The sequence below is a fragment of the Phaseolus vulgaris genome, chromosome 11 (assembly GCF_000499845.2).
Source record: "Phaseolus vulgaris cultivar G19833 chromosome 11, P. vulgaris v2.0, whole genome shotgun sequence".
NCBI classification, from domain to species: Eukaryota; Viridiplantae; Streptophyta; class Magnoliopsida; order Fabales; family Fabaceae; genus Phaseolus; species Phaseolus vulgaris.
The window spans coordinates 9,597,532-9,665,930 of NC_023749.2; the positions used below are offsets into that span (position 1 = coordinate 9,597,532).

At 33.4% G+C, this 68,399-nt stretch overlaps 3 protein-coding genes and 1 long non-coding RNA gene across 6 annotated transcripts; 1 reads left to right on the forward strand and 3 right to left on the reverse strand.

Annotated features, from left to right (window-relative positions):
* Positions 1 to 14,772: 14,772 nt before the first annotated feature.
* Positions 14,773 to 15,800, reverse strand: LOC137816025 (uncharacterized). Of its 3 annotated transcripts, none has more exons than XM_068620639.1 (2): positions 15,165 to 15,800; positions 14,773 to 15,036 (listed from the first exon to the last, which is right to left on the reverse strand). In XM_068620639.1, exon 1 carries the CDS (start codon positions 15,723 to 15,725, stop codon positions 15,165 to 15,167), a length of 561 nt encoding a protein of 186 aa, XP_068476740.1. In that variant the 5' UTR covers positions 15,726 to 15,800; the 3' UTR covers positions 14,773 to 15,036. The 3 variants fall into 3 exon arrangements, with proteins under 3 accessions (XP_068476740.1, XP_068476162.1, XP_068475501.1); XM_068620061.1 differs by having other exon boundaries at positions 15,161 to 15,800; XM_068619400.1 differs by having other exon boundaries at positions 15,152 to 15,800.
* Positions 15,801 to 16,586: 786 nt separating this feature from the next.
* On the reverse strand, positions 16,587 to 19,545 carry LOC137817818 (uncharacterized protein At2g27730, mitochondrial). The gene is made up of 4 exons (XM_068621065.1): positions 19,383 to 19,545; positions 18,844 to 18,977; positions 17,743 to 17,781; positions 16,587 to 16,967 (listed from the first exon to the last, which is right to left on the reverse strand). The coding sequence occupies exons 2-4, from the start codon at positions 18,949 to 18,951 to the stop codon at positions 16,767 to 16,769; spliced, it is 348 nt and encodes a 115-aa protein (XP_068477166.1). The 5' UTR covers positions 18,952 to 18,977; positions 19,383 to 19,545; the 3' UTR covers positions 16,587 to 16,766.
* Positions 19,546 to 26,731: 7,186 nt separating this feature from the next.
* On the reverse strand, positions 26,732 to 28,437 carry LOC137825826 (uncharacterized). The gene is made up of 2 exons (XR_011083359.1): positions 28,299 to 28,437; positions 26,732 to 27,088 (listed from the first exon to the last, which is right to left on the reverse strand). It is a non-coding gene; the product is annotated as an uncharacterized lncRNA (long non-coding RNA).
* A 23,952-nt stretch (positions 28,438 to 52,389) lies between these two features.
* LOC137828565 (protein S40-7-like) lies at positions 52,390 to 53,322 on the forward strand. Its single transcript, XM_068635189.1, has one exon. It carries the CDS (start codon positions 52,532 to 52,534, stop codon positions 53,237 to 53,239), a length of 708 nt encoding a protein of 235 aa, XP_068491290.1. The 5' UTR covers positions 52,390 to 52,531; the 3' UTR covers positions 53,240 to 53,322.
* The last annotated feature ends 15,077 nt before the right edge of the window (positions 53,323 to 68,399 follow it).

Consider the following 68,399-nt stretch of genomic DNA (forward strand, 5'->3'; position numbering starts at 1 on the left):
TAACACAAAATTTGATATTTTGACATTCCATTTTACATCTCAAAGATCTGATAGTGAGAGTGAGAAGAATAAACCATTATTGAAGGAGGAAGTGTAAAAATGAAGTAACTTGTGATGTTCTTTTCAGCACGGATTACTACAAGTGGTAGGTAGTGGTGTAGAAATCTGCATATATGATAGCGAAGTGAAGGCTAACTAGTTCCGGTTGCTACTTGGTACCATACATGATGCCAAATTTAACAATAATCTGAATAGAATAATGCTGTGAATACAATCTTATAATACACAAAGTCTTATTTTGTCTCATGTGAGTTTTATTAAGATATTTTTACAAACTCTTTCAATTAATGACGATATATTCAGAATGTTGAAAATATGAGATGGTAAATCTCACAACGCTGTGCTGAAAGTCCACAAGTCTATAGTTCTGTAACCACTCATATTCAGGTCCACATAATCGGATAAAAAGATAGCAAAAATCACAGATTCCTCTATCGTAAATAGATACTTAGCAATAGAATATTCCCTTTGAATTTTTTTTTCTTTCTTCCTTCTCAATTATAGGGACAATGGAAGGTTTGTTCTTGAGGAAATAAGGACACCCTCTCAAGAATTTTTGCGACCTCATAGGGAAGAAGGTGATGATTTTGATGATGCTGATGGTGGCAACCATGGAGAAGAAGAAGAGGATTATGAAGTTGTAGACATGAGAGAAGAAGATCAAGAAAAAGGAAACTCGTGTGTAAGCCACTTTGCAGATGAAATAAATAAATAAGGGAAAATTTCTATACTTTGTGTATTTATTGTTCTTCCTAATAGTGATATAGATTGCATCCTTATTTTTGTGATTTCGATCAATGGAAAGGAAAATCATAGTTGCCTTTCAACACCTAAAGCAAACAAATAGAAGAAGGATAAATGATGGATATAATTAGGGATATGATATTTTTATACGAGGTCAAATGAGTCACCATATTAAAAAATAATTAATAATAAACTTTAAGTAAAAAAAATCCTATAAATCAGGAGAACTTTCTTATAAATCTGGACAAGCTAAATCTTGGTCTTTTTGAATAATTCATTACCAAACACTACAAATAAATCTTCTACAAGGAGTAAGATACGTTTTTATCAGTTTTGTATACGGGTGACAAAGTGGACCGACCCGCCCCGCATCCTATTTAGGCTCGTAAAATGCGGGCTGGTTTTCATGACCCGCTCCACATGCGGATTGGCCCGCGGGCTTGCGAGCCGATCCATGTCTTTTTTTGGAACGTAGAGGAGGGGTGGAGGCAGTAGCGGTGTGTAGTAGCAGAGTGACAGTAGCGTGCGACAATTGCAAGCGAAGCCACACGAAGTCATAAGCGGAGCGAGCAACGCTACAAAGGAGCGTGCGTCGTGTGTTGTGTGCGTTTTTTGAAACAACATAACTACAAACAACATAACTGCGTTGTGTTTTGAGTGAAAACCTAATTTTCTTTCACTCAAAGTTGTCACTTATCCACTGGACAAAGTGAAAACCTAATTTTCTTTCACTCAAAGTTATCACACATTGGACCATTGCTGTCAAGTCAATTATTTTTTTTTTTTCGGGCCAGCGGGCCAGCTCGTCCCGCCCCGCTACTGACCCACGCAGGCTGCGGGTTTTGCGAGACGGGCTAATGCGGGTTAGTGGGTTGAAAACGTCAACCCGTCCTGTGTTTTTTTACCGCGGGTCGACTCAGGGTTTGTCCCACTTTGTCACTCCTAATTTTGTATCATACATTATCAATATAAGTAGTTATTTGATCACCGGAAAATCTTCTAAAAGTTTAATTCTCACCGAGCGCTAAGGAATTGAAAGGTTGAATTCTTAAAAAAGTAGAAAAAGCTGAAAAACAAAGGCACGAAGGAGGAACGTGTGGGAACATTACAAAAAGAGAAACAGATACCAACGACAATTATGACTATCAATTTCAGATAGTATCTATGTTTACTTTATCTATTAAGTAAGAATCACGTTCGTGTTTTTGTAATTAGTAGGTGTCCCAAAATCCGAAAATGAAATAAGACCATATATAAAATTGAGTGTAATGATTATAGGAAACAGTTTTACACTTACATGTATAAATGTATAAATTTGAATCATATAATCACAAATGAATGATGAACATTGAAAAAAATTATTTCATGTCGAATCATGTCATCGTCAATTAACTAATTATGATTATAAGTATATATAGTTGAGTTGTATAGTTCATATTGTTCTGAAAAGGATATGAGTATACAAATATGGTATGAGTGTGGTAACTTTTATATATATATATATATATATATATATATATATATATATATATATATATATAAAAACTATTGCAGATTAAATTATACTTTTTTAGTATTTTATTTTATCTTCAGAATTTATTTTAGTTTGTATTTATTTTTTGAAAGAGTTGTTTTTCGCCCATTTATCTTTTAAATTTAGATCGGTTTAATTTTAAAAAAGTGACCATTTTCCATTTTTGAGACATAATTTTAGAACTTTCTTTTTAGGAATATGACACGTTAATAACTCCTCTTTTCTCAATATCTACATGAATTTTTTTAATGTAATTTTATTTTAACAATTTTTACTTCAGTATAAATATTTTATTTATTATATCGAAAATTACAAAATAAAAATCAATTTTAAAGAAAACAAATAATTAGTTACTAGTGGTTAAATTAAACACATTTTTAAAGACTAATTCTTTTATTTATTTCTAAATTAATTTTTATTATTATTAAATAATTTCTAAATTAATATTTAATTAACTACTAAAGTTTTAACTACCAGTTATTTATATTCTAAATTCTACAATTTTTTTTTTTAATTTTAGAAAAACAAAAAATTTACATTTCTTCAATTTATTAGAAGCATCATATATTACTGATATCATTTCCAGTTGGTTTGAATGTAAAAGATACGACACATGACACAGATTACATTACACATAAACACAGATTACATAAAAGATACCACATATATATTATATAATTATAAATTATATAAATTGATAATAAATATGAATTTATATATATTATATAATTATAAATTATATAAATTGATAATAAATATTTATAATACAAGCATGTTTTATTTTCTTTAGAAAAAAATAATTTTTATGATTAATTCAAAAAAAATTATTTCTTATTTTTATCATAATAAAAATTTATATAATAAATTTAAGTTTGTAAAAAATTAATGTATTTATCCTTTCTAAAATTGTGTTAGAATTATGTTATAATTATCAAAAATTCAACAAATATTTTTTGAATTGGACACTTCACTGATACGTGTTCTACGAGTGTTGGTGTCCGATACGTGTCCGACACGGATAAGCCATTTAAGAGAAGTGTCGGAACCTCATAGAATACAGATCTCATTAGTTACTCGAAAAACTAACTTATATATTATTTTATTAATTAGAAATATTTGATAAAATTAATTAATAAATTAATTTATTAGATTAGAAATACTTAATTAAATAAATTAATAAAATAGTAAATAAATGTAAAACATATAATGGTATAATTCTATTATATAAATAAAATTTATATTTTATGGAAAAAAATATATTATTGTATAATTATAATTTAAAAAATTTAAACAAATTTTATTGTTTTTTTTAATATTTTAAATTATTTTTAAAGAAATCATATATGCTTTTTTATTTGGTTAAGTTATTTTATCTAATAAAGAGTTAATTTAATATTAAATTTTAATATATTTAAAAAAAACTATTGTTATTTTAAATTTTCTTTTCACAATATTTAGTTTGTGTAATTTTGACATAACATTATATAATAATATTGGTTGTTCGATTTGTAATATTAAATCTTTTCAAATTTGAGCTATATAAAAAAAATTAAAAAATAACTCAACAAATACTAAAAATAATATAATAATTAATAATCTCAATAAAATAAAGAAAAGGTAATACTAAATATAAAAAGAAATTAAAGATAATAAAGAAATTTATTAAAAATATAAGAGATAGAAGAAAATTAAATAAATTATAAACCAGAAGCTAACTTATGTAGCTAACTTATGTAGCTTGTAATTTATAAATTAAAAACTTTTAAAATAAATATTTGGGAGATAAATGAACTAGTCAAATAAATTACTAACTAGCTTATTACACTTTTAAAGTTAGGGATGACAATACAAGTTGGTCCACCCTACATAAATCGGTCCACATTTGGTCTGTAAAATGCAAGTCAGGTTGGTCCCACATAAGGATTGGCCCACGGGACTGCGAGCCAGCTTGCATAAATTTTTTTTTAAATTAATAAAAAATAATTTTTAAATAAACATTTTGAATAAAATTCTTTTTTTAGATGGTCTGACAATATTATTTTCACGACACATGCGTAATAGAATGTGAGTTGATGTTGATGAAAAACATATGGAGAGTGTAGAAAGAAATTTCAAGATTTTTAAGTTATGCAAGTCAGTCCACCCCCGCACTTAGCTCCCGCAAACTACGGGTTATGCAGGGTGGGCCTAAGCAGACCACGGATTGGAATGGACAGCTCGCTTTGCAATTTTTTCAACAAGTCGCGGACTAGCCCGTACAATTTGCCCTGCTTCCCTACCAAAAGTTAATCAAATTTACTTATCTTGTAAATTTGACTAGTTTTATTATGTCTAAACTTTCTCATTTAAATACACAAAACCTTATAACCTTGAGCATGTAGATTTGATGATTAACTAATTTTTTATTTTCCCTATTTAAAAAGAAGAGAAAATAATTTTGTGATTAGTGTTGTAACCTTAGTTTATTAGGGAATATCTTGGTAAGGAGAGTATTGGATTGTTTTCTATATGTTTTCCATTGACTCTCAAAATCCAGAACAATTGTTCAAAGCTGAAATGTTCAATCTTTTTTGTTTGCAAAGCATTTATGGTACATGTGACCTATCCACCATAAGATCAGGAATGTCAAAGAGTTTGGGTGTGTGTATGAGTCTTCATTACCATCAATGACAATTATGAATAAAATTGCCTACTCTATAAGTCTTTATTGATGAACGACTATTTATGAAACAATAAATGATAATCATATGGCCAACCCAAAGGTCGTCATCTAAGAGATTTATAAATACTTACTCTCTAGGAAGTACGATTTATCTTATCTCAAACTCTTAACTCTCATACTCTTAAAAACTTATCATCATCTTTGTGTTCCTACTAACATAAGCATCAAAGAGTCTTTTTTCAGGTGAACCTCCCCCTTGTTGGAGACCAACTTAAAGCTCTCCTGAGGAATATTCAGTCCATGTCAAGATACCCCCCGAGTTCATTCCCGGTAGTAACATTTTCTGCCTACAGTGGAGTCCTAGTAAAACATTTTCCGAAGATCACCATTAATAGCTTGGCATATGTCATCAACATGAAATCTTCACAAAACAACGTGAATAAACAACTTGAGGCTTTCCTTCGAAAGAACAAGGAGAACTTGCAGAAAACGTAAATACAAAACAAGATGGAGAAAGACATGGCATCTCTGAAGGAGCAATACAGGGCAGAGTTATAGGCAGTAAAAGACCAGATTGCCTGAAGGGATGAGGACCGCACCCAAGACGATCAGGACTTCACTGGACACACGACAAATCTCAACAAGGTTCCCCCAAGTACTCAACTTGTTGGGAAAGGACATCCTCCTACACCTATACGCGTAGGTCGTCTTGTAGAGGAACCCAGTTGAACACCACGCCAGGCCCAACATGACGGAAAGTCAAAGGTATGAGCATCAACCTTTTAAGGCGATGCCTAACCCGTTGCTCAACAAAATGATGAAGGCCAACCTAGAAGGCTTCCACCCCTTCACACCAGGGATCATGAAGACCCAGTTACCAAGAAAGTGGAAATGGCCCAGCATGGAGAAGTACGGTGGAACCTCGAATTCCAAGGCCCACGTTAAAGCATATATAACACAAGCAAACCTATTATCAGAGAACATGGTCGTGCACTGCGGGTTGTTCTCAACTACATGGTTGGGGATAGCCCTGGAATGATACTACTTGTTGCATTGAAACTCAGTTTATTCATTCAACACCCTATGCAGACTCTTCTTGTTCAGATTTGCCGATTGTAAACCAATAGTAGCAACCTCGACGTCTGTACATAATGTGGTACAAGGAGAAGGACAAGGCATGAGGCAGTACATGGCTAGGTTTACCTAAACAACCTTGAATATCCCAGACCTGCATCCGACAGTGGCCATGCACGCCCGAAAAGTTATTAGATACCTTATACTCCTAAATCACCAAAGGACATGGACCGACTGCGAGCCAAGATGACAAGGTACATCAACATCGAGGAGAATGTTGATGTCCGGAGAAAGGCCATGAAGGCACCAACCCCAACAATATTCTCAACCTTTAAAAGGAAGAGATCAAGGAAATTTAAAAGTTACACCCCCTCAATGCATGAAGGGAGGCAATACTCTAGGAGGCTTGTAATTTAGAGCTTGTCTGACTACCAACATGCCCCAAAAAATTCATTTGGGGATCCAACTAAGCATTGCAACTATCACCGAAATCACGATCATAGCACAGAGGATGCTTCAAGGCAAAAGACCTCCTAGAGGAACTGGTCAGATCAGGGGCCTTGAATCGTTTCATACACCAAACTGACAACAACTACGACATGAGATCACACCGAGGTCGTGGGCAAGGGTAGAGAGGAGGACGCGGTGGCAGAGCAAAGGTCTCATATCGGGCTGGAACCCCAGAGAGGAGTTGGGCTACCGTGAGCTAAAAAACCAAAGCATACCCGAGGTAAGCATTGACAGGGGTGACATCAACACCATAGCCAGTGGCTTTACGGGCGACAATCACACAAGTTTGACAAGGAAGAGACACCTCAGGAGTGTCAACTTGATCAACCTCTTACCGTCACGTTTCTTGCTACACATCCTTTTTAACAATGAGGATCGACCATTTGGGACCCTAAGCAGAATCCCGTGGTAATAACAGCCATTGTCGCAAACTGTAAGGTTAGAATCCTAATAGATCAGAGGAATTCAACCGACATATTGTTTTGGTTGATATTTAAAAACTCAGGTACTCAATAGCTCGTTCACTCTTTGCTCGATTATCACCTCAACCTTCAAGCTGAGGGGCTTGTGTACCTACTCGTCGTAAGGTCAGGAATGTCAAAGAACTCAGGTGACTATGTACATCCTCTAACTGAGCCTTCATTGCCATTAATGACAATTATGAATAAAACGACCTACTCAATGAGCCTTTACTAATGAGCGACTATTTATAAAGTAATAAATCACAATCACACGACCAAACCAAAGGTTGCCACCTAAGAGATCTATCAATACATACTCTACCGAAAGTACAATCTATCTTATCTCATACTCTTAACTCTCATATTGTTAAGAACTTATTATCATTTTTGTGCTCCTACTAACTTGAGTATCTGATAGTCTTTTTCAGATGGACCTCCCTCTTTTGTTGGAGACCAACTGAAAGCTCATTCTCTGAGGAATATCAATCCTTGTCGAGATACCCTCCGAATTCATTTTCGATAGGAACAATACCAATCAAAAGCCCCTAGAATTGTTATGTTCACAGCTACAACTGCATAAATCTAGTGCTTATCAGTTGAAACTTTGTCAACTGATGTTTTTGCATGTACTAAGTCACTTGTTTTGGTATCCCATGAGCCTACATCTAGCTCTATTCAGTTGAGGATCCTAAAGTTGGGTAAATAGTGTAGTAAAATAGGCTTTAAAACGAACAAAATTGGTTTCCCGAGGCGTGAGTAATCACTGTCCGTAAGGACTTATCCGCGATGTATTGCGCAAGTCCCCCAGGATACAACAGAAACTTCCAGGAGATTTCCGAGGATCAGAACTAGCAAGTTACTCTTTAAAAGAGTAATACCCAATGGAACCCAATATAAAACTTAAAATAAAATAAAGTAAGTGAGGAGAGAGAAAGTGGAAAAAAAAAGAAAGGAGAAAAGAAGTTTCACGGTGGGTGAAGAAGATGAAGAAAGTGAATGAGAGAGATGTGCATTTTGTAGAGGATGGAACCCCTCTTTATATAGAGAGAGAAATCAAAGATATTTTGTATCTCCATAACAAAAATAATTTGCTGTTACACCTCCAAAATAGAATTTTATTTGTTACTGCTTGACTAGGCAATGGGAGATTAAACTGTGTTTCTGTTAACAATCTCCCACATATTGCAAAAGATAAAACATAGAGATAAAAATTTTTTGGGTACATCTAAGATGTAATGCATCAAATATGGTATAGCAAGCTATATGAACCAGTCTTAGATTGATTAACGTAACACATAGTGTAGTTGGTATAGCAAGCTATATGAACCAAGACACTTAGTATGTGTTAGAGGTTTATCAATCACAATACACCCCCACATTACTTGTTGTTATCGCTGTGTTGCGCTACGAGGCCATGCGCGTGCCCGGTATTCATGAGTGCTATAGAGATCTTGCCAATATCTCATGCAAGCGGCCCCACTTGACACTCATATAGGTGATTTCATCAAGTGTATGCTGCAAATCACACACCACCACCCATAAGGGATATGAAAATCATTAAAACTTTGTAAATCGTTAAAACTCTTTTACCTCTGAATTTTAACCACAAAGTTTATCCTCTCGATAATGCAGTAAATAGCACTTTCACACACACACCATAGGAATGGACAAAATTGATTTTGAATAGTGCTAGCAGAACTAACAAGTGACTATTTTTTACCCATATGAACCTTATTCATGGGATCTCCAATCACAAAGGTTGGGTTTCCATCACTTGTTTGTTTACAAGTGGCTTAAGTCCCATTCCCCTCGATGTTTTTAAAATCATTTTTCTCCCTAGGGGTTTTGTCAGAGGATCTGCCAAATTCTGTTCTGACTTGACATAGTCAATAGAAATCGTTCCACTCTTTAACAGTTGTTTCACCAAATTATGTCTCAATTGTATATGTCTATTCTTTCCATTGTAACTTTTATTTTAGCTACAGCTATTGCCGATTGACAATCACAATGCATTGATACAGATGGGGTTGGTTTCATTCCTAAAGGAATGTTTGCTAAGAAGTTTTTCAACCACTCAGCTTCACTACCAGCCATTTCAAGAGCAACAAACTCAGATTTCATTGTTGATCTTGCAATAATAGTTTGCCTGGTTGACCTCCATGTAACTGCACCACCCCCAAGTGTAAATACATAACCACTAGTGGATTTTGTCTCATCTGAATCAGAGATCCAATTAGCATCATTGTACCCTTCTAGCACAGCGGGAAATCCACTATATTCAATGGCATAATCCATTGTACCTCTCAAGTATTTCATGAGTCTCGCAAGTGCATCCCAATGATCCTGACTAGGACATTGAGTGTATCTACTCAATCTACCTACTGCATAAGCAATATCTGGTCTAGAAAAGCTCATTAAATGCAATAAGCTCCCAATTATCTGGGCATACTGAGTTTGAGAAATAGATTCTCCTCTGTTCTTCTTTAATTTAGAGTTAGCATCATAAGGGGTACTCACTGACTTAAAGTCATAGTAACCAAACTTCTTTAGAAGTTTCTCAGTGTATTTTTCTTGGGATAATAATATACTATCTCCATTCCTTGTGATTTTAACTCCTAAAATCACACTTGCTTCACCCATGTCTTTCATCTCAAACTTAGATCCAAGAAACAATTTTGTTTTAAAAACTATATCATTGCATGTACCAAAAATTAGCATGTCATCCACATACAAACATATAATGACATATTCACCATTTTCAGATCTAGAATACACACATTTATCAGCATCATTGGTAGAAAAACCTTCACAAAGTAAAACATTATCAAGTTTTTCATGCCATTGTTTTGGTTCTTGTTTCAAACCATACAAAGATTTTAAAAGTTTGCATACTTTTTCCTTTTGACCTGGGACTACACAACCTTCAGATTGAGTCATATAAATTTCCTCTTCTAATTCACCATTCAGAAAAGTTGTTTTAACATCCATTTGGTGAATTACTAACTTATGGATAGATGTTAAGGCTAGCATACACGGATAGAGGAAATCCTAGTAACAGGTGCAAAAGTATCAAAGTAATCTATGTTATGTTTTTGAGTAAACCCTTTAGCTACTAATCTTGCCTTATATTTCTCTATGGATCCATTAGGATGGTACTTCTTCTTAAAGATCCACTTACAACCAATGGGTTTTGCTCCTTCAGGCAGATCTACTAAGGTCCACGTATTATTTTTCTTAATTGAATCAAGCTCAATTTTAATGGCCTTATCCCAATGTTTAGCATCAGGAGCACTAGTAGCTTCTACAAAACTTATTGGATCATTCTCAACTAGATAAGTATAAAAGTGATCTCCAAAAGATGTTTCCTTTCTCTGTCTTTTACTTCTTCTAACATCCTCACTCAAGGTATCACTAACACTATCTATAGGTTGTTCAAATGTACCACTACTCTTTAGCGGAAAGATGTGTTCAAAGAACTCAACGTTTTTTGTCTCTACTATAATGTTGCATTCAATTATATCACTATTAAGAACTAGAAACCTATAGGCAACACTATGTTCTGCATATCCTAAGAACATACAATCAGATGTTTTAGAGGAGCCTATTTTCCTTTTCTTAGGATCAGGTAACATTACTTTCGCTAAATACCCTCACACTCTTAGGTATTTCAAATTAGGTTGATAACCTTTCCACAACTCATCGGGTGTTTTACCAGTTTTCCTATGTGGTATCCTATTTTGCAAAAAACATGCAGTAAGCAAAGATTCACCCCATAAATTATCAGGAGCATTAGAACTAATAGGCATGGCATTCATCATTTCTTTAAGAGTCCTATTTTTCCTTTCAGCTACTCCATTAGACTCAGGTGAATATGGTGGGGTTACTTAATGAATAATACCTTCTTTTACACAATAGTCATTAAATAAAACATATTCACCAGTTGATTTTCTACTTTCGCTTTATAAGTTAAAAACATGTCAAAAGCTTCATCCTTATGTTTAATTAAATACACTTTGGTGTATCTAGAAAAATCATCTATAAAGGTTACAAAATAATTTTTACCACCTCTAGACATGGTTTGTTTTAAATCAGCAAGATCGGTATGAATTAAACCAAGAATTTCAGTTTGACGTTCTACAGAGTAACATGTTTTCTTCGTTATTTTAGATTCTACACATACATCACATTTACTACATTGTTTGTCATGCATGTTGATTAATCATAGTCGTTGCAATTTTATAACATACGAAGAATTCACATGTCCTAATCTAGCATGTCATATATCATACGAGTCAACAATATAAGCAGAAGATTTAGATTCATTCATAATTTCAAAAATATTTAATACAAAAAGGCCTTGATCACAATATCCCTTTCTCACAAAAACATTGTTCTTTGTCATAACAATCTTGTCAGATTCAAATGACACTTTAACCCCAACTTTGCTTAGTAATGTCATAGAGACCAAATTAACTCTAATTGATGGCACATGTAGCACATCATTCAAAGCTAGAATTTTACCAGATGTGAGCTTCAGAAGAACTTTTCCTTTTCCTAGGACAGGAGTTGTCCTGGAGTCACCGAGATATACATTTCAGGAGGTGAACACATTTCTGTTTGCACAGATGTGTCTGGTAGCCCCAGAGTCTACCACCCATTTGCTCACATTTGTCACAAGGTTTACTTGTGAAACGACTGCCACAATAGTATCTTCCCCTTCGCCTAGATTTGTCTTAGGAGGATAGTCGTTTTTGGCCCTATGTCTGCACTGAGGTGCATGATGACCTGACTTTCCACAGACAAAGCAATTGCCCTTTTTCTTGAAAGTGGGGTTAGTTTCACTGGGACGAGAGAATTTGTTATTAGATTTCTTTTTGTGATCAAATTTTTTCTCATACCTTTTTGGAGCTGGTTTGTCTTCTATCACGTTTGCTTTGGCAGACAAAGCTTTGGCCTTTGCAGCAGCGCACTCCTTCCTGTTTGTGTCTTTGATGATGATGCGGGTGATCAGATCTGATAGAGACATGTGTTTCTGTCTGTGCTTCAGTTGTTGTTTGTAATCCGTCCAAGATTGCGGGAGCTTTTCGATCAAGAGTTCGGACACGAATTCATCCGGCAAGGTTATGCTTTCAGTTTTGATATCTTCAATCATCTTGTGATATTTGTTTATTTGGATTTTGATGTCTTTGCCTTCGATCATCTCCCAACGGTAGTAGTTTGCAATTACGAACATTTGTCTGACGATGTCTTCGGCAGTATATTTGAGGATAAGAGAATCCCAAATATCTTTCGCATTCTTATAAGAAGCATAAACATCGAATAGATCGTTAGATAACACACTGAGTAAAGTGTGACGGCATACCTTATTCGCATGGATCCAGTCGTCAACTTGTTTCGCAGTCGTGATTGAGTCGAGTTTGGCAGTTGTAAGTGCATGAGCAACTTTGTACATGTTCAATAGGGTGGACACGTGTTCTTGCCAATGTCAGAAGTTCTGACCGGTGAAGACTTCAATTTTAGAGACGTCCGGAAATGGTTTTGCAAAAATGGTTTGCGTTGCGAAAACAACATTTGATGTTCCCAGAGCAGTGTTTTCGTTGTTGTTCGTATTTTCAGCCATAAGTCCTTATGATTGTAGTAAAATAGGCTTTAAAATGAACAAAATTGGTTTGCCGAGGCGTGAGTAATCACTGTCCGTAAGGACTTATCCGCAGTGTATTGCGCAAGTCCCCCAGGATACAACAGGAACTTTCCGGAGATTTTCGAGGATTAAAACTAGCAAGTTACTCTTTAAAAGAGTAATACCCAATGGAACCCAATATAAAACTTGAAATAGAATAAAGTAAGTGAGGAGAGAGAAAGTGGAAAAAAAAGAAAGGAGAAAAGATGAAGAGAGTGAATGAGAGAGATGTGCATTTTGGAGAGGATGAAACCCCTCTTTATATAGGGAGAGAAATCAAAGATATTTTGTATCTCCATAACAAAAATCAATTTGTTGTTACACCTCCAAAACAGAATTTTATTTGTTACTGCACGTTTGACTAGGCAATGGGAGATTAAACTGTTTTTCTGTTTTTATTTTGCAAAACCTAATTTTGTTTTACAATGATTAGTTACCATTTAGTTCAAAGCATGTATTAATACACAAACAAATGCATACACATAATATAGAGGACATTTATTGGCATACAAGTTGCAGAGATAGAAAGTGACTCACATAGGATTTTCTTTTTTCTGGCAAAAATTATGTCAATTAACTAATTTTTTAAGTTCCCGTTTTACCAATCACCAATTGCAAAAAAAAAACACGTCGTTCCTTCCTCATTATGGGACCTTACCTAGAATTACATTTCATTGACTCACACAATACATGATGCAATTGTTTTCCGGCACTGGCAAAAAGTAATAAAGTTCGATAACAATAGTAGTATTTGTTAGCACATTTAAGCTCGTGAAGGTACTGCCAATAAATTAATTATTGACTTGATTCTAAAATGTTGCAAGATACTCAACAAGATTGTATCTTTTGGGAAATAATCTATATCCTATAAAAACGAGATGATGAATGATTATTTTATCAGACTATACATATGTTCACTAATAGACTAATTAACTCAATAACTTGACAGTATTTCTTTATGGATTTTAATGAGTAGCCAAGTATATCCATAATTTGTGTATGTACAGTATACTCTTCATGCTACCATATTATAATTTATGCTGAATCTATTATACGCAAAATTGAAATTGCCAAATGAAGAGGTAGTGGATTTTTCTTTTTTTATAAGGTGTTCTCCCTCTGCATTCAGGTTTTGAAACTAGGTGATTGTGGTTGGAAAGGTGACTCCTAACAGCGAACCACATGGTCAACCAGCTTTTCTAACGTGTTCTAGATCCTACTACAAGTTTCCTCCCGGGTTAAATTTATTTATTGTTTATCCATAATAGCTTATAGTACTTCAAAAGTAAAATAGTATTTTTAGATGTGTTTCTCCATAAGTCCATGTAAGAGAGAAAAATAAGAAGAAAAAAAATTAACTTGCACATAAGTTAACAATAAAAATTTAGAAAATTTACATGAAAGAACTATACGAATTAACTTATGCATAAGTTCATTTTATCTTACAAAGAAGCTAATTTTAAGTTTTTTTTCTCTCCTAGAAGCTTATAACCAAACTAGTCCAAGTAGGCCCTAAATGGGGTTAGGCAGACTGCCTTCAGCATTTTAGAGTTCTTTTGTTGTGAGTATAATGGATTTTAAATGGGAAAACAATTCAGTCCTAGATCATTGAACAGACCCAACCCACAATGCATCCATTTGCTATCACATAAAACTGGTAAAAATCATCGATCAGAAAATAAATGCAGAGCAATGCTTTGATGACCCATCGATTAAGTATTTTCAACTTTCAAGTACTTCATCACATATTGTACTGAGATCATGAGAATAAGAGAGTAAAATTCAAGGGCATACCTCGAGAGCAAGCTTATCCTGCCTCTCTTGCCATCATCAATCACAAACCTCTACTGATATTGATATTGATAAACACTACGAACAAAAGTTAGCATCTCTATCTACAATAATTGAGTGGATTGTCAAAGCATATGGATGTATACTTTCTTTTATACTTTTACCAACAGTACACGAAGATGATGAACAACAATCTATTTTCTTGACAAGCGAGGTATATTGGAATTGAAGATTAACAAAGAGAAGAGCACAATAGTGAAAAACAATCGTTTTCTTGTATTAGTAGATACTGCCAACAGTAATACGAATGGCCCAAATCCATAGAATTTCAATAAATTAATCAAAGCAACGAAATCATTCAAAGCAATGAACATAGGATAAGGATTCACAAAGTTGCCTGTGCTATCGTAGCTGAGCATCGTATTTCTTTGAAAACAACGCCTGCTATAAGCAACTTTCCACAAGCATAGGTTTCAAAATAGAATCTAAGCTCGCTTCTGAAGCATATACAATATTGCGTCTGCAGAAAATGAGAGAGAGGGAGGAATTGGTTGAATCTCGAAGGCATAAACAGAATCTAAACTGAAAGATATAATTCAATTGCAGAATACAATAATTACAGTTACAGAGTTTACATTCCTCACTTGCCTACGCCGCAGTGGTGGTGAAGACTTCAAGTTCGGAGGTGTTCTCCTGATCAATGACGTCGAGAAAGACGGGATCAACGGTGACGTGGCTGTCGACGTGGACCTTGAAGTTGTGGTCCCACCACATGACCCTGGCGGCGCCAGCGATGTCAACGGCGGCGTCGAGGACCATCTCGCGGCGAGCGACGTCGTGGAGGAAGCGCGTGGCGTGGTTCGCTAGCTGGAGTGCGTGGAGGCGGGCGGGGAGGCGGAGGAGCTGGCAGGAGCGGGGTGGCTGGGAGCCGGCTTGGACCTGAGCCGAACCGAGGAGGGAACCCTCGTAGAAGATGGACATGGAGGTGGAGGAGTAGTGGATGGGAGCAATGTTGGGGTTGGTCACGTGGACGGTGAGTAGAACCTCTGCGTCCAGAAGAGGTAGGTTGAGTTTGAGGGAAGTGAAGTTTATGGATATGAGGTGGAACGTTGGGTCCTTCGGTTTGGCGGAGATTAGGGCGGTGGCTGCTACTGCAGATGCTGCACCGATTATCGCCGAACTCCAGCTCCATTTCACCTTTTTGCCCATTGCAATTCGTCCTGCGATTCTCTAGTCGACTAGGTCCGTGATGGATGAGGATACAGTGAAAACTAGATAGATATCAATATTTATAATCCGTATAAATTTAATACATTTATTTTAAGCTTTATACAATATTTCAGTTTACAAGCAAATTTTATGATGTAGAAAAGGTTACTAATTTTTGCATGTATAAAATGTGTTTCAGTATGTATATAGTTTTTATTTCAACCATCCAAAATATGATTTTACAATGTCATTCAATTATACACTACCTTTGAATATTATATATCAATAATATCCTCCACTTAATTGACACAACTGCTAACTAAACACAAGAAAAGAGTTGGGCGGAAAGAGTAAATTGAAGTTACGTTAACAAATACAGTAGTGTTAAACTTTTTATGGTCTAATTTTTTTTTTTTTGGCATCTCGATTTTCTACTAACTAAAACGATTGTCCACCTTAACTTCCCCACTCCTCAATATTCAATTTGTCTTCCACCAGTAGCCATTACGTCTACCTTCGTTAATAATTATAATTTTATACTTATTCTATCGTTTAATGCTTTCAATTTATGTCGTTTCATAGCCTTGATGCTTAGGATCGAAACTACATAAGAAAAGAAATTATGCAAACGGCCCACCTTCCTAAAGATTAAGATTCAAACGAGGGCCACCAATCATGGAATCAAGGAGATGTGGAGGACCATTCCAAATATCCTTCACTCTTGACATTACATTCATACGCTAATTGCGGTCATACAATCTCCACTCCCTTTCATCACCATCTCACCCCGCTGCTAATGAATGGCAAATGCAAGTGATCATCACATGACATTTGAACGACCAGCATTATTGGGAAAAAAAATTGATGCTCGTCATGCTAAGTAGCATGAGGATATATAACTGACATGTAAAACATGAAACATTAAAGTAGTAATTCGTGATAATAGTACGATGGAATAAAAATAGTTAGTAGTGTGGTCATTTATTTTTGTGCAACTTGCTGCAACCAATACCAAAATAAGAACAAGCTCCGCTGAAATGTTCAATCCTGCACTTCTGGCTTCTTTGCAGTGCCTTTAATGTACCACCCTAGAGCCCCAAGAATTGTTATGGTGCCAGCTACAACTGCGTAATTCCGGTGTTTGTCGGTTGAAACTCTTTCGGCTGACGCTCCAGTGTGTCCCGAGACACTTGGTTTGGCATCAATTACTGAACCCCCTGAGCCTGCTTCTGGTTGAGGACCCTAAATCAGAGGATACAGTTACCATTAAGTTCAAAGCAAGACATCGGATAGACAAACAAATGCATACGCAACTGGAGAATGATTTCTTGCAAACGTTACAGAAACAGAGAGTCACAAATACACAGAAATGACAGGATATAAAGTAAAATCAACATTGTAGTTATTTGGTCTTTAAGATAGAGCCATGAGCGGGATAAAATATGCAATGGGCTTTCATATTAACATAAAAAAGGTATCTAACCCAAAAGTTAGTTGAAAAAAGAAAAGGTGTATAAATAATGTCGACAGGATTTCTTTATGGATGTTTATTGAGCAACCAAGGATATCATAATCTGTGTGTATACAGAATAATCTTCATGAAGATGCAACAAATTATGCTGATTCTACAGCAGACAACAATGAATTTTCCAAATAAAGGGGTGACAACTTTCTTTTTTTATAAAATGTGTTCAACATCCCAATTACAATTTCCGCAGGTTTATACAAATAACAGCTTAGCATTTGAATTTAAAAATAAAACAAAAAACAGATGGGGCATATATGCTGATTGGCTCTAGTATTTTTTGGGCAGGCGTAATAGCTTTCAAATATGTAAAAAAGTCAGCCCCACATTGCGCCTAATCCATCTATTTTCCACCAAATAAAAGCAGTAAGCATCCACATTCAGAAAATATACAGAGAAATATGGTTGATCCAGTGATTAAATGCTTTCAAGAAGTTCATCAAATATTGTACAGAAATCATAAAGTATAAAAGGGTATAACTTAAGACATACCTTGCGAGCAAGCTTCTCCAACTTCTCTTGCTCAGCTTTCTGAAAAATGAAAAACAAATAAACACCCAACATGTATGCTACTGTCAAGCACAAACCTCCACTGATGTAAGGAAACAGTAGAAACCAGAGGTAGCAACTTTCTCTACAGTAATAGATTGGATTGGCAAAAGAGATGGATCTAAACCTTCATATTTTTAATAACATGACGAAGATGTTGAATGGTAATCTATTTTCTAGGCATCTGCTAGAGTATAATTGAATATTAGCAGAGCACAAAAATGAACAGACAATTGTTTCCTTCTGTTAGAAGCTAGAGCCTGAGACCATATGAGTGATTCTAACAACACATTGGTAAGACTATCAATATAATTCAATAGACTAGTAAAGGCCAAAGCGATATCATTTAAAACAAACAAAAAATTTCAACGCATTTTAGAAAATAATGATTCAATGATGCATAAAGTTGTCTGTACTAACAGAACTGAACATATTTTTTATTAGCAATGCATGCTAGAAGCAAATTTTCCCAAGATCTGGCTTCAACGTGAATTCTAAAAATGTTTCAGAATCATATTGTGACTGCATAAAAACTCATCATACATGCTATGCAGCAACTGTCCCAATTACCAAAAGCTTAAGCTGTTGAGTGAAAGCAGATAAATAGTTTCAGATCACATATCCCTTCACACAAAAAGACCTCAGATCCTTAGGTATAGACAATGCAGAAACCCACCCTACCTTGTGCTTAGATTACCCACTTAATCACAAGGGCTCTGATTCCATATACCATGAACCAATTATTCAAAAAGCGTTAAGGCATTGAGCAAAATGACAGAAACGATTGCATCACAGTACAAGGGTAATATAACTCACTTCATGTCACACTAAACTTCCGGAACCCTAGAAAACCAAAGCAAACCTTAATTATACAAGGTATTCATATCTCTAGCATAAAGATATACCTCAATCCTAAAAAACACGGACACGGCAAGAAAAATGCGAAGGAAAAACTTCTGAACTCGCGAATGTGCTTGAATAGAACCACAATACACAAACTGTCCATCCATACATAGCACAATAATAGAAAACTTTGGAGGTTACCTTAAAGTAAGCATTTTCAGCAGCCCTTTCCTCCTCGCTGAGTACTTTTCCAGAACCACTGCTAAACAACCTTCTAGATCCGTACCTTGCAGCCACACGCGCAGCCATTGCAATTAGTTATATTTTCTTCTCTTCTGTAAATAAAACAAAAAATCATAAGCTCGACTTTAAATTAATTATGAACAAAGCCGCATTAAAATCAGAGCTTAATTCCACATATTACAAACATTTCCCAAAAATCTCAACAATTTCAGATTGTGTATATAACGAGGAGAAAGCCTAAAAGTGCTACACAAATCGCATCGGGTTTTCCAAGAAATGGTGCTATATTAAGTCTAGAACTTAAAATCTCTCGTTTTCGTGGTTTGGTTCAATGAACAAGTGATGCGAAAACGTGATTCTAGCTAGTTTAGAACATCGCATTTTTTCGAAAGTTCCTACACACCGATTCATGAGAGATACAAAATCCGATCTAAACTTGATTAGGAAAAATTTGTATAGAAAACATTAATCATGATAACAAAAATCGGAATAATTACCTGACTGGATTCAGTGTAGAGCGCAGAGAGGGTTCAGGAAGCAGAAACAATGTGAGTGGTGTTTGTTGTTGAAGCCCTTCCCTTGTAGTAGAGGGTTCATATACGGCACCGTTTGGAATTACTCTATTCCACCTTTACATTCGCACCAGGTATTCGGATTCCTTCCTTAAGATGATGTTTTTTTAATTAAAATAAATAAATAATTTCTAACTTTTTATTTTATTCAAACTCTATTTGGCAGAAATTGCAAACAAATATTTGGGAAATGTAATTTTCAAAAAGTAATATTTTAAAAAAATTAAAGCGTTTAGAATAACTTTTTCGTAAATACTTCTTACAAATAAGAACAATAAGTAACATAACTTAAATTTTTGTATTTTTCTAAAAACTATTTATGAAGAAATTCATGTAAACAATCTATTAAAAAATAAATTTAAAAAAAAATTAATTAAAGCAGTATATATAGATGATTTTAAAGAGTGCTTCTTATTTATGTTAATTACTTGAAATAGTAGTCATCTACATTATTTTGTTGTTCGAATTGAAGTCCATCTTACAGATATTATTCAGGGATTTATGTAGAGAGATAACCAGAATGGGGACTAAAAAATATATAGAGTTTATTTCGTTATTGTAATACAAAAAAATATCATTATATATTTTAAAAATATTAATTAATTAAATATTGATCTATAACAAATTTAGTATACTATATACACGTATATGATAAATTAAATAATATGTTTTAAACAAAATCACTGTCAAATATTACGTTACTGCAAATCTATGTGAATATAATATTTATTTTAATCATAAATTTAAGGGAAAAAACAATATTAATTACTTTAAAAACTCACTACATCAAATTAAATGATATGGTGAAAATAGTTATTGTTCTGAAAGTTATTTTTAACCTACTTTGATCTCTATATTTAGATTATTTATCTAAAACTTACGAGGGTGCATATATGAACCTGCATATTTGAGGATATAAAAAACCTATATCATCAAAAGATAATATTTATGCGGTGTTTAAATTTCAAGGTGTCAATCTATAATAAGCACGTCTAATTAGTAAAAAAAATACTACTGTTCTTTCAGTAAGTTGTAATTAAATCATTGTAACGTGAATGTTAATAAATTTATGGTTTAATTACTTTTTTATCCTTATATTTAGGATTAATATTAAAAAAAATTAGTAATTTTTAAAAAATTAATTTGGTCCCAAATTTTATTAAAAAATATGCAATTTTGTGATATTTTTTTTTCATATACACTATTTTCACTTTTATTTTCCTATCTAACACTATTTTTTTTTTCTGTCTAGCACCCTTTTATTTTTATTTCCCTATCTAACACCGTTTCAAAAGTAAAAAAAAATTAAAAATAATTAATAATTTTAATTTTGGATGCATTGCGACTTCTTCCAGTTAAAAAAAAAATCGTTTTCTATAATTTCTTTGGAAGTTATTACTTTTAGTATTTTAAAAAAAAAATCCTAAAAACATAAAAGTCTCCTATGAAAATTATGTTAAATTAAAAAGAATTGATAATTTTAATTTTGAATGTATTAAAAAAATAAATGTATTGGTTGTAAAAAAAATATTTTTAATGTTTAAAATAGTTAGAAATATAATTATTGAAGAAAGAAAACAGTTTTTTACAAAATAAAAATAAAAAGTAATAAATTAAAAATGTTTAGTTTAAAATATTATAAATAAAATTAAGTTATTCATTGATATGTGTATGTAATAATAATAAAAATTAAGTGAATAAATTTATTATTAGGTTTAATAACAAAAATTATATATTAGTTAAAGATGGAAAAAAGAGAATATATGATACCATAAATATAATAACAATGAAAACATTACTAATTTAGAAAAGTGTAGATGTTGATTTGTCAATATGGTTGATGTAGGTATTATCCTCAAAGATCATAATCATTCACATTATTGTGTTGTATGATTTTAGGAAAAACAATAATAAAGGAGTGATGTAACCATTCACATTATTGTGTTGTCGGACCCGAGGGAAGAACCTATGGAGAGTGATGTGAGAATGCATGTTATTGTGTTGTACAACCTAAGGAAAAAATAATTATGGAGGAGTGATGTGACGATGCACATTATTATTTTCTTGTGACCTAAGGAGAAATAATTGTGGATGAGTGATGCGACAATGCACATTATTTTTCAATTTTTTCACATTTTTAAGCATTAAGTGTAACATTTACATTAGTTTTGTTTTTTTTTTTTAGGATTTTGCATTTAGGGTAGACACTTTAATATTATTTTTGTGTCCACTACTAATTAATACTAATTGACTTTGTTTTTTTTTTATAATTATGTCATGTTTTTTAACTTTAACATGATTACATCATCGATAATAATAAAAATAAATACTAATTTATGTTTATAGATTCAACTTTTATGTTGTTGTAGGGTTTAATTTTTTATTTTCTTCATTTAAAAGAAATAAACTAAACATTTTTAATTTATTACTCTTTTTTTTTATTTTGTAAAAACTCATTTATCTATTCATTAATAACTATTTTAAACAATAAAAATATTTATTTTTTTAATGCATTCAATTTTTTTAATTTTTTTTTTACTTTTAAAATTGTGTCAGATAGGGAAATAAAAATAAAATGGGGGTTAGATAGGGAAATAAAAACAAAAGGGTGCTAGATGGGGAAATAAAAATGTAAATAGTGCTATATGAGGAATTGAGTCCAATTTGGTCCCTTTTAAATTAGTATGGATGGCGTTAAGTGGTGATTACATGACACACTATATGACACAGTTGTGCATACATGAATTTCACGTATTATGCACATTTATAATTAATTATTAATTATATTTATTTTTAACTTTTGAATATTATTTCTTCTCTGCATAAATCCTAATTTCAATCTCATAAGCAAAATCACGGGTGCAACTTCAATTTCTCACATTTTTTTGTCTTTTGGTTTGTCAAACAATATGATGTTGATGTTGAAGGCCCATTTATTTTTGACGCTTTGGGCTTTGGAGACGAATTTGGAGAAGAGGTCGGAGTATGTCCACGGAACGAGTGTGGGTGGCGAGGCGGAGGGTGTAGCGGAGAGAGTTGCAGAATTAAGGGCAGTTAGGGTTTAGCGATAGGGAATTGGAGGGGAGGTTTTGGGAGAGCAAGTAGTGGACTAGCTCTTTCACCAGATTTGGAAGCTTTTGTTGTTGTTGTTCTTCCTCCATTGTTATACTTCTTCACCAACAAACTTTTTTTTTTGTTAATTTTCTTGATGGAGTGTGGATTGAGGGCAAAATAGGATTGCTTTTTTTTTTTTTATTTGTTATGGGCGGGGAAGTGAAACACAAACGTAAATGCAAAAATGCTTTTGGCGTGAGGCTCTTTATTTGTTGGAAAGACCGAATTGCAATAGTACCCACTATGGATTGGAACTCAACAACACTCTCTTAAGTAATGATACCAACTGCGGAATTGAAAATCTCCAATTCAATTTCCTTTTCACATCAATTTTTTCCCCTCTTTTTCTTTAGTGGGTGGATCCTTGTGTCTTCCTTAACAAATTTTTCTCAGATTCATCAATTAGCTAGTTTTCACCTTTTCTCTTGTATTTAACACGACTAGAAATAAAATTTGGGATGCAATTTTGATTGGTTAAGATATAAAGCTCTTTCTTTTTCTTTTTTTTGCGGTTTGGTTAGTGGTTGTTATGTATGAAATTAATTCAATTAAAGAGTTTAATTTAATTGGAATCATAATCAAGAAAGGTGTTATTACACCTGTAAATAAAACTTTCACTCTCTATGCCACGTAACCTATCACGTCTTCACTAATTAACGACGTTCATGCCAATTTAACAAAAGAGACCAAATTGCATATTTTTTTAACAAAACTTGGGACCAAATTGATTTTTTTAAAACCACTGTAAAAAATTGAATATTGATCCTAAATGCAAGGACACAAAAGGTAATTAAACCTAAATTTATCTGATTGCAAATGAAACTAATTATAAAATTTAAAATATTAATAATAAAATGAAAAAAAATGTAATCTCTAGCCTCCTATTCATTATCCTCATAATCTACCTTGTTTCGTCTATCAATTATGTGCAAAATGTGTTAAGACATCAGACTGAATAAATTATTAGATCACCTACCCTCAACTAGCGTTTAGTAGGTATAATTTTCATATCTACTTATATGCTTATGCTTAAAAGCATGTGAGGCACTCAGAGCAGTGGAAAGAGAGGTTGTGCAATAGTTTTCATCGATTTTTTTCTTATCTTTGAGTTATCCTTTATACTAATGTATACAAAGCTCGTTCATGTAAGTTGGTGGGTCGACATAGAGAATGTTGAGGAGCTCACTTGGTTCCTTACCCACTAGGAGATGCATCGACACCATTAGATGGAGACCAGGAATGTTGAGGGACATTTTTGTCAAGGGAGCCATGTATTGTCAGAGCGGTTCGACCGTCCCTTGTATAACATTGTGGAGGGAGGCCAACTTTACGAACATGAGTTTGTTATATGCAAACCAAGCTAAGAACTTTGCATAAAATGTTCAAAAATAATTTATCTAATTTATGGTTAAGGAATAGTACCATTTGAGAGTTGATCCCTTAAGGCTAACTAGGAAAAGCCCGCCAAATCTTTGGAGAATAGGTTGACCTGGGTCATGTATGGTTTTACATGTACCTTTATTTTGATGATCTATCATAGTTCTCTATAGTAGGGCACTCTCATTTGTGAGGATACAAGATGCTCATGATTTCTAGGGTGAAAGTATGAAAACCACAAAGATTGTCTCCCATTGCTTCGTCCAATCAAGCGTTGAAATAATCTTGAAAGATTGTTGTGACTCACATGTCTTCCCTTGAACATACAACGTTTTAAAGTGAAAATTGTATTCAAATAATCAACTAAAATAATCTAAAGAAAAATTAATTAATTATATTATTGATACTAATTGTTTTTAAGAAGATGTTGATGTTAAAAATGTTAGAGTGACGTACTTCCTTCCTAATGGCACATTTTAATTTAATAAACATTTATTTGATAGAGTTTACTTTAATATACTTTATATTAACAAATGGAAGAAAAGAAAAAATTTCTTTTAAATGATTTTTTTTTCATTTTTTGAATAATTATTTGGAAACATGAACGAGTCGATAAATACTTTATCTACTAGACTAGATTACCACTACAAGAAAAAAAAGGTTTTAACGGAGGTTATTTAGCAGAAATTGATATAATCCTAAGAATTGATTTAATTAATAAATGTTTTTTTAACCTCCGTTAAATTTCAAAGGTTTATTTTGAAATCTCAACAAAATAACGAAGGTTTTTTTAACCTTCGTTAAATTCCGAAGGTTTATTTTAAAATCTTAGTAGAATAACTAGGATTTTTTTAACCTTCGTTAAATTTCAAAGGTTATTCTAAAATCTCAGCAAAATAACAGAGGTTTTTTTAACCTTCGTTAAATTTCAAAGGTTTTTTTTAAAACCTCAGCAAAATAACGGAGTTTTTTTTAACTTTCGTTAAATTTTATAGATTTATTGTAGAACCTCAATAACTTAAGATTTCCAAACTTCAATAAATAAATATAATTAAATCTATTTATAAATAAATAATTAAAAACTACATAATTTTAATATATTTTATAACTAAATTCTTTAAAATTTGGAAAGTGTAACTTTACATTACAAATAAGTTTTCTAAAGTTTCAAAAATTTATTTTAAAAACTCAGCAAAATAACCTTGGATAAAGTTAATTTCTCGTTGCAATATGTTCTTGCAATCTTTAGCCAAGAAAACATATGGCTTTGAAGCCCACATATGATATATAATGCAATTATTTGGGATATATAAAACAGTGATAAACATCAGTTGTTATCATGTTAGGTAACAGTGGTTTGTGACCCAAGTTGGGGGCAATAAGGTGATGAAAGAAGCAATATTGAAGTAAGAAGAAGATAATGTCTTCTTTAGTGTTTCTTCTCCTTAGAGATAATATACATAAGTGTGGCTGAATTGTGATTCCTTGTTAGGACTGTCATTGATGGTCATTGAGTCTGTCAGAGAGTAGTGTGTCTATGGTAGAAGAGAAAAGTCAGGATGATTGTTAGAGATGGTGGAAAATGGGGTTGAAGGTTATTTCAAACGGCAAGTCATTTTACGAAAATTTTGAAGCTCATGGTATTTTGTTCTTAAACCCATGGTGTTTTACGGAGGTTTTGAAATCCATGGTATTTTATGGAGGTTTTGAAACTTATGGTATTTTACGGAGGTTATTAAACCCACGATATTTAACAAGGGTTCTGAAAGGCTTTTCCAGATATTTAAAAAACTCTGGAAAAAACATTCTACAGTGATGGTTTAGCAGGAGAAACTGAAACACTGGGTAAATGACTTAATAGAGATTTTAATCCTAGATAATGTAAAAATAAACCCCATTAAAACTATTTTTTCTTGTAGTGTACCCAACTATTTAATTTAAAATGCAAATTTACAAATGAAATTTAATTGGATTAGATTGATTTATTTACTCACCTTAATGATCATAGTGATCTTTTTCATGATGTTTTATATTGTCCCGTTAAAGTGAAAAGTCTTAACTATTTTATGATTACAAAATATTGATAAATTTTACTACCAATAACAAATAAAAAAATATGTTTAAATATTTTTATATAAATTATATTTTTATTTTATAAATAAAAGTACATTTTTAAGGGAATTCTTTATTATTTTGGTTTTAAAATAATTAAAATAGTTTTACTAAAAATTAAAATAAATTATAATATTAAATGCAAAGATAATCAGAAATATTATTAACATATTGAAAAGAAAAAATAAAATGTGATAATTAGTTATGAAGTCAAACATTACTGTGATTAACTCACCAAATAAGTTTATTTTCTTAAATACTTTTTATCTATGCAATATATATAAGCAATACTTTTTTTGCTTATACAATTTATTGAAAATTCAGATGTAATTACATAACAGTTGCTAACAATTACAATTTATCAAAATGTTCCTTTTATACTTCTCATAACTTCTATCATTTTCTTCTTACTCGTCTCATTTATGTTATTCTCCCATTTCTTCTTCTCATATATAGTTACTTACTGTTATTCTCCCATTCTCAATTGTTCCTATTTTCTTTATCACGTTTTGACTTCACTGTGTACTATAATAATTTACCTAACAAAAGCGTAAGTTTTCATGTAGAAGCTTCTCATTTGAATATATTTTTATTGGACAATTCAAATTTCATTTTCTTTTTGTAAATTAATTTCTTGCTTTTTAAAATCGTTAAATTGGATCATTGCAGAATTAATATAAAGTAATTTTTTCATTATAAGTTTTTATTATGATCGCATAAAATGACTAGACAATATGGTTATTGTCAGGTACATAGGAAAATTCCCATAGCAGCAGAAAAAAGAGAAAAGAATAGGCAATGATAAAAGCAGACATAAGTTAATGTGGCATTACTTTCCCCATGGTGATGATTATTGTTTCTATGATCAAGAGCAGAACCTGCAGCAGCAGCACCATATAAAGGGACTGTTCTGCCATCTTCTGGGTGTGGTAAATTGCCATGCTCACCATTACTACCACCGTGTATTCCCATGCTGCTTGCATGACCAGATCCATGGCCTCCACCACCACCACGTCTATTAACTGATGCTACAATATTTGTTGAACTTGTTACAAATGGAGTATCTGATAAACCCTAATCTTAAAAATATATATGTTTTTAATGTAGATTGTTAATTAGGTAGTGAATGATGGTTAAGTTATGTTATTGCATTGTATGCATGTATTCTAGATATATTAAGAAGCAAATTTTAAGTTTAATTCAATTTTCAGTAACAATTGAGTAATAAAGATGAATAAATTGTTTTTTATTTAAATAAATTTTAAATAACTTTCATATCATATTAAAAAATAATTTTAAATTTAATTTAATCTAATAAATTTATTTTATAAGATGAGATTTGTATTTATCTATATATTAAATATTTTTACATTTTAAGATCTCCAATAAATTATTAAACAATGATTAACTATGTCCAACCACGATTAAGTGAATTAGAAAGATAAAAAAAAAATTAGGGTCTAACGCATAGATACATGGCTGATAAAAGAATTTTTTTTTTTTTTTGTCTAAACAAGAAATTGAAGTAATTTGTCATGAAACCCGAAAAATTAGATTACTATTTAAAAATGTTTTATAAAGTTAAAATAGGGCTTCAATCAAACAAATTAAAACATCAAATCATTAATGAAGTTAATTAACAACGAAGGCACAACGTAATAACCCTTAAACGGAAGAACTTTTTTTTATTATTAAAAGCAGAAAATTAGTTGCTTTGTTTTCAAGTTGAGAATAAAGAAAAAAAAGTAAGAATTATGTGTTGCTTGCACAGAAATAGTTTCTCGAAAACAAGAATAATTCCAAACTAAATTACTTAACAAATAAAAAAATAAGAAATACTTAAGTGAGAATTAAACTTTAGATAATGTATATATTACCAAAAAAAATCTCACTAAGAACATATTTATTTTTCAATTGAAATATCAATTGGTCTAAATTTTCCAATTAAAAAAGCAAGCATGCTAAGTCGATCTTTGGAACGTATTTAAAATTAAGTTTAGTCAATATATTTTTTCTTGATAACAAATGAATGAATAGAAATAAATTATTTAAAAAATAACCAATCCCTATAAAAAAAAAGGAACATTTATACATTACATAAAACTAACATTTCATCATACCGAAATACTCAAAAAGATAGTGAACTACCCAATAAGGAAGAACACCCAAAACATATGAGAAATTACAAAAACTGCATAAACACTATGATATTAGAAGGAATGATGAGAAGGAAAATACCTATATTAGAAGAGTTTATTTGCTGTTCTGAATTGACGGGAAGAAGAAGATGATGAAGCAGCATCAGCAGGTAGAATAACTTCACATGCTTCCAAATGTGTTCCATTACTTGCAAGCTCTGCTTTCAATTGGTTTTGATATCAACATTACATTAACTTATATTATATATGCCTGCGTGTTTCTTCCATTACTGATTCTTTCTTTTAATTCAAGCAACTTATACTATAACACACACATAGTACATATATATATATATATATACATATATATATATATATATATATATATATATAAAGTTGTTTAAAAAACAGATAATCTCAAATGCAGAAACATGAAATCTGAACTCATTGGTAATGGAATACTTCTTGATAATGAAAAGAAGAAAACATTTAGAGATTTAGAAGTAGGATTTGGAATTATGTTTTTCTGTTACAGTTTTGAACCAAATTATTATTGAAGTTAGCTCATACTATATATTTGAGTCTGAGTAAAAAAATAATATTAAACGACAACATATAAAAAAAATCGTAAATTTATTACATTAACATTTGTATACATTAAATAAAAAATATAAAACAATTCATAAATTTATCGTATTAAAATTTTGGAAAAAAAATTGTAATTTTATTATATTTAAATTTTTATACATTAAATAAAAAGATTTAAATAACAATATATAAAAAAGAATATTCATAAATTTATTGTATTAAAATTTTGGATTAAAAGTGATATTATAGTCTCTTGAGTTGTTAAGAGTTTATTGTTATCAATCTCAAATTGACTCCAAAGTAGAACTTATTTGTGATAAAATGCTTCCTCTACAAAAATGACAAAAATAATTTTTAAAAGATTTTATACTTAAAATAAATAAAAAAGTATAATTTAGGCTTCTCTCTATAAAAATTTATTAAAGGAAAGATTAAGGATTATCATCAAACTTCAATTTAACTGAAACACTAAAAAAAAAAAAACTACGTAAGCAGTAACCATTTTAATATGTCAATTATTAAAAATTGTCTTAATTTTTTATAATACGATATTTTTATAACTCTCACAAATTATATTAAAAAAATGGTATTTACAACTGTCATTTTATAAATAGACTATATTTTCGTGAATTCTGAAAATTTATTTCCCAAAAAGAATTTATGATTTCAAAACCTTTGAAACTCTATTTCTTTTTTAAACCCTCTCTCTTTGACCACCAACCTTTTCTTACTACACTCCTAAACTATGGGTTAGAAAATGGTGATGACACGATTGAAGAAATACAATCAGGGATAGATTCTGAGGGAACAAGTAATTTGTTAACACTTATAGGTCCTATTTGAGATTCTGCAGGATATAAGACTTTTGATGTTGTTAACATGACTAGACATGCTAATATCTATTGATTATGCACGAGATGTTTGACTTATAATAAACTTCTAGCTATTACCTAGGATAAAATTTCACTGTGTAATGGTTTGATAAATTTTTAAATATCACACAAAATTTACAATTTTATAACAAGTGTAATAAAAGCCTAAAATATAGGGAAAAACCTAAAAAAAAAATATTAGTAAATGATTGATTTTTTGAAATTTTAGACCATCAATTCCCTTTAAGCAGCTTACCTCATTTCGAGCAACTTTTATTTTAACGCGTCTCAATCCAAGTTCTCTATCAAAAGTTATAACTATTTCAACTTTTTTCCTACTAAATTTTGGCAACTCAAAATATATCACTATTTTATGTAATGTGAGAACTCCTCTATCTGGTTTACACTAAAAGAAATTTTAACTATTTTTAATGAATTTTACAAAATCAGTTGAATAGTGCGAACTGATGAAACACAATCTGTTCAACGTGATTTACTTTTAGTATTCAATTCTTCATTAGAATTTGCTTACTTTGAATGTATGGACCGAATGATTTCTTTGCCTTTAAGGATGAAAATTTTTCTATTAGTTTGGTTGTATTAATGTTGCAATTTTGTTCTCATTTAGTTTCAATTCTTCTAGTTATAGTTTTACCTTTCCCGTTGTGTAGTTTACAATTTCAAGCAGTGCACTACATTACATTCTTTAATTTCTTTTATTGTTTTGAGATTTGTTTTCGTTGCTTTTCAACTCAGTCATTTCCAATTTCCAATTTAGTTTTTTTGTTTTTGATATTAAAATCTAATCACAACCTAACTGATTTTCAATCATTTTACATCTTCACTACATTATTTATGTTTTTCCATTCCCTGCATTTTACACTTTCACTGCATTATTTATGTTTTTCCATTCATTTCCCCTTTATAATTCTGCATTCATACTTCTCATTCTAGACTCTAACTTTACATTTTTTTTATCTTCCTTTTCAGGTATAGTTTACTTTTCCAATTTTAGTATGATGTTGCTTTTTATAATTATGCATTTACACTCTGTTCTCTTGCATTTTCTAATTTGTTCAAAAAGGACATCAAAATCTAAAAACTAGGAAAGATTCTTACATGTTGATGTTGTCAAGAACGAATAAAGTAGCAAAATAGGGGAGTGCCTCATACTTCAACAAATTTTGGACCCAATATTCAAATCCCCTCTTGTGCCTGTCTCGCAAGTCAAACAAAAATGAGTCACTAGTTTTATAAGGCAATATGATAGCTAGTCAATTCATAGTTAATTTTTAATTGGATAGTTTGGAATTGGGTCCAAGAACATGAGGGGGAAAACTACAAAGTTTGTTGCAGTAGTTCTTAAAGGGAGATGTGTTAAATCTACTCTTTATTGTAGCTGCCACAATTGCATATACAAATGGTATTCAAACAATCAATTCATATTGATTATTAATTACAATTTCAACAAACCATGAATTGAGTAAGTGTCATATTTTAGTAATTTTTCATATTAAAAGACAAACACTTATGCATATTTTGTGATTATAATATGAATAAAAACAATTTATTCCCAAATCTGTGTTAGTTTCAGGATTCTAGGGGAAAATGAAGATGAAAGGGCTAAAGGAGAATATACAAGATGAAAAGGAAAAGTTAGAATGCTTAAAAGTTGCCCAAACTCACCTAAGCTAGATCACTCCAGATGAAATCTCCCAAGCAAGATCACTCCAGAGAAGTTGGGCTTTTTCTCGTCCAACTCGCCCAAGCGACCCCAAACTCGCCCAAGCGAGAAGTCACTTAGTCCAAGCCCAACTAGGTTATGAGGCGTGAGGCATAACTCTAGACATTATTGAGAGAATAGAAGGTAATAGAAAACCCTAGAGGAGGTAGCCGCCAAGGAGAAACATCCTGGATCTTCTTTTCTTGCTTTCCATGCTTGTAATGACCAACATGAGTGACTAATTCCATCCTTTCGGGTTAGGAGTAATGTGTTCAAACTCTTATGTATTGATGTTATATTTAAACATAATATTATGTTCTTGGTTGATGATTGATATTGTCATTTTATTCTTAACGTCTGTTTTATCATGATTTTGATTTTTAGATTTGACTGAAAAGTACTTTTAAGCATCTAACCTAAATGATAATGTTTAACATATTTGAATGTTAGGAATAAATTTGAAATGTTAATTACTATCAACATCTGCTCGTAACAATAGGAGTTTGTATAAATATGCGAAGAATCAATATAAATTGATTTTATATGGACATCAATATCAATCAACAATAGAATATTATTATGTTTTTCAAAATACAAAAAAAGTGAGAAGGATGATCCTCAATCCCAATTTTTCCAATTGAATCAAACAACTCTTTAATTTGCTTTATTTAATTCTTGCAATTTCATACACAACAAACTTTATAATATTGTTTTCTATTTAATAAATATTATACTTGAAAATTCAATTATTCCTTGTGGGTTCGATATCTATTCTTAGAAACAAATTTATTACTTTTGACACGGTACACTTGCTGTAAAATAGTCATCAAACTACTATTTATAAAATTTAATAAAATAGTTATATCTTCCCAGATATTTTGTGTATGAAGGTAGATATATCTTACAGTAAAAAGTATATATACCATTGTTTGTAATGATATAATGTTTAAATTTAAGCGATATATTTTACATATAGATGTGAACTTTGATACTTTCACATGGAATGAATGTGTTTTCTTATTATAAGTTTGTGTATTATTTAATTATTTTATTAGTAATTATTAAAACATGTTTTTTTAAATTATGAATTTTTTTTAATTAAATATTATAATATATAATATTCGAATTACGATAGTTACAACTAAAATATTATATTTCATAATTTATTATAATAATGACCAATACAAATGTCATATTATAACGTCAATAATAATATTGAAATCATTTTATTAATTAAAATAATTATAATATTTAACCAACATAAATTACATACTTAAAAATATCACTTTAATAATTAATATTTTGGTTGCTAATTTTATATGCACTAATATTTTATATTTTAAATTGTGTTTTTACCTGTTTATAAATATTTTACAAACCTGCTTATAAATAATCAAAATTCAATATAACTAAATATTAATGATCTTCCATATATTATGTAGGAAATAGTAGTATAGAAAGTAAAGGTAAATCATATTACAAAATTCAAAGTATTGTAAACAAATTAAAAGAATCAAATATATTACAAAAGTGATCACAAAAAGTCAAATTTATTATGCTTATAGGAATAACGACCTCAGGCTAAGAATGTTAACTCTTTGGCAAATGATTGGTGATTAAGTTGAAGTATAAATTGGTAGAGCATAATAAATCTTGAACGAAAACTTACCATTAGAATGTCAAATTCTTTATAGTTACAGCCTCACACCTAAAGAAATAGAAAACTAAATAATGCAACCATAAAGTCAATTAACTAGGCTTTTTTTATGATTACCAAGTTTAAAGCATTTTTATTGCAGTGATACTACGTTGATTGGGAATTATAGCAAGATAATTACTCAAAGAAGGTAATATATATATATATATATATATATATATATATATATATTCGGAATCATATCCTATTCATTAAGGTCAACAAATAAAAATTGTTAAAAAGGTACTGGTAGCCTAAAACCGAGAGGTATAGGCCGAGAACTACATGTCCAATAAATTAGAACCGAAAGGTCTGGACCGAAACCTGAAAGGATAATAAAAATCATAATAAAGCTCAATTTAAATAAGGAACTTGCACAAGGGGGTGTAAAAGTAATAAAAAGGTGTGATAAGAAAGTCCAAAAATACTGTAGAAGGCCCATCAACGAAACTCTATAAATAGGAGGTTAGCACAAGAAAAAGGTAAGAGTGATTTTATCTGAAAAACCATTACATTGTTTCTGACTTTGGCATCGGAGCGACTTGCAGGTACATCCCCCCACCTGTGATGAATACCAACCGAGAGGAGTAGCCGAGTGGTGCAGCCGAGAAGAACAGCCGAGATGAATAGCCGAGAGAAGCAGCCGAGAGGAACAACCGCGAGCCTAGCCCAGTTGAGAGTCCAGCCCAAGAAGTAATCCAGCCCAATAGAAACCCGAGAGTATAGCCCGAAATCAGAAGATTTGTGTAAAAGGCCATCTTGTTTTAGTTCGAGTGTTCTTGGTCCCTTTTTGTAAGAACATTTTGGCGCCCACCGTGGGGCCGAGAACTAGTTAGAAGGAAAGGTAGGAGACAAGATGGATCAGAGAGAAGGACAAGACGAAGAGCAAGTAGATAACGTCAGTATGCCAATGACAATGTTGGTGCAGCTGCAAAAAGAGTTCGAGACGTTAAAAAAGAGTAATGAAGAAGAGCTGAGTATGTTAAGAGCCGAAAATGCACGCATGAGGAGAAAACTACAAGAGGAGACAGTTTTGAATGCATCATTTGAAACTGTTCAGCCAAGAACACAAGTCAATGAGAGGATTTATCATAATGAAAGTTCCCAAACGAAAAGAAGATTCCTTGGAGATTCTGAAGTTTTTGCAGGAACATCTTCAAGAAAACATCCCTTCTGTGATGTTATAGTTGATACTCCATTGCCTGACAATTGGAGAAGTTTAACTATTGACAAGTATGACGGAAGCACAGACCCTGATGAACATGTTGCGGTATACACCACGCAGATCAGTCTATATACGTGGAACGATGCTATTATGTGCAGAGTGTTCCCTACAACCTTAAAAGGGACAGCGTTAAGTTGGTTCACACGCCTTCCGCCATTGAGCATAGATTGTTTTGATACATTGGTGGAAAAGTTTGGAGCTCAGTTCGCAACTAGTCGTCCTCATTGTTTAACTTCAATTGCTTTGGTGAATATAAGGCAAGAAAAGGGAGAGTCGTTAAGAATGTTCATGGAACGCTTTGGGAAGGTTGCCCTGGGAATTCGAAACCTCAGCCCAGAGGTTACCATGCATCATATGATAACATCATTAAAGCCGGGACCGTTTGCTGATAGTCTCTGCAAGAAACCTGCGACTAGTTTAGATGAGCTAAGACAACGAGCGTCAAAGTTCATGCAAATGGAAGAACTGAGAGAGTTCCGGAACCAGGCAAGGATGGATGGAGGTGAAAAAAAGGTGATAGAAAAAGAAAGTGGACCTATGGCTAGAAGAGCCAGGGAAGAATTCAGAAGCCGAAAGTTCCAGCAATACACACCCTTAAATACAAACAGAACAAGAGTCTTAGAAGAAGCCATGGCGGCAGAGATAATACCACCAACTAGAAAAGTGCGAACACCGGAAAGGGCCGACCACACCAAACATTGTGAATATCATAAAAATCACGGCCACCATACAGAGGAGTGTGTCGGGTTGAAAGATAGAATAGAAGAATTGATTCAGGCTGGGCAGTTGAAGCGTTTTGTTCAAGGAGGAAATGTTAGACTGAGGACCAGTCCGGAGAGAAGATTGAAAGGAATTGAAACAGGGGGAAGAAGGGCAGACAGATTTGAAAGAGAAAAAAGAATAGAAAAAAGAGATGATAGAAGAGGTGGAAGATCAGAAGGAAGAAATGACAGGGTTTATCAAAACACACAATCAGTAAGGAGAAGTAGGGAACGAAGCTTGGGGAGACCTGTCAGGGGGTTTATAAACACTATTTCAGGTGGTTTCTCTGGAAAAGAATCATCATCAGCAAGGAAACAACATTGGAGAAGTATAAGGACCATTAACCACATTTTTAAAAGAAGAACTTTGCCACCAATGCTTTTTACAGATGAAGATTTCCAAGAAATTGATCCCGATCACGACGATCCTATGGTGATAACAGTTGAAATAGCCGAATATGCCGTCATGAAAACCTTGGTTGATCAAGGCAGCTCAGTTGATATTCTGTTTTGGGATACTTTCAAAAGACTGCATCTGAAAGAAGAAGACATTGTACCTTTCCGAGAACAAATCATTGGTTTTTCAGGGGAGAGAGTCAGCACGAAAGGGTATGTGGATTTGATGACTATGTTCGGAAGAGGAAGTAAGACTAAAAAGATTAAAATCAGATATTTGGTGGTGGATGCTTCTACGTCGTATAATGTGTTGTTAGGACGTTCTTCTTTGAATAAGTTGGGAGCAATAGTTTCAACGCCGCATCTAGCAATGAAATTTCCAACAGAAAAGGAGGAGATAGCAACAGTTTATGTTAATCAAAGAGATGCTCGAGAATGTTATGCAGCCGGTCTAAAGATGAATTTAAAAACACACAAAGATACCGAAAGAATGGTGGCAATGGCGGATTTGGACCCGAGATTAAATGATGAAAGGTTGGAACCGAAAGAAGAGACTACAGCCGTGGTATTAGGCCGAGATGAGAAGCAATGCACTTATATAAGTGGAAGTTTGCCCGAAGAATTGTTAAACAAACTTGTCACATTGTTACGCGACAACAAAGACTTGTTCGCTTGGGCACCGTCTGATATACCTGGAATTGATCCAAAGGTAATTTGTCATAAGTTGTCGGTATGCCGAGAAGCAAGACCGATATCTCAGAAACGAAGAAAGTTGGGTGAAGAGAGAAGAAAGGCAGCAATGGAAGAAACTGAGAAGTTAATGCAAACCGGTTTCATTAAGGAAGCTCAATATACGACATGGTTGTCCAATGTGGTGCTCGTCAAAAAACCGAATGGAAAGTGGAGAATGTGTACAGATTATACAGACTTAAATAAGGCTTGTCCGAAAGATACATATCCATTGCCCAACATTGACCGATTGGTAGATGGGGCGTCTGGACAAGAAATGATGAGTTTTCTTGATGCTTATTCAGGGTATAACCAAATACAGATGTATGAGCCAGATGTGCCCAAAACAGCTTTTACCACAGATACGGCAAATTATTGTTACAAAGTCATGCCTTTCGGCTTAAAGAATGCCGGAGCAACGTATCAGAGATTGATGGATAAGGTGTTCAAAGATCAAATTGGAAGAAACATGGAAGTATATGTGGACGATATGGTTGTGAAGTCAGAGAAAGTGGAGAAACATTTGGGAGATCTTGAGGAGGTGTTTTCACGCATAAGAGAGTACAATATACGTCTCAACCCAGAAAAATGTGTATTCGGCGTCAAAGGTGGAAAATTTCTAGGTTTTATGTTGACCAACAGAGGGATTGAGGCTAATCCTGATAAATGTGAAGCAATTATGAAGATGGGGAACCCGAAAAACCTGAAAGAGGTGCAGAGGCTAGTAGGGAAGCTAAATTCATTGTCAAGGTTTTTACCGATCTTAGCCGAAAAAACTAAACCGATAATAAGCCTGTTAAAAAAATCTGAAACCTTTGAGTGGAATGAAAAATGTGAGCAAGCCTTCTCTAAAATCAAAAGCATGGTAGCTGAACCACCAATCCTAATCAAACCTGAGTTGACCCAACCCATCATAGTTTACTTAGCAACTTCCAATGAAGCCATAGGAGCAGCGTTAATCCAAGAGAATCCAGACCAGAAACCAATATACTTTGTAAGTAGATCCCTCCAAAATGCTGAAACCAGATATCCCAAAGTAGAAAAAGTCGCCTTAACCTTGGTGTACGCCGCAAGACGTCTTCGGCCATACTTTCAGAATCATCAGATAATTGTGAGGACAGATTATCCAATATCAAAAATCTTGAGAAAACCAGAACTTGCAGGTAGGATGGTGACATGGTCAATGGAGCTTTCCGAATATGGAATCAAGTATGAACCGAGAGGACCAATCAAAGCTCAAGCCCTTGCAGATTTCATCATCCAGATGCCGACAACAGCACAGCAGGAGCAGTGGATATTGTATGTAGATGGCGCATCAAGCAAAAAAGGAAGCGGAGCAGGGATAGTACTTGAAGGACCAGACAACTTCCAAATAGAGATGGCATTGAGATTCGAGTTCAGAACATCCAACAACCAGGCCGAATACGAAGCTCTTATTGCAGGACTACTACTGGCGAGAGACATGGGAGTTGAAAACGTCATTTGCAAAAGTGATTCTCAGCTCTCAGTGGGACAGGTACGAGGAGATTATCAGGTAAAAGATCCATTATTGATGCAATATTATCATAAGGTATTAAATGTCATGCAATGTTTCAAACAAGCTGAAATAAAATATATTCCGAGAGAGCTAAACATGAAAGCAGATTCATTATCCAAATTGGCAAGTCAGCAGCGGCAACTCCAACACAATTCGGTTATACAACAAACCCTCAGTCACCCGACAGTCGGTTTCGAGGAATGTTGCAACGTCACCACAACAACAGATGAATGGATAGAAACATATTTGGAAGCCATAAAGAATCAAGAGCAAGGTGTTCAATTGGATACAAAAATGACCAAAAAAATAGCTAGTTTTGTGTTAATTAGAGATGAACTCTATAAACGTGGATATTCGATACCTTTGTTGAAATGTCTCTCAAAAGAGCAAGCTCAGTATGTAGTGAAAGAACTTCATGAAGGAATATGTGGCTTACATTGTGGAGCCCGAACAATGGCAACAAAAGTTTGCAGAGCTGGATATTATTGGCCAACACTCCGAGAAGATTGTGAAATATATGTTAAAACATGCAAGAAGTGTCAAGAATTTGGAAGTTTGAACCATATACCAGCACAGGCGTTACAAGGAATTACTTCTCCATGGCCCTTTGCAAAATGGGGAATTGATATACTCGGTCCATTTCCACTTGGCCGAGGACAAACTAAATTCATGATAGTCGTTGTAGATTACTTTACGAAATGGATAGAAGCAGAAGCACTGACTAAGATAACAACTCAGCAAGTTCAAACATTTATATGGAAAAATATAATATGTCGATTTGGAATCCCACACACCATAATAACTGATAATGGCCGACAATTCATTGACAAAAAACTTATGGAATTTTATGCAGATTTGGGAATTAAGTCAACAAGCACTTCAGTTGAACATCCGCAGACGAATGGACAAGCGGAGGCTGCAAACAGTTATTTTGGGACAATTGAAGAAGAGGTTAGGAAATGCCAAAGGTTTGTGGGCAGAGAAGTTACCAGAGATCTTATGGGCATATAGATGTACACCACAAACTTCAACTGGTGAAACACCATTCAACCTCACATATGGGACGGATGCAATGTTACCTGTAGAAGTGAATGAACCAACGTTACGAAGGCAGATAGAAGACTGGAATATTAACAATGAATGCTTGAGAACCGACCTTGATCTCATTGAAGAACTTAGAGAACGAGCAAAGATAAAAGAGGCAGCAGTAAAAAGAAGAGCAATGAAAAGGTTCAATGCGAAAGTAAAATTCAGAGATTTTAAGGAGGGGGACTTAGTATGGAGAATGCGAACTGATGCACGAAAAGATCCGCGACACGGAAAATTGGCCTCTAATTGGGAAGGTCCATTCAGGATACTCGAAAATTTGCAAAATGGAGCATACAGATTAGAAACTCTAGAAGAAAAAATAGTACCGAGAACATGGAATACAAGTCATTTAAAGTTTTATTTTAGTTGAAATTCGAAGATGTACAAAGAAGGCTGTATATATATCTATCCATCAATGAAGAAGCATTATCCATTAACAATGTGTCGTTCATTTACATATCTTTCGGTCTTGGATGATTTCACTCTAAGTGAAAACCCACCCGAAAAGAAACGTATTCATATCTTTCGGTCTTGGATGATTTTACTCTAAGTGAAAACCCACCCGAAAAGAAACATTCATAAATCTTTCGGTCTTGGATGATTTCACTCTAAGTGAAAACCCACCCGAAAAGAAACGTATTCATAAATCTTTCGGTCTTGGATGATTTCACTCTAAGTGAAAACCCACCCGAAAAGAAACGTATTCATAACTTTCGGTCTTGGATGATTTCACTAAGTGAAAACCCACCCGAAAAGAAACGTATTCATAAATCTTTCGGCTTTGGATGATTTCACTCTAAGTGAAAACCCACCCGAAAAGAAACATTCATAAAGCTTTCGGTCCTGGATGATTTCACTAAGTGAAAACCCACCCGAAAAGAAACGTATTCATAAAACTTTCGGCTTTAGATGATTTCACTCTAAGAGAAAATCCACCCGAAAATTCGCATATTCATAAAAACTTGTGATCTCGGACGCTTCCATTTCCAATAAAAAATTCACTCGCATACCATACTTTTGTTGATAATAAATTGGATAAAACCACTAATAAATTATGAATCAATACCCATTATGATATTTTACATAAAGTTGATTTCATGCGTTCATAGATTACAAAATCCGCAAAGAATCCGTTATTTTGAAGCCACTTTCGGATAAAACCGACAGGTACTCGGCGTATGAACAAAACATCATTGCATTAAAAATAGTACAATTAACTCGGTAGGTGACAATTATGTAGAATACGACCAATAATGCAAAACAATATAACAGTTGACAATCTAACAAACTTTATATGTATTAAAGCTTTCAAAAAGACAGTACATTTAACAAAATGAATCCCCCCACATGGATTAGCATATCAAAAAGCATCCATACATGGATTTGTAGTTCAAAATAAATCTACTTTCGGCAAGCACACCTACGCCTTTCTAGCTCTCAATATTGACATCTTCAGCATCTGTGTCTGGGATTTCGTTAGCCGGCACCAATTCACCCTTGTAAAAATCCTTTTTAACATCAAACTTGCCTTCATCAAGTGGAATCTTATAAAAATATTTGGCTTGTTGAAGTGCTTTCTCAAAACCAAGTTGATGTTGTTCAAATATAAAGCTTTCGGCTTCAAAAACGTTGGTCCTCAGCTGACTTATCTCTTCATCCATGAGTTTGATGGCATTTTTGTCGGCTTCGTTTGTAGACAATAACGCTAACACCTTCTCATTCAGCAGTTGATTCTCTTTACGGAGTTGAGCGTTTTCTTCACTTGACCTCGAGCTTTCATTCTTCAATTCAACAATTTCTTTTTTAAACTCTTCCTTTGCAACTTCTTGTTCACCTTTTTGTTTCTTCATTTCTTCTAGTTGCTCGAACAAAGAGCTCGTTTTCTCCTTGTATTCAGCAAGGTCAATCCTCAATTTCTCAAATTCAGATAAAGACACACAATTTCCATTTTTCTCCTTCATCATTTTTCCAATCAACAAACTTCTACTCGACAATTCAATAATCGAATCAGCCAATGAAGCAGCATCCATATTTTTCAACATATTGTAAGACGATTCATTAAAAGAAGTTTGGACAAACTTCGCATACTTAGTTGATGCACAAAAAATAGTTTCAGAAAGTGGTTCCGATGACACATTCTCAACACGACGATGACGCCGGGAAGAAGAGTGTGATCTCTTGCTGCTTCTATCTCGTTTCTTTGATTTTTTCGAAGGCCCAGCCACATCAACATGATGCGCAACTTCAACCATTTCAACAGGTGCAACACGCTCCGCTTCTTCCGTTTCAACAACAGGATTCACCACATTTTCCCGCCGAGGAGTTACATCACCTACTTTGTTTAGCAGCTTCGAAAAATAAGACCGAGCTTTCGGATTTGTGCTTGCCATCAAAGCTGAAAATCAATAAAAAACTTAGCAAAGTTAAAAAACACATCCTATCAAACAAGTACATCAAGAACAACCACCTACCAATAAGATCTTCTCGTGGATGGGACGAAGTGTACAATTGTAGCAAGGCGCGAGTGGGAACTTGGTACGAGAGGTGACTGAAAACTTCAATAACATGACGATCGGCCGCCCCCATTGAGTGAAAAGATATTGAATTAAACTTCACCGGATCTCTTGTCCAGTAAAGAGGAAATTTTGGAGACTCTCCATTGAAAAAATACTCTTTCCCTATCGGCTCTATTAGAATTTTGAAAAAACCTCCCTTAAAATCCTTATAAGATGATGTAAAAGGTTTAAGGAAGCAAACGTTGGATTTACTAATAAGAGAAAGCCATCCTGGTCGTTTACCAGGCCGAGAACTATAATAATACAGGAACGAAGCTGGACTAGGAGAAAGCGACAGTAATTTACACAAAATACTAAAAGCTTGCATGGCAGCCCAACCATTAGGGTGAAGCTGAGTAGGGGCAACATTAAGAAAATTAAGAACGCCTATTTGAAAGTTGTTCAAAGGCAATCGAATATGAAGGTCTCTAAAAAAGCAAGCATAAAAATAGAAAAATTCATAACTATCATCTTCTCGGCCATGGCAAACATTATCAACATCCCCAACACGCCGAAAGGAAATAATATCGTTTTCAATATCAGAATAATAAATCTGAGAATGAGAAAGAAAACTACGAAGTTCGGTAGCAGAACGATACTTCGAAAAATATTCCCGAACCCTAGGGTTAACCCACTGATAACCTGGACGAAGGTTTTTCCGAGGCAACATAAAATCGACTTCTTGAGGAACATCAACAGTAGGAGCTCCATTAGAATCATTCATGCAAGAAGGGGTAGCAGATGAAGACTTTGAGTCTGGATGATCCTCTTCCCGAACCACTCGCCCAGTTGATTCACCACCCGCGCTCGAACAATCATCACTAGCAGAAAAGCTTGAAAGAGACATTACCTTTCCAGAATCAACTGAAGATGAAAAATGAGCTTCTGTTAATAGCGATAAGTTTCACAATCACAAAAAGACTCAGAAAGGAACCTATTTATAACCCACGCAAACCCTAGAATTTGAAACGTTATGATCGCACAAAATTATTCAAAAATATATATGATCTAACGGTTAAAATGGACATCTCATGTCAAATCATGTATTCTCAGAAAAGTAAATTACGAAAACCAAGGCATTAAATACCAAATCAAATCAACACTCAAAACTATTATATTATATTAAGACACAAATCATTTCAATCTAAATCAATTATTTTTGTCTCGGGGGCCAGTGTACTGGTAGCCTAAAACCGAGAGGTATAGGCCGAGAACTACATGTCCAATAAATTAGAACCGAAAGGTCTGGACCGAAACCTGAAAGGATAATAAAAATCATAATAAAGCCCAATTTAAATAAGGAACTTGCACAAGGGGGTGTAAAAGTAATAAAAAGGTGTGATAAGAAAGTCCAAAAATACTGTAGAAGGCCCATCAACGAAACTCTATAAATAGGAGGTTAGCACAAGAAAAAGGTAAGAGTGATTTTATCTGAAAAACCATTACATTGTTTCTGACTTTGGCATCGGAGCGACTTGCAGGTACATCCCCCCACCTGTGATGAATACCAACCGAGAGGAGTAGCCGAGTGGTGCAGCCGAGAAGAACAGCCGAGATGAATAGCCGAGAGAAGCAGCCGAGAGGAACAACCGCGAGCCTAGCCCAGTTGAGAGTCCAGCCCAAGAAGTAATCCAGCCCAATAGAAACCCGAGAGTATAGCCCGAAATCAGAAGATTTGTGTAAAAGGCCATCTTGTTTTAGTTCGAGTGTTCTTGGTCCCTTTTTGTAAGAACATATACACTCAAAACCCATAAAAATATGATGAAACATTGAAGATCGGCAAAAATGACAAACATTCAAAATTAAACAAAATAATTCATAAAATTTGCACAGCTTGAAAACTTATGCTTATGGAAAAAGAGTAAAGAGTAATGGAGCATAAAAGTAATATAAATGGGTATTAAAGCTAAATTACAAGACAGGAAAAACATTAAAAAAAAAACTCCGAAGTTATTAGGTATTGCCTTCTCAAACATGAACAAAATGGAGAAATAAAAGGAATTAAGAAAAAAATAATCTCCCTAATAAGACATTTTGGATGGGCTCGAATGATATATATATATATATATATATATATAATGATACATAATGAAAATTGGTAATTAAGAGCAATATGGTTCTGTCTCTGCAAATAAAAGTTGTCTCACGGTTAACTATCAAGAAGGTGTGTGACAATAACGGAATTGTCAAGACATAAATTGAGAATAAAGGAGGTATAGAAATTGCTCATGTAGGATCTCTCATGAATCAAGGTAAGTCTCTATCATCTCTCTATTGTATGTAAAACATGTGTCATAATATGATAAGATCTGTATGTGAACATTATTGTATGCATTCATTCATGTTTTAATTTTCATGTGGTATCAGAGCCTAGTTGCTCATTTTATGATTCTCCAATGTTATTTCAAAAATCTTAAAGAACCTTAATTTTAAAATATTCCCAATTTGAGAACCCTAATTTAAAATTAGGGTTTATAGATCATAGTATCCATTCCTCACTGACAGAACCCTAATCTTCCTGCACCCAACGCCATTAACGACGTTAACATCCTGTGCACGAACCCATTATCGGAGTTGTTGTCGTCGCGAAACCACAAGCCACCATCGCTCGTGTATTCTCCGCCGTCGCTCGTCCATCTCCGCCACTGGTATTGCTTGCAACGACGACGCGATTGGCCGCGACCTGGTTCGGCGTCAAGGATCAAGATTGAACCTAGGCGTGGCAGTTCGTTGGTTGGCGCGGTGGTTCATGCGCCCTTTGGCGGTGTGGACGACGTCGGGGTTGAAGAAGGAGAGCGCGGTGGCGTTCGGGTTGGAGAGGGAGAGCAATGACGTCGGGCAGTGATCATTTGGTGGCGCGGTGGTTGTCTCCCTGAACAGAATCCAACACTTGCTGTTCGTGCGGCACACGGTGGTTCATGGCTAGTGGCGCGTGACGGTTCGTGGCTGGCAACTACTGCATGGTACAGGGCGGTGGTGGTTGTGATTGATGTTTTAGGGTTTTTACAAGAAAGGGAAAAGAAACCGTGGTTGTGTCTTTCCTGCACCTTAAGATTCAAGTTAATTTATTTTTATATTAAATTATAATATTATGTTGAATTCAATTAATGAGATTCATGTATGAATTATTATTTGCACCTTACATCATTAATTAGCTGCACCTTTGATTGTGAATAATATGTGTGGTAGCAATTTGGTTCCAATTTTTAGAATTCAACCTTACGTCATCATTTGTTTAAAATTATTTTTTCTACTTTATGTATTAAACTTTAAATTGAAATATTGGAATTATTTGTATGATAGATTTGTAATCACTAAAATGATCAAATCTTTAAGTTTTATTTAATTCCAAATAAATGATGAATTTTATTTCAATTAATGATATAATTTGTGGAATTATTTGTATGATAGATTTGTTAATCACCAAAGTTATCAAATCTTTATGTTTTACTTAATTCCAAATTACAGATGATTTTCATTTCAATTACCTATAGAATGGATGCTAAATTATTTATTTATGGGTAAATTGAAATTCATTACTATAAGGCATTTTGGATCACCCAAAGGTTGATTAGTTGTCCTTATAATTAATGGATATGATTGTTGGTAGCGAGTATGTGTTATAAGTTTTGCTTGTATGTCCAAAGATAACAAGTATTTCTAGTTGATGCATATATCTTGCCAAATAATGTTAATATTATTAGCATCATTATGTTTTGTGTATTAATGTATCTACCAGAGGAGAACATTAGTATGCATAAAATGTTTTACGAATCTGTAGTGTATGTTTAGTTTATGACTCGAAATATTAATGTTAAGTACGTGTGATTGCAGTATCTATTCCTGTAGCCTTACATCCGTAAGTTACGTCTGTTCCAGTATTTAATGGTCTATATTTTTTTGATTGGAGTGAACAAGTCCAATTTCACTTAGGTGTATTGGATCTTGATTTGGCCATTCAAATTGAGAAACCTACTACCATTACTGATGATAGTAGCAATGAGGAGAAAGCTCATTATAGGGCTTGGGAAAAGTCAAACAGACTTAGCCTGATATTTATGCGAATGAGCATAGCAAACAATATTAAGTCCGCTCTTCCCAAAACCGAGAATGCAAAAGAATTTATGAAATTTGTGAAAGAGCGCTCCCAAAAAGCTGATAAGTCTCTTGCTGGGACATTAATGAGTACATTAACCACCATGAAATTTGATGCTTCTCATACTATTTACGAACATGTCATTGAAATGACTAATATTGCGGCAAGACTTAAGTCTCTTAGAATGACAGTGGATGAGAATTTTCTCGTGCAGTTCATCTTGAACTCTTTATCATCTGAGTATGGTCCTTTCCAGATGAACTATAACACCATGAAAGATAAGTGGAATATGGATGAATTGCATAGCATGTTAGTTCAGGAAGAGACTAGACTTAAGAGTCAAGGAAACCACTCCATACATTATGTGAACAATCAGGGAGTTGGAAAGAAAGTATTCAAGAAACATGGAAATGGTAAAGAACCACTGAAGATAAATGAGCCATTTACTAAGCTCCAAAAGAAAAATGACAAATGTCATTTCTGCAAGAAATCTAGACATTTCCAAAAGGATTGCCTGAAATGTAAGGCTTGGTTCAAAAAGAATGGTAAGCATAATGCTTATTATGTATGTTTTGAATCAAACTTAACTGAAGTTCCACATAATTCTTGGTGGATTGATTCTGGATGCACAACTCATGTTTCTAATATGATGCAGGGATTCTTTTCAACCCGAACCACAAAGCCAAGGATACATAAATAATAAGAGTCATGGCGGTTACATGTCATTTCAATCAACACATTTCCTTTCATGTACTACTATATCATTTTTTTTCCTTAATATGACTTTATAATGTGAAATCCATAATAGGTTCAAACATAATGTCATTTTTCATCAATAACAACATAATTTACATGCATATACATAAAGTAGAAAACATAAATTTCAGAAACTTTATTTATCAATGAGCTCAGAGTGTCAAATAAGCATTAATAACAACATTCATCATTCACTAGTAGACATAATGCACATATTTACAACATGACCAGTAAATGTTTTGGGCGGTAACCCTTTTGTTAAAGGGTCAACAATCATAAGACAGTGCTAATATGTTTTATTGACACTTTATGTTTTTTAACTTCTTCTTTAACGAGGCATTGTGTATTGAGCACAAATACCACGTCTCTCAAGGAACTTAGCGAACAGACCAGGGTGTTGTCCACTTTCATCATACTTTCCATAATATTCACCACCTCTATCTGACTTGACAATTTTCACCTTTCTGTCTAATTGTCTTTCCACTTCATTTATATAAACTTCCAAGGTATTCACTGTTTGCGATTTTTCATGCAGTAAATAGACATAACCATAATGTGAAAAATCATCAATAAAGGTGATAAAATACCTTTCTTTATTGAAAGAATTTACATCAAAAGGTCCACAAATATCAACGTGTATAATTTCAAGAAGCTGAGTACTTCTTGTGGCTCCCTTCTTTGTGTGTTTTGTTTGTTTTCCTTTAATACAATCCACACACACATTTAGATCAATAAAATCTAAACTTGGAAGTATTTCATTATTTACTAATCTCTCCATCATTTCTTTGGAAATATGTTCCAAACGTTTGTGTCACAAGAAAGCAGAACATTCATTCACTAAACTACGTTTAATGTCAACATTAAGATGCGAGATCATAAGAGTTTCAGCATATAAATTATCGAGATTCAATCTATATAATCCTTCATAAAGAGTACCAGATCCAATCAAATAGGTACACTGATATAAACTGAAACAACCATTCCCAAATTTAAAAGAGTATCCGACAACATCAAGTTTAGACAATGAAACTAAATTCCTAGATATACTAGGTACATAAAAAGTATTCATCAAGTCTAAATAAAATCCAGTTTCGAGAATTAAACGATTAGTCCCGACAACTTCCATTGGAACCTTTTCTCTATTTCCCATGAAGACAACCTTTTCATTTGGCTTTATGGTTCGGGTTGAAAGGAATCCCTACATCATATTAGAAACATGAGTTGTGCATCCAGAATCAATCCACCAAGAATTATGTGGAACTTCAATTAAGTTTGATTCAAAACATACATAATAAGCATTATGCTTACCATTCTTTTTGAACCAAGCCTTACATTTCAGGCAATCCTTTTGGAAATGTCTAGATTTCTTGCAGAAATGACATTTGTCATTTTTCTTTTGGAGCTTAGTAAATGGCTCATTTATCTTCAGTGGTTCTTTACCCTTTCCATGTTTCTTGAAGACTTTCTTTCCAGCTATTTGATTGTTCATATAATGTATGAAGTGGTTTCCTTGACTCTTACGTCTAGTCTCTTCCTGAACTAACATGCTATGCAATTCATGCATATTCCACTTATCTTTCATGGTGTTATAGTTCATATGGAAATGACCATACTCAGACGGTAAAAAGTTCAAGATGAACTGCACGAGAAAATTCTCATCCACTGCCATTCCAAGAGACTTAAGTCTTGCCGCAATATTAGTCATTTCAATGACAAGTTCGTGCATAGTACGAGAAGCATCAAATTTCATGGTGGTTAATGTACTCATTAATGTCCCAGCAAGAGACTTATCAGTAGTTTGGGAGCGTTCTTCCTCAAATTTCATAAATTCTTTTGCATTATCAGTTTTGGGAAGAACGAACTTGATATTTCTGGCTATGCTCATTCGCATAAAGATACATGAACAGATACTCGATTACACATACTAAACATTAATACTTTGAGTCATAAACTAAACATATAATACAGATTCAGAAAACATCCTATGCATATTAATGTTTTCCTTTGGGAGATACATTGATACACAAAACATAATGATGCTAGTAATATTAACATTATCTGGCAAGGTATATGCATTAACTAGAAATACTTGTTATCTTTGGATATACAAGCAAAACTAATAACACATACTCACTACCAACAATCATATCCATTAATTATAAGGACAACTAATCAACCTTTGGGTGATCCAAAATGCCTTATAATAATGATTTTCAATTTATAAATAAATAATTTAACATCCATTCTATAAGTAATTGAAATAAAAAATCATAAGTAATTTGGAAATAAATAAAACATAAAGATTTGATCACTTTGGTGATTAACAAATCTATCATACAAATAATTCCACAAATAATATCAATTTAAAGTTTAATCCATAAAGCGAAAAAAATAATTTTCCATTCCACACTTTCAATCAATTAATTAACCTTTAATTTAATGCAAATTGAATTACATTATAACAAAATAAAAATTAATTTTAAACAAATGATGACGTAAGGTTGAATTCAAAAAATTGGAACCAAATTGCTACCACACATATTATTCACAATCAAAGATGCAGCTAATTAATGATGTAAGGTGCAGGGAATTCACACATGCGATTCATAAATTGGATTCAACATTATATTATAATTTAATCTAAATTAAATTAACTTGAATCTTAAGGTGCAGGAAATAATTCAAACACGGTTTCTTTTCCCCTCTTGCTAAAACCCTAAAACATAATCACAGCCACCACCGCCGCCAACCACGAACCACTGCGCGTCGCTAGCCATGAACCACCGCGTGCCGCACGAACAAAAGGTGTTGGATCTTGTTCAGGGAGACGACCACCGCACCACCAAACAATCACCGCACGACGCCGTTGCTCTCCCTTTCCAACCCCGACGCCACCGCGCTCTCCTTCTTCAACCTTGGCGTGCCAAAGGGCGCAAAAACCACCGCGCCAACCAACGAACTGCCACGCCTGGGTTCGATCTGGATCCTTGACGCCGAACCAGGTCGTGGCCAACCGTTTCGTCGCTGCAAGCATTACTAGCGACGGAGATGTACGAGCGACGATGAAGATTACATGAGCGACGGTGGCTTGCGGTTCTACATCGACAGTGACTCCGATAATGGGTTTGTGTACAGGGTGTTAACGCCGTTAATGGCGTTGTGTGCAGTAAGATTAGGGTTTTGTTATTGAGGAATGGATACTATGATCCATAAACCTAATTTTAATTAGGGTTTTTAAATTGGGGATATTTTAAAATTAGGGTTTTTAAGATTTTTGAAAAAACATTGGAGAATCATAAAATGAGCAACGAGGCTTTGATACCACATGTAAATTTAAACATGAATGAACGCATACAATAATGTTCACATATAAATCTTATCAGTCTATGATTTTCACATGCTTTTCATACAATTAAGAAAGAGATAGGCACTTACCTTGATCCATGAGAGATCCTACGTGTGCAGTTTCTTGAAGTCTTTTATTCTCAATCTATCTCTTGGCAATTCCGTTATTGTCACACATCTTCTTGATAATTAATAGTGTAACAACTTTTATTTGCAGAGACAAAACCCTATTGCTCTTAATTCTCAATCTTCATCACATATTGGATGTCGGTTTTCATTAGGTATCATCATATATATTTCTCACGTTAACCAATGAGTCATTTATTTTATTATTATTATTAAATCACATTCAGACCCAAAGTCCAAATTTTATGTCATGTAAGTCACTTTATAAAAATTAATTTACATAATTAGTGCACCAGTTATCCAACATTGGCTTCAATTTAATTTAACATTAGCAACGGTAGATGGAATGACTTTAATTGCAAGAGAGTTAGATAAAAAGTTGAGTGGAGTGAGAATTGATCACTACTAATGGAAATGAGGAAACAGAGATAAGCAGATTGTGTGGCTAGCCTTAGGGTTCATACTTCAAAACACAGTTGTGAACGCAGAGTATGCGGAGAACATGCAGAACACATAGAACGTGGATAATACCTTCAAAAGGAGGGCTCCGAGTGGAAGAAAGAGGAAATCACCATTCTGTAGTGCGGATTCGACCGAGGACGATGTTGTTGGAGATGATGTGCACAGACTGCAGAAGAAGGAGAAGTTGGCAATGATGGAGAAGAAAAGAGAAAAATGTAGGTTAAAGTTTCGTTATTTGGGGAAACATAATCAAACAAAAATGTATATACTAACCTTTGAACTTCACCTATTATTGTAAAAAAACGGTTGAAAGATGAAAGATGGAAACTAATATTTGGGATTTTTTCGCATAATGATGGAAGATGGAAGCAGGAAACCAAAATTCCCTTCTCGCAAACCGAATAAAGAATTTTCTATTTCACGTTACGTTTTACAGATTTTAATTTCAATTATATTATTCAAATACAATTATATGTTTAAAATATAATTATTATATTGTTTATCTTAATATACGCATAGTTAAATAAAAAAAATATAGATATTAATTTATTAACTAATTCGGTTACATAAATAAGCAATTCTTTTTAACTATAGAAAGAAAATCAATCGTTGAAAAATAAATAGATTTGGTCGCTAATTTGATGACATAACTTAGCATTTTTCTTTAGTGAGTTACTACTATATAAGCAATTTTGCTCGTTAATTCGATCGTGGATATAAATATTTTTCAATTTATTCAATATAATCACCACTTTAGCGATCGAAATTTTTATTACTTTCATTTTCGGTTACAAAATTAGCTAATATCATTAATACTTCATTTGATCACTTTCAATCGCACATTTGACATTAAAGAGTGATCCGTGGTTATTTCAATCATAAATTGCGACCAATGGTTTTTGGTAGCTAGATTTGATGACTAAATCACTATTTTCTTGTAGTGTATTCATTATTGTTTTACTACGATTCACCTAATGTGTTGTTCGGGTGGAAAAGTGTTACTTCCACGTGTTATTGCTCTAAATGAATTGCTTCAAATATTTTTTGGTTGTTTGTTTGAACGTAGATATTTTAGACAACATATCAAAAGTAACAACCATGTGGTTTCTGTTGGACATCTCAACCAATCAATTAACACATAAAAAAACAATTCATAATCGATTACCTTCTTTGTGTTTCAAGTTTTGTGTGTTAATAGAAGCATAATCGATTATGATGTTATAAATGTGTAGATAATAGATTATGATTATTTTTTAAAGCAAAATATAATCGATTATGTTGTTAAAAATTGCGGATAATCGATTATCGTTATATTTTAAGAAAACCGTTTCTTTTTCTAGATTTTTCACTTTCAGGTTTTTAAATGATTTTTGTTTGGTTTTTTAGTTTCATATGGGTGTTTTGTGGTCACACACATATGAATTCTTCATACACATCTTCATCCATCAACTTCTTGTGCTCTTTTCTAGGTGTATAATTTTTTTTTAAAAATTATACTTTTGTTTGTGTATTAGTTGGGTTCAATCCGTGTTTATGCATGACAAATTAAATATAAAATATCATTTTTTATGTTATTAATTCATATATCATAATATTTTTAAAAATAAAAAAATATGTTATTCAAATTTTAAATATTTATTTACTTTTAAAATATATTATTTTTTTATAATAACAATAATAATAATGAAAATAATAATTAATATTAATATTTTATATAAATAAAATATATATACTTAATATATAATATATTATAATATAAATAAAAAAATCATAAATAATATTAAAATTCTCTAAATACATGAATTTAACAAACACAAATATTTAATTATATTATTAGTAAAATTAAATAATATTAATTCATAAAATAAATAATAAAATAAAATTTTAATATAACACAAAAATATCTAATTATTTATACTTTTAATTGTACACTATTTTATTTAACTAAAATCTACATAAAAATAACTTATAATTTCTAAAAATACAAAGGATAAATTTGTAATTTTATATTTTATACTATTAAAAATATTTCAAAATACATTCACAATTATCACATTTCTTACCAAATGGAACGCATTAAAAATCTCTACTTATTGTCATGACTTCTGCATTTGAATTGAATATTTAACACACGTTGTAGATCAATTCATATGTATGTGGAATAAAATTATTGAGGGTAACTCCTTTTCTATATTAAAAAAATCTTAACCGTCCATTTCAGTTACCAAATGATTTTAATATGTAAGAAAAATAATTTTTGTTAGAAAGGAACGAAAAAGCCTAGCCATTAGCCCCTTCACTCTCGTCACCGTTCACCTCACCGCTCTGTTATTCCTATTTTCTTTCCGTTTCTCTCACCTTTCCGAACCGAACCGGCATGGATCCATTCGCCCCGAACCGTCTTCCGATCAGAAAGCCCTCCGCCACAGAGCGCTACCTCGGCGTTCCGTCTTACGCGCCGCCGCACTCTCCATTCGTCGCCACCAACGATGAGCTCCATGAAGACGACGTCGTTTTCTTCAACGGCGACTTCCACACCGATTCAAACCACCACAGCGCCTCCACTCCTTCCTCTTCAACGTCCTCCTCTGCCTGCCCCACTCCCAACCACCACCTCCTCCATCACCACCAGAACCACAACCACCACTCTCAAGGCATACTCGCCGCGCTCCCCGAGAACGAAACCTCTCACAACCTCCGTAACGTTTCGCAGCACTGCCACAAGGCCTCAATCTCCTCCATATCCTCCGCTTCCTCTTCCTCCTCCTCCTCGCGCGTCATTCCCGTCATCCCGCGGCCTCCGCCCCCGGCGCAACCGTCCTCCGTCAAGTTCCACCAGTCCGCGCCGGTGAACGTCCCGATCCTGTCGGCGCAGGGGCGGCGGAGGCACTTCGACTTCGACGATGACGACGAGGAGGACGAAGAAGACGAGATAGTGCCGCCGCACGAATTCGTGGCGCGGAACTCAGCGCAATCGCCGATGCTCGCTTATTCTGTTATGGAAGGGATAGGGAGAACGCTGAAAGGGAGAGACCTGCGTCAGGTTCGAAATGCTGTTTGGCGCCAAACAGGTTTCTTCGGTTGATTCATTCTATTCAAATTCTTCGATTAGTGTTTAATTTTAACTCATTGATTGAATTCTATTCTACTAGTCTGAATTTGTCTGAACTCGTGAATTTCCCTATCCTCACTTCTTTTTCGTTTTCGTACGTGAATTATGCGCTTACTTACAGAATGGAAATAATTAGCGGTGGTAAAGTATCGAGAGAAAATGAATTTTAGTTTTTCTAAGAACGAGACCATTTGCTCATGGAACTGTTGAAGCTCTGGTATCATTCTGTGATATGACTAATTCAAAAGTTGTAAGTAATTAACTGAAGATTAGGGAATGGTTTTATATTGACATCTATTTTCTAGAATGAGTTATGTAAAATTGGGAATTAAGATGTTGTGGAATGCTGATGATTTAGGGAGGTTATGCAGATGGAGTAATGGACTATGTAATCTCTGACATAGACTATGACTTCTAGGATGATTTAATGCATGGGTTGAGTGTGGTTTATTTCTCTGCTTAAAACACGTGACCATGAAATTGGAAGCTCCAACTGGACCCAAAATCTAATGAATGTTGTTGGTACGTTCAAGCTGTCATGCTCAGATTTGGTCTAGCTCCCTTTTTTAGGGTTAATGGTAAATGGATAATTACTCCTTCAACCTGTAGTTCGAATTTCAACATTTGAACATCTAGTCAAAAACAGATTGGTCAGGGCATTGATTACCGAATGTTGCTTTGCCCCTACAGTGAACAGTGAGATATATATCTAGCAAATTCGGAATATGTTTGTTCTGTTTGGTCTTGTTTTTGGGACCTGATTTATTTCAGTTTTGATGATACTGATGCTTGTTTATTCATTATCGTCAATATTTTTACAGACTAAAAATAAGTAGATGTGGAGATATTGTTACTCTGGTTACGTAGTTTAGCGATATCAAGAAAACCCAATTTGTGCTTAGGAATGAAAGAGTGGAATGGAAATATGGATGATAATCAAACTCGAATTTGATGGGTATGAATAAAAGTTTCTTGCAATAGATCTGATCCTGTATAGATATTTACCTAAATTTTTGCATGTATGGATACAACATTATAGGTATTATAGTGCCTAAACTTACATCCTCGTTTGAATGTTCTTAAAAACACAAGAGTTACACCAGAAGAAGAGTACAATAGATAATAGAGTTTTGAGAGTCTGACAATAAATTATATTTTAGAGAAGGAACAACAATAATATTAAAGTTCAAATTGTTTGAAATAAAGCCCGTTCCTTCTCCAATGATAATGGATTTGTTGTCATTGACTCTGGAAATAGTTTTTGTGATAAAGGTTTAAGATTTTTTTATCTGTCTAACATCAAAGGTCACCCGATCAAAAACATGTGGAGTGAATTATTCATGCATTTTTCAAAACAATATACGTAAGAAAGTTTACAAATAAAGACTAAATTAAAGAAGGTGTGATTATACAAGACTAAATCAAGACTAAATCAAGACTAAATCAAGGCATGGCAGGTTGCTGCTGCTTGTATTGGAACGAGAAACCAGTAGTGCAAGGTAATATTTTTCACACTCCTTTTTTATTTTAATTCTTTACTTACATAATTATTTTATTTTTATCACTCCTTTTTTTAGTTTATTGTAAGTAGCATATCTGTTAATCTTTACAATTGTGTGAAACTACTGTTTATTTTTGGATTTCAATACTTTTCATCAGTTGGTTCTATTCCCCTGTATTTCCAGTTATCATGGGTGGTTGCTCTTCCCCGCCGAAATTTCCGGTTTGGTTGTTCCTCGTCGGAATTTCCAGTTTCTATATGTAGTTGTTGTTCCCCTTCGGTTCCCATCTGTGGTTGTTGTTCTTTTTTTTTTTCTTAACCGATCTCTTCCTTAGGTAAAGGAATTTTTCCATGCAGTGATGCACTTTATAAACCACCACAGAAAACAACAAAATAATACCTGTAAATTGCGAAACTATAAATATGAAAATAGTACAATAAATAAACATTAACTCTCGAAATAACTAGAGGCTTTCCCTAATAGGTATGACTTCATTTCGAGAGTTAATGTTTATTTATTGTACTATTTTCATATTTATAGTTTCGCAATTTACAGGTATTATTTTGTTGTTTTCTCTGGTGGTTTATAAAGTGCATCACTGCATGGGAAAATTCCTTTACCTAAGGAAGCTCGTGAGATCTGCTAAGAAAAAAAAGGAACAACAACCACAGATAGGAACTGAAGGGAACAACTACATATAGAAACTGGAAATTTAGGCGGGGAACCCCTGATAGAAACCGGAAATTTCGGCGGGAAGAGCAACCACCGATGATAACTGGAAATACAGGGGAATAGGACCAACTGATGGAAAGTATTAAAATCCAAAAATAAACAGTAGTTTCACACAACTTTATTGTAAAGATTAACAGATATGCTACTAGTTTCTGATTTTGATTTCTTTTGCTTTCTGGTTTTAATTTTTTTGGTTTCTGATTTTGATCAAAGTGTTGGTGCAATTGTTTAGGTGAATTGTCATAAGTGGAGTGAGAAAAATAAAATAATTATGTGAGTATAGAATTACAGTAAAATAAAAAAGGAGTGATAAAAATAAAATAATTATGTGAGTAAAGAATTAAAATAAAATAAAAAAGGATGTGAAAAATATTACCTTGCACTACTGGTTTCTTGTTTCAATACAAGCAGCAATGGCAAGGGGAGGAATCGAAGATGCGTTAGGCTCAGAATGAAAGCATGTTTCAAAGAGGTTTTTTCTAGAGCCTACACACAATGAATTATGACTCCTATCACCAAAGAGAATGCAATGGTCTAGGCCTGGAAGCTTTAACGGAATAACATATTCGCATTCCTTCAACTGAGCTGTTTCATAGAAATTATCACTCATGCCCTTCAACTTTAAATATTGATTTCAAACCAGGTAATGATATCCATGAGAACGGGCTCGAGATGGCATGGAGACACGGTTCATCACAGGACTTCACAACGTTCTTTTTTTCTAATTTCCCAAACGATTATGGAGAAGTAGACATGTTTAAGGTTTTCCAGAGATGGGCCAGGGTGAAAAAAGTCTTTATTGCTTGAAAACCTAACAGATGGGGGAGAAGGTTTGGCTTTGTGAGATTCTTTGCAGTGAGAAATGTGAGGCGTCTGGAGAACGAGTTAGATCAAATCTATGTTGGAACTATGAAGCTCTTTGTGAATGTACCGAAGTACCGTAGGAATTAGCTGGAACCTAAAAATTATGATAGGAGGGATCTGAGGAACCACGCGTCGGGGAGTAAGAAGGAGAACAGGGAGGCGAAGCAGAAGGACCAACGGTCACATGGGAAGAAGAATATGAAAGAAGTATGGGTGGAGAAGAAAAGACAAAAATCCTACGCTGAAGCTGTTAAAGGGGTTGTTAAGGAGAGGGGCAGTAGATAGAGTGCAACAGCATGCCCTGCCCTGGATGAAAAGAAGTGTAGTTGGACAGCTCAAGGAAGGTATCTGGTTTGATCAGCTGGGAGAAAAGTTAGTGAAAGGGGGTATGAATATGGTACGTGCGAGGTACATGGGGGATAACTTAGTATTGTTAACCCCAAAGGAAGGGGTGGCTATGGAAGCTCTGATCCTGCACAATAAAGATTGGTTCGATAGTGTCTTTGTCAGCACTCAAACATGGACGGAAACCATTGTAGCGGATCACAGAGTTGTGTGGACCAGGTGTTATGGTCTACCTATCTCCTTGTGGAACAAAGACTGCTTCGAAAAGGTGGTGGGGGAGGAGGCATCACTGGTGTCAATTGATGTGGCTACGTTATCGTGGGAAAACCTAGAATTCGCAAGATTACAGGTACGCATTCTCCAGAGCCGCAGCTGCACATGGATGAATAATATGAGGTTTAACAACTTTAAGTACAACATTGTCATGGAAGAGGAGCCCCCAACTGGGTATGGTGGAACCTGTAAATGTAGCCTCTATGACTCGTCTGATAGCATTTCGTCATCAGAAACTTATGTTGAAGATTCTATGCTATCGGTCAAGAGCTGTGAGGAGGAACTCAGGCAATGGGGAGGATAGTGTTCCCGGTCAAAATGAGTGGAGGACGACGGCCAGTCAGAGGCAGGTGGTAAAGTGGGAGCACATATGACAAATTTGTTTTTTAAGGTAACACATATAGGTAGCAGGGATAGCCAGGGGAAAAGTTATCCTCCTATCACGGAAGAGGAATGCATGGGTCAGACGGCTGTAGCAGACTTTGATTTAGGGGCACTCTCTGTCAAAGCCTACGCTCACGCCTGCAAAAGCAGCCATGACTTTGTTGACCTGGCCAAAGTCGTGGTGGAAATTGAATCCAATTTGGACGTTACGTTTAACCGTTATGGGCTGGGCCAAGAAGAGATAAGGGAGGCCCAACTTGGCAAGGAGCGGGACCCCAGTCCAAGCCACGTGCAGGTTGATGCGGGTGGGTGTGGCTCAGGGCCTTTGACGGAGCCCACCTTATGTGCGAAAGGCAGCACTCATTCCACGAGTGGATTGCAGGGGGCGCGATTGGAAGAAAGCGAACAAAAGGAAGAATGTAATGCCTCCCCTGAAGATGATCATTCACTATGATATATGGGGTTCTCTAAGGTTACAACAATGAATTATTGTGATTTGTAACATTTATTAGTGAGTATAGTCGAATGACTTAGTTATGTTTGATGAAGTCTAAGTGTGCGTTTGGATTGAGGGGTGCACCCCACATTTGTTTCAAGGGATGGAGAGGGGGAAGGTGTGTGGAAAAAAGAAGATAAAGCTTTTTTGGTGCTTCTCATGGATGAAGAGAAAGTGCAACGGGAGAAGAGAAAGCCACATAGGGCTCCTGTGCATTTAAATTTAAATGTATAAATAATAGAATTCAATTATATATTCTAATAATCTAGATTTTGATTTATTAATGAAAATACAAAATCCATTTAAATATTTAAATTCTAAAAATATAAATAATAGAATTCAATTTTAATAGAAAATAATTTAAATTACTTAATTTTATTTCAAATAAACTGTAGATATCAAAAAATATTTAATATATTCATAATAAAAATAAAAATATTAAATATATTTTTAATAAAAAATACTTATATACCTTAAAATATAAATATATTTATAATAAAAAGTATTATTAATATTAATAATATAAATATTAAAATAATAATATTAATAATATAAATATTAAAATAATAATAATATTTGAGATTAAAATTAACATGGATGAAAATAATAATATTTTAGATTAAAATAATAATATTAATTAACAATTTGTTAAAATGAAAAAAATTAAAAAGAATACACATTAAATTAAAAATAACATGAACAAAATTTATTAAATTTTAAAATGTGCATGATTAAAGATTTCTTTTGGTAATATTTTTAAGATGGATTTTAATTATAGTTTACTCGTTTTGGAATTCAACGCAAGAAGAAAGAAAGTGGTGAAGGGTAAGATGTTCATAATACAATTTTCAGATGAGTAGGTTACTATACTATAATATATTTTATTCTATCAAATTTATATTATTACTTAAAGATATGTATTGAGACATAGTAATCTAAAAATAAATAATGGTTTAGGGTCTGAGTATATATACGTGAGGTTACAGATATACTAGCAATGCCGATATATGGGATCATGCTCTTAAGCATGGTAGTAGAATCGAGATACAAGTAGTGTATCGGAGAGCTGATATTATGAATCGTAAATCGTTTCGTATCGTGAATCGTAAGATTCATAAACATTAAAAAATTTAATATATACTTAAATATATAAGATATGTATACATGCAAGATACAATAAATTATATAAATTATATATATGTATATATATATATACCACACAATTTCACCAAAACAACCTCCATGGTGCATACATGTTATTAAACAAATTATGTCTATCTTTTTTTATTTACTTATTTTTTAAAATCCACACTGATTCACACAATACGGAATCGTTTCGTTTCGGGATTCAGCGATTCTTTGTGCGAATCGCATGATACAACTAAGATTCAGGGACGAAAAAGATTCTTCACACGATTCGTATCGTGGGAGGGTGAAACCGTATCGTTTCGTAAGATACGTATCGTGAATCGTAAGATACTAACTACTATGCTCTTAAGTACTATGTATTATCGTCGCTAAATAGACGAGTAAAGATGAGGGATGGTCTAGAGCCTTTGGACATACATTTTAACTTATATAACTTTGTTTTTCTCTCTCGCTCTATTCGTATCCCACTAAAACGTAAAAGGATAACCTCAAGTCAGACTACTGTGAGAAGACTCTTGTTTTTGTGGCCATTATATGAAGTTGTGTTTGAAGATATTCTTGGATATGTTCTATCTTCATTAGTATGCTTCAGTGTGATTTCAGTGCGATAAAGTGTGAAACAGAAAGATTGGCCATTTGCAATAAGCTTATTATAATATTAGTGGCTTTATAATCATAATATGCTTCAAAAGAGGGCACAAAATTCTTCTGAAAGAGAAAGAATGGGCAACCCGCTGGGCGAAGGAAATGGCCTGGGTGAGGAGAGTTTTGCTTATCTGGTTTCTCATAGTCCTCAAAAACACGAAACAGAAAAAGGGGTGGTAGGAGGATGACATTTTTGAACAACTGTTGCGTGAGTATAGTGTCTGTAAGTGTGTTAATTAATTGGAAGCTCAAAATAATATCCCAAAACAATTTTAACATAGTTTTAATAGAAACTTATCATTATTTTAATATGTCGTGAATGTTTGATCGGTACGGTCATAGATGTATGTATTCACGTAAGAATTGTTCTTTGATCTCATGTTTTTGTGAAAAGGAAGCCTATAGACAAGAGAAAGAGCAGCTTGATTTTTTTCGCATGTTTTAGTATTTGATTAGATTTTAGAGAAATTTATAGTTGAGTGAAACTGTTTTGTTATTTCTTATAAATATGATTAGATTTTGTTATTTATTATAAATATACGAAACTATTTGTTTCAAAACTACTTTGTGGAGGTTAGTGACAAATATATTTTTAGAGTGAGTTTTATATTATAGAAAAGTTCCATAAGGTCGGTTTCAGATTGAGTGTAGTGGTTAAATCGAGTGTGCTGAGAAAACCACTTTTATAATTGACTCATGTTGTCATCATCCATTGGTAAAAGATTTTACTTTTATAATTGACTCATGTCATCATCCATTGGTAAAAGATTTTATTAATGTGTCCTTTCGAAGAAGCTCACATCTATAATACTCTTCTTTATAGTTTTCTCACCACAAGTGAAGGTGAAATTTGATCATGTATAACTTTATACTAATCACAAATGAAAAAACTATGAAGTAAACTAACCATATAGATTAAGGGAATGGATGACTAAATTTTTCTGTAAACATTTGTAGAAGAAAATAAAATATGAAATTATATTTTTAGAATCTAATAAAATTAGTTTATGTATGACTTAGAAATTGATATTTATAGATTAATATTAGAGAAAATTTTCCGATTATTTTATAAGTTAATTTTTGTTTGTGAGGATAGTTCATTTATTTTTTAGAAATTCAATCTTACTCTAAAGAAAGGTTGAATCTAATAGAAAGAGTTACTTTTTCAAAATTCAAGAAATTAAATTTCGAATTCATGTTAAAAGAAATATTTGCATTTAATCGGAATGGTTTACGAGAGATCCGTGGGAGAGAAAAAAACTATATAAGAACTAGCATTCAACATCACATTTTATTTGGTTCACTACTAAGAATGTCATTCATCACTATTTATTCGTTTACTAAGAAGAAGATTATTAATCACTACTAACTTGGATTGGAGATAATTATTAAATAAAAGAATAATTCATTTCTACAATGTGATCTCCAATGTAAGGGTTAAATTATCATGTTTTATTTTTAGTTTACATCGGTGTCATTGTATTTTATTATTTTTATAATCCTTTTCCAAGTTTTGTTTTAACGGAAGTCTTATTTACATTTTAATAATTTTTTATTTACACACCAATTTTTAAAAAATTTAAATATATTTTTATTATTATGATTTAGGATCATATTTAAGATTTGTTTTTTAATTTTATCATGTCAATATGGCCTAAAGTATATGTTTTAAACATTCTTTTCATTTAAATTGTAGATTACTCATTAAATATAAAAGTAATAGTACATATTTTTATTTAAATAAAATTAAAACTAGTACAAATATTAAATTTGAACTTATTAAAATAAAAGGTATGTAAAAAAGTTGGAAAACACAATGTTACTTCTTTGTTTCGGTTGAAAAGAAAAGAAATAGAAACTGAAATTATTTGTTAGATGGTTTGATAAAAAGGAAAAGAAAAGAAAGTTAATTTGTTTTCTCATGTTTAGGCGTGTATAGAATGAAAGGAAGTAAAATAAATACCCTGATTATTGCATGATATATCTCCATTACTATTTTCGGTAAAATATATTTAAAAATACTTTGTTAGAGAAAAAAAAACTTGTATAAAAGCCTTTTTAAAGGGAAAAAACAGAAAGAAGAACACGACTCATTATTCCGTAATTTTTTAAAAAAAGGAAATTTATTTTGAAGGAAATCGTATGACAGCTTCGGTTTATATAGAAAATGATACCTACATGAACATGCAATTCTGATTTTTTTATTTCACAAATAGTTTAAAAATAACAAAATTGTGTAACTATGTTAATGTTGGAAAACAATCAAAATCATGCCATTCTTATCGATCATGTGTTAAAGACCATGACGTCTTTAATAAAAAAATCAATTTCTTTTATGAATAGTGAGGAACCAAAATTTTTAGGATTTTTCAGTGAAGAACCAACATTTTTTTTAAAGGATCCATAAATACTTTTACGTATAAAATTTAAAGAGGTTCAAATTTTGAGGATCATTATAACATCCAAGTCACCCTCCTTCCACCTCTTTACACATACTTTTATATATATATATATATATATATATATATATATATATATATATATATATAAAATCCCATTTAAACGTAAGAGTAATAGATAGAGGTAGATTGTGATTCCAGCATTATTGCCTCCCCTGCATAGTTGGCTTATCTTTACCCATTAAATGCACTGCCACCCCTGCATATAGCATTTCTCAACCCCACCAGAATCCCAGAAAACATTTATATTAACTCACTAACACTATTTAACACCATGTTTTTTTTGTTCTCATATCAATTTTACTAATACTTACTCCTATGTTTGCTTCAACATCTACATCTTTTTTTTTTAAAAAGAACACGTCAAATATATAAACTAAAACAAACAAGTCATATTAACTAACACATAACACTAGTTCAAATATGTTGTATAAATTCACGAGTGAAATTAAATAAAAAAAGATTTCAAAATTGTGATTCCCTCACAAATTAATAATAGAGAATAATGTATTTTAAAAAAAAGTAGATAATATTTGGCAAGTATCTTTATTATATCTGATCATGGCATTCCACATGCTATATATATAAATGCGCACTTCTATTTACATTTTCTTGTTTTTGTATATCTTTTTTTCATATTACACCACTTGTCATATTTATAACTTTCTTCTCCCATTAGATAGCATGTAAATGTTAGGTGCTCGTAAATAATTATTCTTTCTACCATATAAAAATTGCAGTGTCTTCTAGAATGACTCTATTACCACCTAACCCATCACAATGTTAGTGTGTTCCAGAATGACTCAATCACCACCTAACCCATCACAATGTTGTTGAGTGTGAAGTCAAGACTAACTGGATTGGACTGATTAGATACCATGTTTTAGTGAATGAGTTTAATTATTGTGTTCCCTCCATAATTTTTATTTAAGAGATCTTTTTGCGGGTAATAAAATTGTAACAAACATAATGAAAACTTAATTAGTTACCCGTAGACGTAGGTTGCAGATTGGCGACCGAACCACGTTAGATCTTGTGTTCCAGACATGACTTAGTCACCACCTAACCCCATCACAATGTTGTTGAGTGTGAAGCCAAGACCAATTGGATTGGGCTGACTAGACACCATATTTTAGTGAGTGAGTTTAATTATTGTATCCCTCTATAATCTTTATTTAAGAGATCTTTGTGCTGATAATAAAATTGTAACGAACAGAATGAAAACCTAATTAGTTGCTCGTGGACGTAGGTTACAAATTAACGACCGAATCACGTTAAATCATGTGTTGTTTATTTTCTGCAGTTGATTCGTGATTCGTGATTGTATATTACTTCCCGCGTGTGCGGTTTTCCCAAAGTTGTACTCATAACACCCACTTGCCACACTTCCCTTAGAAAAACATTTCCCATGGAGCATGATATGAGTTTAATCATATAATGAATCGGGTTCAACAAGAAAAGAATACATTCCTTTATTGCATACTATAAAAACATTTAATATTTAATAACATTGCGTTGGAATGACTCACAGTTCCTTCTTGAAATGATAATGGTTAGTTGGATATTGTGTGAAGCAAGCCTCGGAAGCAACTTAAACCGGGCCCTGTAGTGGGAGGTGATTTTTTTGTTATTATTTCTTAATTTAGACAATCATCCAAAAAGCGTATGTAAAGTTTGGTGTTTGGTACTCATTTTGTGAATGTTCTTGGGAACCGTTAATGGAAAGTGTCGCACTATCATTGCATCTCTATCAAAACATTGGAAAGGAACTCATTTGTCTACAAAAATTTAAGGTCACGTGTACTCATCGTTCAAACTTTACACCGTCAATCAAAATGGAAGAACAATGATACGGACAAGGACTTTTATACTTCATTCAAAATGATAAACTATGTTTTGTATCATTTTTTTTCTTGTTTAGATGGTCCCTCTCAATAAATTTTGAAACTCTAGTATTATCATTAATTTTATTATACAATTTGAAAATAAATTTCAGCGTCATAGCACCAACAATGATAATGAATTTCTCATTAAAATAATTTTTTTTCCTCTAAAAACTTAATACTCTTAGATGTATTTGTTATCCTAACACCATTAGTTATGATAGAAAGAAGTTAGATAGTAAGGTTGAATTTTTATGGCTTTCAAGTCAGTAAAGGATATCTATTTTTAAATTTTAAAACTCATAAGATGGATGCTTCTAAGCATATCATCTTTAACGGAAAAAAATTTCCATTTATTCCAATTTTGATGCTAGAAACCGATAACATCCATTTACCTATCACTACCAATTATTATTGCCTTGATGATATTGTTGTCAATAACCATTATTTTATTTCTGAAAACAACATTTAGCATACTAATGGTGACACTGATATCCCTCTTAGACGACCCACTCGTGTTATGAAACCTCCTATCTACTTGGAGGATTTTCAAACTATTATGCCCTCTTCTTCTCCTACAATTACTGACATCAAATATCTTATCAAATATTTTATATCTTATGATTTTTTATCCAATAACTTTTCCAATGTTATTGTATCCATTTCATTCAATGATGAGCCAAGAACTATGAACAAGCCTCCAAGAATGACTGATGGAATAAGGCTATGGGTAAAGAAATTGTTGTCCTTGAAGCCAACAACACTTGGACCATCATTGATCTTCCTCTATACAAGTCAACCATTGGTTGTCGATGGGTCTAATACAAGATCAAATACAGAGTACACAATATTGTTGAACAATATAAGACTCGTCTTGTTACTTAAAGACTACACTCAATTAGAGGGTCTTGACTACCTTGACACATTTGCATCAATGGCTAAACTTACTACCATTCAGTTACTTCTTACCCTAGGTGTCATCAACAATTGGACTATCAAACAAATTGATATCAACAATATCTTTCTTCATGCAGATTTGAATGAAAAGGCTTACATGAAAAATCCACCAGAGTTAACGTCATCTCACTCTCACAAGAATCAATTTTGCAAATTTCAAAGATCCCTCTACGATTTAAAGCAAGCAGGTAGGCAATGGTATTCAAAATTACCTCAATTCTTAAATCAATATTGTTATAAACATTGTATATCTTGTTTCTCAAACATACTAATAATTATACTACTGCTCTTTTGATGTATGTTGATATTATTCTCATTGGTAATAATATTGAAAAAATCTTTCACATCACTTCTCTCCTTGGTCCAAATTTCCTCATCGAAAACTTGGGAGATCTCACCTACTTTCTCAATTAAGAAATAGTTAGAAGTAAGATTTTTAGTTTATATCACCTTTTAGGTGTTGAATAAATAAGTTTTCATGCTCTATTATTCCATTCGTTTATAGTTTTTCTCACTTCTCTTTTTCTTCATTTTATACATTATGGATTATTATCATTAAGAATCCAAATAGATCATTCCGATCATTCTTCAATGGAATGCGCCCCTTACCATGTTATTACAAAATTTACAAATTTCCCTCACTTATTTATTTTCTACCCATTCAAATAAACAGCGAATTGAAGTATATGAGTATATTAGGATTTTTTTTTTCTAAAAAATATTGGAGAAAAAATGAATTCTTTTTATAAGTTAAAATAAATTGATGCAGAAACAGTTTAAAGAAATTATACATAATAGTTTATTATGAGCTAATCTTATTTATTAAAAGTATTTATGAAACAGTTTATGAAAATAGATTCTTCATATACACTAGTGGCCAAGTTTCCAGCTTAATATGTTGCAATATATTATGAGAATGAGAGGGAAGTTCCATTTTTCTTTCTATGAAACTCATATTTACTAAGCATAATTTAAAAAAAGGAAAAATAATGTTAAAATACTTTCCAAAAACTTTTGATTTTATATTTTCTTAATTAGTTATTTTATTATGATTAAAAAACATGTGGATTAAATACTGTGCTATTCAATTGAAGAGACCCATATCCAAAAGTGAGAAGTTAAGGAGAAATTTGGTGTGGAACCATAAATGCGAAAATATGAAATTAAAATAAAAAAATTGCTTGCAGTGAATTATTGTGCTTGGTGATTGGGGAAATAGCACAGAAAAGTTTTTGACGGCATTGGTGAAGAAAATTGTTGAATGTGTATATGATTTTTCCATGCATTCACAGTGTTTCCATGATTTGAGATTGAAGGTCATCCACAGATGCAAAGTAGCATTAAAGTGAATTAAATGGCATGTCAGAAGTAGGAGTAAAGCTGAACAACACTAAGATGAGTAAAAATGTATTATTATTATTATTTTGTTTAAAATATTTGCATTTATTTTTAAATATCTTTGTCATTGGTTGAAGTATCTATCTACTTCCCACTGCACCACCTAGCTTCTTTAATATTCTCATCTAATTCATCTCACCTGTTCTCCACATTCACTCCAATTTTTCAAACCAACATTGAAACTCCTCCCTGCCTTCCATCTTCAAATTTTATGACGTTCTTGTCAGAAATATATGGATTTAGGATTTAGAATAAAATTTAAAATTGATTAAAAATAAATATATTTAATAATATACCAGTGGGTTGCAAATCCCGTCTTATTTTATGAATCGATTTTACAAGATTGAGTTAGGTCTAAAGTCTATTTTTTATTATGATATCAAAGTCATTTAAATTCTATCCTATTGAAATTTTGTTGAACTAATTAAATTATTCGCTATTGAACCATTATCAGATGATTTATTATATAGTCTCATACATAAATTGGCAGTTTAGATAAGTTTCGATAATAAAGAGACAATTACCTCCTGCACCATATCACTGCACTCGCTTCTGGGCTTAAGGTGAATTTTTTAAAAAGCAGTATTGGCGGGATGGGGTTGGATCAATGTTCGCTTCAGCATTTTGCAGCTACTCTTAACTATAAGGTGATGGTAACTCCTTTTGTCTATTTAGGGTTACCGGTAGGAGGATGCCATAAGCGTAGTGTTTTCTGGAACGGGGTGTTAGAGAGAGTTCAGGGCAAGCTGTCGAGGTGGAAAGGCAAGTGTTTGTCGATGGCTGGGAGGATCTGTTTGATTAAGTCAGTCCTCTCCTCAGTTCCGTTATTCTTTATGTCCCTATTCAAACTGCCATCTGGGGTGGCTGACAAGTTAGTTCGGATCCAAAGAAATTTCGTTTGGGGGTGGGGTTCTGACAAAAGGAAGATTGCTTGGGCCTCTTGGAATAAGGTTTGCGAGCCTCGGGACTACGGGGGTCTTGGAATCATTGACTTAAAGACTTTTAACCTGGCCCTGCTAGGCAAGTGGATTTGGAGGTGGGGGTCGGCCAAGGGAGGTTTGTGAAAAGAGATTCTTGACTCTAAATATGGTGGATGGAGGAATTTGAGAGCGGAAGGTAAACCCTGCAGGGGTTCTCTTTGGTGGAGAGACTTGAAGGAGGTTTGGGCCTCGGTGGGCTGGGGTAGAAATTTTGAAGATGGGGTTGAGTGGAAAGTTGGTGATGGAGGAAATATTTCATTCTGGGAGGACAGCTGGTTGAATTGTGGTGCTCTGAAGGGAATGTTTCTGATATTATATTCGCTTAGCACGACTAAAGCTGCTAAGGTGGCCGAGTTTGGGAACTGGTTTAATGGTGTTTGGATTTGGCATTTGTGCTGGCGTAGATCCCTCTTTGACTGGGAGAAGTTGTTGGAGGAGCAGTTGAGTCAGTTGCTGCAAGGGGTGAAGATGGATGTGGGAGAGGTGGATAGCTGGGTCTGGAAGGCTGAGGGGTCTCAAAGTTTTACTGTTAACTCAGCTTATAGCAAGGTAAGGAGGGTTAGTGATGGGGAGTCCTCTCCGACCTACAGTAGGTTGTGGAGGTGTAAAGCCTTGCCTTCTGCTGTATTCTTGGCCTGAAGAGTTTTGGAAAATAAGATTGCAACTAGGGTTAATTTGGTAAGGCGCAGGATGGTGGTTGAAAACCCTGGATGTTGCTTGTGTGGAAAGGTCGATGAGTCGTCGAGTCACTTGTTCGCCGTTTGTGACTTTGCTTGGAGGGTCTGGTGCCTTTGCTTTGAGTGGCTTGGAGTGTCGTTCGTAATCCATTTGGATCCAATGCAAAATTTTATTCAATTCAGGTTGAGTCAGGCATCTGTTTCGGTTAATGATGTTTGGGGGGGCAATTTGGGTTTGAATTGTGAGTGAAATTTGGAAGCATAGGAACTCGGTCGTCTTTAATGGAGGAGTGGCGGATGTGTTAGAAGTTTTTGCCTCAGCACAAATAAAGGTGTGGTCTTGGATTGCTGCAAAGTCCCGCGTAGTTTATTTTTCCTATCCCTGTTGG

Coding starts and splice junctions, on each gene's coding strand:
- LOC137817818 (XM_068621065.1), bottom strand. CDS start 18,951: ATGGCTGCGCGTGTGGCTGCAAGGTACGGATCTAGAAGGTTGTTTAGC. Junction 17,782..18,843: donor CTGAAAATGCTTACTTTAAG/GTAACCTCCAAA, acceptor TTCATTTTTCAG/AAAGCTGAGCAAGAGAAGTT. Junction 16,968..17,742: donor TGGAGAAGCTTGCTCGCAAG/GTATGTCTTAAG, acceptor CCTCTGATTTAG/GGTCCTCAACCAGAAGCAGG.
- LOC137828565 (XM_068635189.1), top strand. CDS start 52,532: ATGGATCCATTCGCCCCGAACCGTCTTCCGATCAGAAAGCCCTCCGCC.
- LOC137816025 (XM_068620639.1), bottom strand. CDS start 15,725: ATGGGCAAAAAGGTGAAATGGAGCTGGAGTTCGGCGATAATCGGTGCA.